Below are 62,883 nucleotides of genomic sequence, written 5' to 3'. Positions count from 1 at the left end.
TGGAGCCCGGCCGACAAATCTCCAAATTTGGGGGCAGCAAACAAGCGACCCGACCGGCCGACCCGTAACGCAGAGCCGCCGTCGACTTTGTCCGAGCAGAAGGGGATCCTCAAGGTGCGGCACGAATCGAGGACGAACAGGAGGACAAACATGAGAAACGGGCTGCTCTACCTGGATGCAGCAAGCCTATCTCTCGCCCCTGGTTTGTGTGGTCCCGCTCGCCCGACAGACTCGGCTTGGTGTGCCCTTGACAGCATACCTGCCTCGCTTCTGCTGCGCTTGTGCCACCTCGACAGTACATCGTTCGTCAACCCTCGCCTAATAAGACACCTGGTGCGCGGCAATCCCATGGTGTGTAACTTCGGCGTCGCCATCAAAGGGCCCGGTGGCAGCCTCTTGGTCACAAGAACCTGCGGGGTGTCATGGAAAAGGAATGTTCGAAGCTGAGAGCCCAAAAGTCACCCAGCAAAGCGATGGCCCAGTACAGAATGGACGGCGGCAGGCGCAGCGGCGGGTCCCCCTCCCCCTTCAAGCAATCAACTTGTTGCTGGCGTCTATGGTATTGAGGGTTCCGAGCTGGTAGTGGCTGGCTAGGCCTCAGAGCCAATTGAATCTGACTGACATGGGCTAACGTGTGTCATGCAATCTGGCGCGGGAGCCTGGCTTGCCTGGCTACGTAACCAACACAGCGCGCCCTACTCTGGCCATGGGGCTTGTACCCGCGTTTAACAGTGCTCCGCTAACCCCAAAGCGTTGAGCTAACAGGCCTGGCGCGCCTCGTATTTCATTTTCTCGCGGGCGTCCCTGACTTGCCGAAACCACAGCCGCCACTGGAAATGGCTACGCGGCAGTGCAGACGATCCCGCCCTCCATCAGGATACGGCGAAACACTTTACATTCATGGCAGGAAAAAACAAACTGCCAGCCGAAAACCAACACGCCCATGATGACCTTGTGGTGCTGAGATAACTTATTTCTCGGCCCCGTTAAACTCTTGAGGTCAAATGTCGCTCACGCAGGGGGGCAAGAGGCGTACCAGTGTCATCGCAACCTGCAACGAAGGTGGGTAGACGACTTTACCTCGAACGGATAACGAGTCACGGCGAAGGCTCTCCGTTCTCATGACCACGGGGCACTGGCCCTGCGACGTTGCCGGCACTTCGGGCGAATGCGTTGCAGTCCAGCTGCAGGACGCCAAACCTCCCACACCTCACCACTTCCAATCCTCGCCTGCCGCTGCACGACGACCTGGTCGCATGAAACCATTCGTACGCCATTATCCTGGCACGCTCCGCGTGCTGCCGCATGGGAAGCCGACCATGATTATTTTTAGACGTGCGACCCTGATCGACCCAAACGTGCTTTCGCTGGAGAAGCTCGATTTCCCCAGCTCTACTAGGCGAACGGGACCAAACCAGGCCAATATTGCCATTACTACTGCCTGAACACTGGGTCCAAACCGCATCCGCCAAGATGGAAATCTGGTCATCTTGGTGAGTATGGGTATGGGTATGAATGCGCCCCAACGGTCTTCGGGGAGCGCGACACACTCGAACAGGGTGTGCAGGACCACAGGCTCCAAGAACAATAAAACTCCAGCACTTCAGCTGGTTGGGCGAATGCATCTGATCAGCCATGTTCGTAAACGTCTTGGCTTGGTAGAAAGAAGTTGGCTTCCCTCGAAACGTCCACGGCTGAACCGAAAGACGGTTGACAGGAATGATCAATCCTATTGGATGACTCAATTGCGACTCTTGGCCAATGAGGAGGAGCAGAAGACCTAGTCGCCCGTCAACCCATGGCCAAGCGCCGGGCGAGGCAGAGCGGCAAATTTCCCTCTTCCCTCTCCGCCTTGATGCCTCCCCTCCTCATCGCCGCGACTATCTCAGTTCGTTGTCTGCTATGCTGTGGAAGGTGCTGAGAGAATACGCTCCCTCACATCTGATCAAGCCCTGGAGGCTGTCATCCCTCCTTCGGTTGACAGCAGTGTGACGAAGGATGCATGCTTGCCGTAGCAAGTGATGCGGCTGTCGTCAAATTCCCTGCACAAGTGCTGACTTGTCACGTCCGCCTTGCGGGGGGTCCAGCCACCATTGGCGTGGCTTTGTGCTCCGACGAACGGTGGTGTGGTGAGTGGTCAAGCTCGCGGCTCCTAGGTCCACTGCTCCTTCATCATCCGAAACGGGCAGTCGACTCGCAGCCGCAGGTAGGCCCCGTGGATACCCGTGCCGGAAAGGACTTGGCTGGGGCAGAACAAAACGACCTGACGGGTAGGATAAACTCGAGGGCTTTGCTGCGGGTTTACGACGCTATCGTGCAATGTATGGCTGGTCGCCTCCGGTTGATACCTACGATCAGCACGTGCAAGAAAGCCTCGGTATCGGCGGCTTTGGCGGGTCAGCCAGGGGTGCTTGGGTTACCTTGCGCTGTAGCGTGACGGCAACTTGTGGCCAAGACGTGTGCCACCGGAAGTTGGCGCGCTGGTCCCCTCCGACTGCCCTTTTGCAAGGGCTCGTTTTCGTACAGCGTCGCAGTGAGCGAACAGCTACTGCAACGGGATGGCACACTCGAGCCATAGTGGATCGGGGGTCGCGCCAGCGCCAGCGCCAGTGCAAGCTCAAACGGCGTGAGAAGGCGACAATCTGAAGCGGTCGTCACGCCCAGGGGGGTTGGCGAACAGCGCCTATTAATCGTGGGGCAACTCGGCAGGCTCGTTTGCGCTTCGTTGGCTTCTCGTCTGGTAAGATGAGGCTTGCTTGTAAGAGACGTCGCCATTTGATCGACGCGTGGCTGCGGCACGGTCTGCTCGAACGCAACCGAATTTTCAGCCAGTCTCAGTGGAGGATCCTATCTCGCGTCGTTGGTCGCCCATCGGGTCATCAGGACAAAGAAACGCCGGGCGTTCTATTGTTGGCACCCATCCATCACGCAGACCAGGGCGAGGATAACAAGGCTCGTTGGAGCAGACGAAGGCCAAGAGGCTGGCGGCCAGGCTGTCCGATCTTGCATATTGATACGTTCAAACAAGAGTTCAACAACATGGATCGTCGCATGCAAGGCCCAAGACCGGCCCGTCTATAACTGCTTTTCTTTTGGTAGAATCAGGTGTGATAGAAGTGGATCATGCGTCGGTCGAGTGAGGGGTCTACATGTGCAAAATCGTCAAAAGAGTGCCCGACGACACTGACGAGTTTCAACGAGGCAATTGCAGAGCGCGCGCCCTGTGGGAGAAGGGGGATCATCTACCGACCATGCATTTGCGGGAGGCCTGATGGGCCTACGAAAGAGCCAGCATGTCCCGTGGCCATGAGAAGATGATGGAACACAAAACATTTGGCAAGGATCGCAGGCGTTGGACGTGCTTGAGTCGGCCGTCGCAAAGACACAGTCAACGAGGTCATCCACGAGGGCGCCAAAGTGAAGGATCCAGGATGGCCATACCTTTCCTGGCTGACTGTGCTGCCAAGTTCACAAAAGACATCCTTCCATCCCCGTCACTCGACCCGGCTGGGCGCATCCAGCGACAATGAGTCCAAGCTGTGGAGTCTCTGGCAGTCGTTGTATCAGGACTGGAGGATATTCATGTCAGCATGTTGGCTGTCTCGGTTCAATCAATCACTCATGCGCTGGCCAAGCTTCGTGGTTCCTCTCCCGGTCGCGGATCACGCCACGACCCCAAACCTCGGCGACTGTCGACTCCAACAGTTGAATCCATATGTATTGTTACGACACTCGATGGGAGCCCCTGGTTGTTTGGAAGAACCTTGGATCAGGATCTGTTCTGGAGTTGAGTCCATTGACTGTACTGATTGGCTTTGGTTCTCCCTCAACCAATGATCCGCTTGCAATACCCTTAGACGCCCGTTAAGCGCCGACCGAAGCCCTGCAGAACGACGGGTTTCGTTCCACGGCATGCGTTCAACCCCTTCCTTCTCGAACGCTTCTTCTAAGCTGACTCTACCCCAGATAATCCAGACCCGAGAGCCAGATTGCGTACCATTGCATGTCCGGCGCCTACATCCCTATTAATAACTCCCGTGCCAGGGGGGGTATGGCGGGATTGAACAATATCTCGACCCGGGAGGCGGCCCTTTCCAGGCGCCGAGCTCGAACTTCTATGCAAGGCACGCAACCTCAAGGGTCCAACATGGCAACATCTTTGGTTCGTAGGGCAACCATACGGCGTGGCATGCCCGCCGACGCTAGATATACATCGTGCTGGGCGTTACGCTGAGGTTAGAAGATGCATATGGGCGTTCTCGAACACCAACCATATCGACAGCCATCCACCGTTCTACGACAAGTAGACGGATACGGCACCGTTGACGCCAACCTCGACGCGCCCTGCCTGTCTCTCACCACCACGAGGTGGCTCCGTATCGCGCCCACGAACCCCTTAATCTAGATCGGACCCTTGGTTCACGGCCGACCAACCCCTGACATCATCCTCATCTGCCGCGCGAGGCAACATGATGCCCCCCCCCCCCTTCCGGCATGTCTACCGCGGCGCGTGGAGGTCGTCATGAATGCACACGCCCTTCCACACATCACACCTCCCCCCTGGAGAAGACCCTTGATTTCTACATGCCGAGCTACCAAGGAGTGACGCCCTCCTCCCGCGGATGTGGGTGCGATCCCTGAGCCGGGCCCGCCTTGACGTGCTTTCTGTGATGTTTCTTCCCGATCTCCCGGGGCAAGGAAACGCCGGCATGGTTATTATTAGACCACGGCCATCCATATGGTTTCTATATTTGGGAATCGGGACTGCAGCTGCAGCCGCCGATAAAGCCCCATGCTTAACGAGACGTCATCTCGTGTCCTCCAATATCAACCTCCTGGCCTCTCCCCTGTGAAGTTTGTCGCTCAACCCCCCGAGCCCAGGCAGGCCATTCTGCGTCTTTTACATGTATATGTGAGGCCATTTTTTAATTTCTCATAATAGATTCGGCGATCGCGAATGGCTGATTGTATCTTGTCTGGCGATATCTTCGGATCCCCTCTCCGCCGCTACCCCTGGTCCGAGGCGGGCCTACAGCCCTGAAGAAGCCCCTCATTCTCTAGACCCCACCATTAAATTAACATGGGCGATTGGTTTAGTGGTATAACGTCTGCTTAGCATCTGGGAATCGAGAGTCCTCCGGTTGAGGGAAATCGAATATTGCCTGCTGAAGGTCCCGCGTTCGATTCGCGGATTGTCCACTGTCACGTGCAAGAAATCGTACGATTACTTTTGCCGTTTGGGTCTTGTGATGTTCAACTCGGATCCGCCACCCATTTTTAGTAGCAAGTTGACACGGGTACTGACAGATCACTAGTTGGAAGCGGCATACTTGGCGGGATAATCATGTCCTGACTTCATTGTTGACGGACCTGGCTGTCATGACCACCAGCAACCAACCGTCCCGAATACGACGAGTTTGGAATCATTGTGACCGCGTTCCCGTCCCCCGTCCCCCGTCCCCCCCAACGCCGTGATGCCGTAAAGGCTGAAAGCATCCATCGCTAGTCTTGAATTAATTGTACAGTTGTTCGTTCGCACCGCAGATGGTGTGTTTTGTCCGTGGCGGCAGGGTGACTAGCAGGCGAGATGTTCCCCTGCTTACCCAGCAACCGTTCGCCTTCTTCACTTCTTCAACCTCTTGGCGCTCTTGTCACTAACACCGCTCAAGACGCTGGCGCTCCGTTTATGGGGACCGCTGCTGCTCGGAGGCCTCGCCGCCTTGGCCGGCGAGGCTTTTTCCTCGTTCGTCTCGACCGAGGCGGCAGCAGCAGCAGCGGCCGGTTCCTCGGAGGCCGCGTCCCCATTGCGATCAGCCTTCTTGTTCGCCTTGACAGGCTCGTCGTCGTTGTCGTCGTCGTCGTCCGGCTGCTCGTCGTCCTTTGCCTTGTCGCTTTTGGCTGCCTCGGCTGCGCTCCCTTCGGCCACGTTTTCGCCCTTGGCGTCCTTGGCTTGCTGCTCCTTGTCTTCTTCCTTGTCCTTATCCTTGTCCTTGTCTTTGGGCTCCCGCTGTGCCTTTTTCGCAAGCTCAATCTTGATCTCGGCGTCAATCTTGTCTGTGACCTTGCGGGCGTCGAGCAGGCTGTTGATGGCGCCGAGCAATTGCTCAAACTGGGCCGTGACGGCGGCCGTGGGCATGACGAGGCGCTGTGGAATATCGAGCTCGTTAAGAGCGTTGGCGATGCGGATCTGCTGCTGGCCCGACTTGTTGGTGAAGAGCTTGTTGATCTTCTCGTAGCGGAACGTGGGGCCCGCCTGTAGGCGGTCGTGGTGGGAGACGCCGTAGATGAACTTTTCGGCCTCGGAGAGCTTGCGTCGTTCGTGCGGCGTCTGCGCGCCCTTCTTGCCGGCGCCTCCTCCCTTTTCGGTCGTCGGCGTCTGCGCCACGCTGCCGATCGAATCTCTGTGGCCGCCTGCCGCCGAGACGGCGATGCTCTCGCGTCTGTTGCCCGAGGCTTCGGCTGCTGCCGCTGCGCCGGCGGCGGCGGCGGCGGCACCAGCAGCAGCAGCTCCGGCGCCTGCCTGCTGCTGGCCCGGGGTGCCGGGGCTGACGCCGTCGGCGCCCATGAGAGACTTGCGCTTCTTGTTCTTGTCGACGGCCATCATATTCTGCAGCAGCGTCTGGAGCCCCGTGCTCGACTTGAAGGCGTTGATGTCCTGGTCGGTGTGCGGGTAGTCGAGGCGGTTGTAGAGCTCGCGGCGCTCCTCGTTGAAGACGGAGCTCCGGGCGAGGATGCGCTTGATCTCGACGAGCAGCGACTCCTCCTCGTTGGCCTCCTCCTTGGTGCGGCTGAGGCCGTTGACGGCAAACTCCTTGCGGACGCGCTCCTGCTGGGGGTTGAAGTTGAGCATGGTCTCGTGCAGGGCAAACTCTTCTTTCGTCATGTACTGGACGGGGGTCTGGGCGCTCATCATCTTGGCGGCGATTTCGTAGTAGCGGGCCTTGAGGGCCTCCATGGTCCTCGGCTTGGGCACGGGGATGATGGCCTTACTCTCGTCCCCGTCGGCCGAGGCCTCGCCGTTGATGGCCTCGGGCGCGTAGTCGTAGCGGTCCCAGATGACGGGCCAGCGCAGGTCGAACTCCCTGACGAGCCCCATGAGGTAGTCCGTCTCGTCCTTGGTCCAGTCGGCGCTCACGAGGTTGGTCTGGTACTGGTCCGGGCTATACTGCGGCACGTCGACGTGGACGTTGTACTTGGCGAACGCCGAGTCCTCCAGCACCTGCTCCCGCTTGTGTTCTTGCGCCTTGGGCTCGGCCGGCGCGGCGGCGTCTCCCTGTGCGTGCGGCGCGGCGGCGGGCCGGGCCGCGTCGTCGTCGCCGTCTGTTTTCCTCCGCCAGTGGCGCAGGACGAAAGCGCCGTCGTCGCCGCGCGACGAGTTCTGGAAGGCGCGCAGCTCCCACCGCGCGGCGGGTTTCCGGACGGCGATGCGTCGCTTCTTGAAGACGGAGACCTCGGGCACGATGGCGATGGGGTTGTCGCCGCCGAGGTTCTGGACTTCGCGCGCGAGGCCCTTGAGGTTCGGTCGTGATGCGGCCGTCTTGAGTTTCTTGGCTGGCCGGGGCCCGGCGTGTGCGTCGAGGTTGAGGACGTCGCGGAGGTCGCTGGACGCCATTGTGAGGAGGAGGGGAAGAGAGAGAGAGAGAGAAACGTGTCGATGATGGAGTGGGGTCGATGGTCGGATCAGGGCCTGTTTCCGCCCCAAGGTGAGCCCATCGATTGCACAGCGATGTGTTCGTTTCCGTTTCGTGCAGGTTGGGTCGATGGATTTCGATGGGAGGTGCGGACGGTAGATGGTGGATGCGGGTGGTGGATGGAATTGGTGGTGGTGGAAAGGTGATGGATGTGATGGCTCGAAAATTGAAGACGCGAAGTGACCTGGCTGGCTGCTGGCGCCTGCGTCGTCGTGAATCGAGGTACCTACCGTCCACTCTCCGCTGGGGCCGTGTACATGTATGTACCTATCCGTGCATCGTATCGTGTGCCGTCTCAAAGGACATACAGCTGCAAACAAGAGATGCCAGCTGGCCACCACGATGACCAAGAGTGGGGTAGCATGTGGCCCCACCCGCCCGCCGGCACCGGTCAAAGCTGCTGGAGTCATCGACTCGACCTCTCTCTCCACTACTGCCTCCGAGGGAAGGTACCCTACAGAAAGGTACTTGCAGCATCAAGCTTCCGGCATCTCTACCCTCAACCACGACTACGCGGCACTCTATGCCCCCCTCTCCCGGTCATAGCAGCTATCCTTAGACCTTCCGAAGACAACCTCTTGTTCTGGCGACAATACCTTCCACCCGTCTGCCGCCCCTCTCGCATGGCATCGCCAGCATGCTCACCATCGCGTTGCCCAAGGCTGGCAGACGATGCAGACTGAGGAGCACCCTCGCCTCGCCTACGACGAAAACAACCACAACGACGCCACGAACACGACCACAATGCAGGCACATCAACAACTCGGCCTGGAGAGCCGTCTCCGTTCTCGACGAGTAAGTTGTCTCCTCCGCCCCCAATCCACGCGCTGCTCGGCTGGGTCACATGCTAACGTGCGCGCCCCCTCCTCCTCCAGATGGGTGGCTCGTGAGGCCCGACCCATTAGCCTGCGGCAGCTCATGGTCTTTGGGCGCTCCCTGACCGAATCTCGACTCTTGAGCTCTGCCAACTATGTGCGGACGGAACTGCCCACTCGGTATGCGAACCCAACAGCTCTCCATCAACCGCCCTCCCGCCTCCCCCCCTTCCCCCTTCCCCCTTCCACCGCCGCCGCAGCGTCACTGACATGCCCGCCCGCGCAGCATCGCCCACCGCATCCGCGACATGCAGCAGTTGCCCTATGGCGTCGTCACGAACCCGCACATCAGCGACGTCTACGAGCTCTACCACAACGCCTTCGACACGTTCCGCAAGGTGAAGGAGGTCAAGACGCTCGAGGAGAACGACCACCTGTGCAGCATTATCGGCAAGATGCTCAAGACGCACCTGACCGTCATTCCCAAGCTGGCCATGGGCATATTAGAGAGCAACGGCCACATTGATCCCGCCGTGCTCGACCACTTCATGAACACAATCTTGCGATCGGTACGTGTGCCCTGTTCAGAGTGACACGCAGGCCGGCAGGCAGACAGGCCGGCAGACAGACAGACCACTGACCGGTACCCCCCTCCTCCTCCACAGAGAATCTCGAGACGCGTCATTGCAGAGCAGCACCTCGCGCTGACCGAGACGTTCGGCGCCGACTGGTTCTCGCCGGGCGCCAAGCTGCACGAGTCGGACTTTATCGGCGAGGTCTTCATCAAGTGCGTGGCCAGGGACGTCGTGGAACGGTGCTCGAGCGCCGTCGAGAAGCTCGCGCGCTCGACCTACGGGCCGGACGTGCGCGTGCCCGAGATCAAGGTCAACGGCCACCTCGACGCCAGCTTCCCCTTTATCCTCAGCCACATTGAGTACATCATCGGCGAGCTCCTGCGCAACGCGGTCCAGGCCGTCATCGAGCGGCAGCAGCGCCTCGCCGCCGAGGGCGGGCTCGACGCCACCGCCGCCCAGCAGCAGCAGCAGCAGCAGCCGCCGCCGCCGATCGAGGTGACCATCTGCGAGGCCCAGCAGCACGTCATGATCCGCATCTCGGACCAGGGCGGCGGCATCCCCACCAACGAGCTCCCGTACCTCTGGTCCTTCAGCAGCGGGCCCCAGAGCCGCCGCCGGCTCGAGAACCTGCGCCGCGTCCCCAAGCTCGCCGCCACCATGCAGGAGCTGCACGTCTCGGACGAGCTCGGCCGCGCCGACCTCAAGACGCCGAGCTACGAGAGCTCCCTCGCCTCCCTCACCGGCCGCCCGCCCAACCTCCGCCTCGGCATCGGCCTGCCCCTGAGCCGCGTCTACGCCGAGTACTGGGCCGGCGGCCTCGAGCTGCACAGCCTCTGGGGCTACGGCGTCGACGCCTTTTTGCAAATCTCCAAGCTCGGCAACAAGAACGAGCAGCTGACGACGAGGGCGTCCATGGACGCGATATGAGTCCTGGGGGTGTGTGCCGGGCGGAATAGAACCCATCGACGGATAGGGGGGGGGAGCAGCATTTGTTTTTGTTCGGCTTCAAACCTCGTGCCTGGCAAACATCTACAGCTGCACGGACGGGACACGGGGTTTTTGAGCAATGGAGGATCGGAACGTCAGGGAAGACGTAAGGGGCTCAGCGACTTGGGTAGCATCGGTTTTATGAATTTTAACCTACTGGGTTTTCTCATCCTCACTTTTGCAATGCACACACACACACACACTGCCTTCATTCAACATGCACATGAGACGATGGTGTGGCGTTTCTTGGTATCATGAACAGGTGAGCTATTACATCGTACGTAGCCTCAAGTACTAAAAGGCGGCCGACTAAGTTTGGCATAACAAAAAAAGGGGGGGTAGTAGCTGCAATGGGAAACAGAGAACGGACGCATGTTGAGAAAAATCGGGAAACGCCAGCCTGCCTCGCCCTCTTGCTCGCAGAGGTGCTGGAAGACCTCTTGGGTCATGGGGGGGTGAGGGGAGGGGGAAAGGAGCATGCGCAGAACTTCATACATGCAGCACACTCTCTCTCTCTCTCTCGCCATCCCCCTAAACCCTTCCCGCCCTACGGGAACAGAAAAGAACTTTCCCGACCGCCAGAGGCGCAAGCGAGCAAACAAGCAGGCAGATCCGTGAGCACGTTGGAGAAGCATCGAGCTTTTTCGGTCGTTGTCCACTCCAAACCACGAAAACGGGGACCGCCGAGCGACGAGGGAGACGTGTACGGTCCCGCGGAACCAGCCTGGACACGGGACGCTTAACGGCGGCCGTGGCTGCGGATGGCGCCGGTGCCCTGCATGGCCTCGAGCTCCGTCTCGAGCTGCTTGATCTGGGCGTGTGTCTGCTCGAGGTCCTTGTTGAGGCGGTCGCGCTCGGCGATGAGCTTCTGCTCCCACTGGCGGAAGCGCTGCTCCTCGATCTTGACCTGCTCGGTGAAGCGCTTGCGCAGCGCCTCCTCCTCCTCCTTGAACTTGGGGTTGTCGAGCTTGCGGGGGCGGGCCTCGCCGAACTTGCGCGTCTCCATCTGCTGGGCGCGGTAGGCCTCGTAGTGCAGCTCCTCGGTGGTGTGGATGAGGTCGAGCATGTGGGTGCGGATGAGGATGGAGCGCAGCTTCTTGAAGTCGCAGTGGTCCTCGTTCTCGACCTCGGCGACACCCCACGAGTACTGGCGACCCTTGACGATGCGGCCGTCGCCCGTCTTGACGTCCTTCTCGGAGCCAATGACGGCAAAGGGCATGGCGGCCATGAGGCTGCGCGCGTGCTGGGCGGCGGCCTCGTCATCCTCCTCGATCGGCGGCTGGTAGATCTTGATGTTCTGGGCCTCAATGACGGCTTGGATCTGGACAAGGGCTCTCTGTTAGCGGATGCTCACCGCTCCACGTGCGGACGGACGGAAGGAAGAAAAGAAAATGAAAATAGGCGTACCCTTTGCTTGAAACGGGCGAGGTCAGAGGGGCTGAGGGTGTCGGCCTTGGCAATGACGGGGATGAGGTTGACTCTGGAGCACAGCCTCTTCATGACCTCAATGTCGAGGGGCTTGAGGGTGTGACCGGTGGGACGGATGAAGTACAGGCAGGCGTGGACTCGGAGATCGATCTTGTCCTGACGGCGGGGCTGCTGCTCCTGCAGCATGTAGGACTCGTGCTGGTCGTCGAGGAACTCGATGATGGGCATCCACGAGTCCCTGTTGTTGACGTAGTCGCCGAAGCCGGGGGTGTCGATGACGGTCAGGCGAACTGTGCAGGTCAGCCTCTGGTCATCTCCTGTCATGGACGGAAAGGGGACGTGTCAGGCCTACCCTTGAAGAACTTCTCCTCGAGCTCGGCCTTGGTAATCTCAATCTCGACCGTCTTGTCGACCTGCTTCTGGTGTCGTCGCTTGTGGTCGGCATAGTTCTTGATGGTCGTGGAGAACAGCGTGTTGATGAAGGTGGTCTTTCCGAGGCCAGACTCGCCGGCAACCTGTTGGTATCCCGTCAGCATGGTGGTTTGATCAAGACAGACGCATCATTGCACAGAGAGGAACGGACCATGATGGTGAAGCCAGCTCCCCTCTTGGCGACAATCTTGTGACGCTGGTTAGGGAGGTTGGCAATGCCAATCGGTGAGGCGCTCTCGGCGGCGGTGGGAGGAGCCATCTTGAATGTGTGTTGATGATAATCCGTCACAGAGTCAATGGCGGTGTTCTGGAAAGGGAATCGACGCGAGCTGGAGTGAACGATGCACGCAGATGGGTCGAGGGCAAGGTCGAGGTTGGGTCAGGCTCTTTGGGGGGTGTATCGAAGGTCGAGAAGTATGGGATGACCGTTGGACGGGGATCGGGCCAAAGATGCTGAGCTGTGCTCGTGCTTTCAGAATCAGGGGGGGGGGGGAAACTGCCCGCCAAATTTCCCTGCCGGCTGCTGGGGGGGAGACAAGCGAAAAGGGAATGAGGAGTCCCCTTTTTCTTGCCCAATGAGGGAGCCGTCCCTGGATCCTGAGCAAGACGCCGCCTTTCCCTCCTGAGCGTAGCGCACCTGGTGGGTCGCAAGGAGCTCTGGAAGAATTATCCACCGGCCCCCCGCCGAAAGTTTTCTTATCGATAAGCATTTTCTCGATCGGAGGCAGGAAGGACCAAGAACCAAGAAGCCCACCAGAGAAATGCGACGACGACCACGATTCCCAGACGTCAGTGAAGCGGCGCCCAGGCAATCATGAAGACCGACTTTAAGGTGAGACCTCGCCTCTTGCCTTTGAGACTCACCGCTGACTGACCGCCCCAGTTCTCCAACTTGCTCGGTACGGTGTACTGCCAGGGCAACCTGCTCTACAGTCCCGACGGCACCCAGCTCTACTCGCCCGTCGGCAACAGAGTGACCGTCTTTGACCTGGTCAAGTACGGCCCTCGTCACTCCTGTAGCCATTGAGGAGACCATACAGCTGACATGGCATCCCTCGCAGCAACAAGTCGCACACGCTTCCCTTTGCCCACCGCAAGAACATCGCCCGTATCGGCCTCACGCCGCGGGGCAACCTCCTGCTCTCCGTCGACGAGGACGGCCACGCCATCCTGACCAATGTCCAGCGCCGAATAGCGACCTACCACTTCTCCTTCCGCGGCAAGGTCACGGCCCTCGCCTTTGCGCCCTCGGGCCGTCACTTCGCTGTCGGCCTCGGCCGCAAGATCGAGGTCTGGCACGTCCCCTCGACGCCCGACTCGAACGCCGCCGGCGAGCTCGAGTTTGCGCCCTTTGTCAAGCACCACACCCACACACAACACTTTGACGATGTCCGCCATATCGAGTGGTCCAGCGACTCGCGCTTCTTCCTGAGCGCGTCCAAGGACATGACGGCGAGGATATGGAGCCTCGACCCCGAGGACGGCTTCGTGCCCACCGTGCTCTCGGGCCACAAGCAGGCCGTCGTCGGCGCCTGGTTCTCCGAGAACCAGGAGACCATCTACACAGTCAGCAAGGACGGCGCCGTCTTTGACTGGCAGTACGTCGGCAGGCCGAGGCGGCAGGAGGATGCCGACGACGACGACGACGACGACGACGACGACGACATGGCGCTGGACGACAAGGAGGCCGACATGCGGTGGAGGATCGTCAACAGGCACTACTTCCACCAAAACGACGCCAACGTGCGGTGCGCGGCGTTCCACCCGGAATCCAACCTCCTCGTGGCCGGCTTCTCCAACGGCATCTTCGGCCTCTACGAGATGCCCGACTTCAACCAGATCCACACGCTCAACATTTCCCAAAACGAAATCGACTTTGTCACGATCAACAAGAGCGGCGAGTGGCTGGCCTTTGGCGCCTCCAAGCTCGGCCAGCTCCTCGTGTGGGAGTGGCAGTCCGAGTCGTACATCCTCAAGCAGCAGGGCCACTTTGACTCGATGAACTCGCTCGTCTACTCGCCCGACGGCCAGCGCATCGTGACCATTGCCGACGACGGCAAGATCAAGGTGTGGGACGTCGAGTCGGGCTTCTGCATCGTCACCTTCACCGAGCACACGAGCGGCGTGACGGCGTGCGAGTTTGCCAAGAAGGGCAACGTCCTCTTCACCGCCAGTCTCGACGGCTCCATCCGCGCCTGGGACCTCATCCGCTACCGCAACTTCCGCACCTTCACGGCGCCCACGAGGCTGTCCTTTTCCTGCATGGCCGTCGACCCCAGCGGCGAGGTCGTCGCCGCCGGCTCGCTCGACTCGTTCGACGTGCACATTTGGTCCGTCCAGACGGGCCAGCTGCTCGACCAGATGTCCGGCCACGAGGGCCCCGTGTCGGCCCTCGCCTTTACGCCCAACGGCGACTCGCTCATCTCCGGCAGCTGGGACCGCACGGCGCGCATCTGGTCCATCTTCAACCGCACCCAGACGAGCGAGCCGCTGCAGCTGCAGGCCGACGTGCTCGACATTGCCGTCCGCCCCGACTCGCTGCAGCTCGCCGTCTCGACGCTCGACGGCCAGCTGACCTTCTGGTCCGTCACGGACGCCGAGCAGGTCGCCGGCGTCGACGGCCGGCGCGACGTCTCGGGCGGCCGCAAGGCCACGGACCGCCGCACCGCCGCCAACGTCGCCGGCACAAAGGCCTTCAACAAGATCCGCTACAGCACCGACGGCTCGTGCGTGCTCGCCGGCGGCAACAGCAAGTACATCTGCCTCTACTCGGTGCACACCATGGTGCTCCTCAAAAAGTTCACCGTCAGCGTCAACCTCTCCCTGTCCGGCACGCAGGAGTTCCTCAACAGCAGGCTCCTCACCGAGGGCGGGCCCGAGGGCGAGCTCGACGACCAGGGCGAGGCCTCGGACCGCGACGACCGCCGCGACAAGGCCCTGCCCGGCGCCCGCCGCGGCGGCGACCCGTCCGCGCGCCGTCGCGCCCCCGAGGTCCGCGTCACCGGCGTCGCCTTCTCGCCCGCCGGCAACGCCTTCTGCGCCGCCTCGACCGAGGGCCTCCTCGTCTACAGCCTCGACGACGTCCTGGCCTTTGACCCCTTTGACCTGGCCATGGAGATCACGCCCGCGTCGACCCTCGCCGTCCTCGACGACAGGGACTACCTCAAGGCGCTCGTCATGGCCTTCCGTCTCAACGAGGCGAACCTCATCAAGCGCGTCTTCCTCGGCGTGCCGCACGCCGACATTCCCCTCGTTGTCGGCGGCCTGCCGATCGTGTACGTCCCGCGCCTCGTGCGTTTCGTGGCCGCGCAGACGGAAGAGACGCCGCACATGGAGTTTTGCCTGCTGTGGATCAAGGCCCTCGTCGACAAGCACGGCGCGTGGCTGACGCAGAACCGCGCCAAGGTCGACGTCGAGCTGCGGGTCGTCTCCCGAGCCGTCTCGCGCATGCGTGATGAGATTCGCAGGCTGGCCGACGACAACGTCTACATGGTGGACTATCTGCTGGGGCAGGCCAAGGGACCCGTGGGCGAGGGACAGCTGGCATTGGAGGCGGCACCGGAAAAGAGCAAGGTCATCACGGCAGCAGTGGCGGCGGAAGGCTCAGACGATGGATCGGATGAGGACGGTTGGATTGGGCTAGACTAAGACGGCAACTAATATACCCCGTGTACAATTTCCCATGGTGAATCTCACGACCGGTTGGGGACATCCTGTATGTTGTTAGCCTTGCTTGTAGTAGAGCATGAATTTGTTTGAGACGTACCTCCCAGCTTTCGTCAAAGCCGGCGGCGCGCACCCATCGACCGCCTTCCTCTTCTCCGCCCTCTGTGCCATCCAGCAGCGTATAGTGCATTTTGAGCCAAACATCATCACTCTTTACCTTCTTCCAGGGCCGATCGGCATACGGCTCACACAGCTCCCGACACACCGCGAGGGAGCGAGCGACCTTGACGGTGTGGCCGTCATCGTCGATGGCGTGGAAGCGCGGCAGCAGGTCTTCAGGTCGTGCCATGAGTGCCTTTCCACGGTCGAGATCCTTGGGTCTGTATGCCGCGATAGCATCAAAGCGGATCTCGGGAGTGCCCCTGGCGGCATTCTGCACGAGGTCGAGGCGGATCTTGTACTCGAGGATGCGCACTTTGTCCTCGACTGAGACCCAGTCGGTCTTGTTCAACGCGACAAAGAAGGGGGCCGCGTTCGTGTGGTGGCTGTAGAACGTTAGTTCGCCCTCCTCTTTTGGATGTGCGCGGCCATCGAGTCGCTACTCACATGAGGAAGAAGTCCCATTTCGCATCCTTGCCCTTCCTCAGCGCCGCGCCAGCGGCAACCCAAAACGCAGTCTCGAACATTTCAGCCGTCCTCTCATCAAGCTCGTCGGTCTTGATCTTGACCCGCTTCGCAATCGCCTTCATCTCTTCCGGTGCTCTGATGAGCACGCCATCATAGACCTTGTTGTCGTCCCCAGGCCGCGCGGCGTTCCGCAACTTTTCATTCTTCGCAATGGCTTCATGCAGTTCTTGGATCGAGGGCATGTCGCCAGCCGCGCCCTCTTCCGTCTCCTTGAGGAAGGGGCCAAGCTGATTTTTGTGCACAGCAGCCTGGGCAAGCCCCTCAGCAACAATGGCGGGCTGCTCCCACTCAATGCCGTACATGAGCTGGATGAGGGGGTGGAGGAACCCAGCGAAGAGCCGCTGCAAGAGATCTTCTGCGCGCTCATCCTTTGCAAAGATGAATTCCTTCAGGACGGGACCGATGCCGCGGGATTCGAGCTCACGCTGGAAGAAGAGCAGAAAGTCTGGATAGTAGGCCTCTTTCCCGAGGAGGCGCGGGGCCGTCTCAGACCAAGACGTTGCGAGGGCATCAGCAAGGGCGGGGTGTATCGGCTGGGCGGCACGCTGGTACGACGTGTTGGTCTCATGGGCCCTGTTGAGTGAGTCGGGGGATGCGCCCGTGCCGTAGAGGGCGAGGAGATGGTGCACAATCTGGCCGTGTTTAGTCGGAGTGGTTTAATAGTAGGAGTGAAGACTCTCACATGATTGTGATACCCTGACTGATTGAAGAAGACGTGGTGGTTCTGGGATTTTCAGTGGACGCACAGGGCGAACCGAGGCGGTGCCGACATACCTCGAGATCTGACTGAAGCAGCTCTGTCGTTCTGGCCGCCGTAGGCTCAGGCTGATCAAATGTGAGGAGGCCCGTGTTGGTCTTGGAGACGTGAATCTTGTAAGCTGTCGCCATGGTTGCAGCTGCTGTCGAGGTAGACAGTCGGTGGTATCGCGGGACAGGTAGGGGGATTGATTTCAATGATGGTCGGGAAAGGGTGATCACTTTAGCTGCTGCTGTCGAGGCAAGTAATCTCATCCTTCTGTAATAATAACCCGCGCATCGGAGTCGTGGGAAAAGCGGCCAGACGGTCGGTTTATATACGTCAATCGAGCGTAATGCAGTTGGCTCGCCTTCGCCGTCTCACTCGCCTGAGCCATGGTCAGTCCTAGGTACCTAAGACTCACACACCCGCGAAGATGACGATGCCGTCAGACGGAGGAAGGACACGATGCAAGAAGATGGGGAGATTACCAATCGATCACTTTTCGCTCTGGTCGAGATGCACCTGGTCGAGCACCTAGTCGACGATGTCTATTCGGAATGCTGTCATTGGGCAGGCGCTCTGGGGTTGCGACGGGTAGGGAAGGCGCGACCCCAGTCGTATCCCCGGGGCGCCTTCCTGTCCGTAGTTGTGACATCATCCCGATTCAGACTCGCGCGTTTCTGGCATACGCCCTTCACTACCTTAGGTACCTAGGTAGCTAGGTACCTACCCTCACTAGCCAGTCGCTCTCGACAGGCCACTTGCCGAACGAGACACATGGGGCGTGACGGCTGCGCGTATCCGTCGTCGCTTGCTAATCAGAGACACAAGAGAGGTCTCGATGTCCGATGGCCGCTCATAATTCCGCTTCGGTCGCCGGCCGATGATGCCCTGAGTATCCCACCGTCGGCTGCCGAAGCACTGTCTCCGCTGCGGGGCCGACCGCCGGGTGTCTAGTGGAGGGTCTCACCTTCCATCAGTTGCAACACCACCAAGACAAGATTGCCACGAATCACAAGGATGACAGGAACGTCGGACGTTTCAAGGTGGTTACTCTGTTTCTTCTTCAAGTTGTTCGTCGTGGATATCATATCTACTCCCCCGCACACCATGCGTTTCCCGCTTCGTATGCAACAAGTTTACTCGTCATCCTCGTCATCATCGTCCTCAAACTCGACATCGCTCATGGCCTCCATCTCCTGCGCCTGCGCAAAGTACTTGAGCGCCTCGGGCCACAGGTCGACGGCGATGGCCTGCGCGAGGTCGTCGCCGCCGGGGAAGATCTCGAGGTCGTCGTCCTCGTCGTCCTCGTCGTCCTCCATCTCCTCGTCGCCGTCGACCTTCTCGCCGTTGAGGCGCATCTGGATCTCGCGCGTCTCCTTCTCGAAAGCCGCCTTGCTTTCGGCCTCGGTGATCCTGCGGCCGACGTAGCCGAGCCAGGCAAAGAAGGACACGCCGCCCATGCCCGTCTCCTCCATCTTGGCGCGCAGGGCCTTGGCCTCGGCCGAGTCGCCCTTGCCGCCCTTCCACGCCGTCGCGTCGCTGTCCCAGACCTTCTTGACGAGGTCGAGCAGGCCGCCGGTGAGGTCCTTGCCGGCCTTCCAGCGGAGCGTCACGGGCTCGCTGATGAGGCCGGTGAACTCATCCGAGTGGCGGTACCAGAACTTCTTCTCGACGACCTTGTCCTCGAAGAAGTCGTTGTCGCCAAACTCGAGCTTGATCGACACGCTGCGCGGGTCGCCCTGCGCGCCGTTCTCAATGTCGAAGCGCGACACGGACACGTTCTTGAGCGCCGCCAGCAGCAGTGCCGAGTCCTGGGGCTGGATGTACTCGTCAATGTCGGGGGGCGCCTGCTCGAGAACGAGGGGCCAGAAGTTGGGAATCTTGGAGATGATGGCCTGGCGCTTCTCGTAGAGGGGGCGCGTCAGCTCGTACTGCTTGCGGACTGTTGCGCGCTTCTGTTAGCTTGGTGCTCTTGGTTCCTCAACCACGGTTGCCTGTCCTGGTGGACCGCACGTACTGATCTCGGTCTCGACATCCTCAAACTCGCGCTCAATAGCAGCGAGCTGCTCGTAGCTGATAGGCGACTCCTCAGCCATTTTGTAGGACAATGGTATTAATGTACGTGTGTGTGTGTGTGTGTGTAGACCTTTCTCGTGTTACTCGGGATAGAACAAGTCCGAGGGTGTAGTAAGGTGTAAGGACGTGAAAGAATCCAAAAACAAAAAAAGTTGGTATGCAGGAGGGGAAGGAACAGTCAGGAAATGCGGTGAGATGTGATGAGCTCTAATACCCCTCCATCAACCTTCCGCCCCAACACACTTAAATACCCTTTCCCCCTTCCAGCTCTCGCAGGCCTTGAGGGCTCCCCGCCAAAAAGCTACGTTGCCAGGGGCAGCTAGCCCAGCTAGCTGGGCAGCAAGCGGGCTCAGCCTGATGAGAGCGATTGAGAGACTGCGTGACAACACAGAGAAGGGCAAGGAAGGGGAAAAAAAAATCTTCATGTTCCCCTCCAACCGTTGCCCCTCTAGGACCCTCCACCAAGTGTCATTGGCTCCCCAAGCTGATGTCATTGGTTGGACCCTGATCCCTCCCCCTCCCCCCTCTCTAAAGGTGAAGATCCGCGCGGCGAGGCGTGCCCTTTCTGACCAGTACCCCGATTCGGGGTTTGTTTTTTCTTCTTCTTTTTTCTTCTCTACCGGGTAACGTCCCTGGGGAGGCGAGGTGGAAGCGCCCTAGCCCGACTGTACGCCCCATCCGCTGGCGCCTTCTGCCTTTTTGGAAGGGTCCCATGTGGGGCCGACCCTGGACCTCGTCCACCGAGACAACGGGCTGCTGGCTTGACACGTGCAGCTGTTCGCCACTGACCTTACCCTGCTGTTACTCAACCGAACCTCACTAGCTCAGGCGTCTTCAGGAGCTCCGAGCTCCAGCTCTATCGTGAAATTTCGATCGTCTTCATCTCCCAGCTATCAAGTCATGCTATCGTGCCGAATGACGCAAGGCACCTAGAAAGGCAACGCAAGGTCACTCACTGATCATGGTCATCATGTCCCTCGCATGCACTGGAGTAAAATTTGGAAACACAAAATAAAAATAAAAACGCGTATTGACCACCGGTGGTACCAGCCATGGCTGTACGTAGGTACATCCTGCATGCTCGCGCATCATCGCCATATTCTTCTTTCCCAGCAAACTCCAAAACATGCTTTGATGAAAAGTAAACCCACCACCCCCTCCTCAATCCGTTCTTTTGGCTTGATCTCTCACGCAGCGCTGCGGCGTGATCCGTCGAACCGCTGAGATGCATTCCAGTCGATCATCAAGACTTCAAGACATGGCCAACTATCATCAATCAGTTCCTTCGTACCCGGTCCAATCACTCCAGCCTCAACAACGCGACGCGTCTTGCTGCCTCTGCTGAAGCCACATAAAGCCTTCCCTTGCTTCCACCGTAACCGCCTCACCAGTGAATCTGCGTCACTCTCGACCGCATGTCAGGCGCCCCTGGCACGATGCCCCGCGTGCCCACCTGCAGTCGAGCGAATCGAGCCCGCAGGTCAAAGTCGACGGCCCTCACCATGACGCGCTTGTCCTCAGGCACCGGACCTGGCGTCGCCCTGCTGAGACCGGGGCTGCTGTTATGCCTGTGGTTTTGGGGCGTGTCCCATCGCGCGTTGCCACCGGGGCCTAGCGGCACGTCGGCCCCAAATTCGAGCGATCCGTGCCGGGTGGGCACGCTTGGCTGTGGCATGCCCCAACCGTTCGCTGAAGCCAACACGTCCGGCTCTTCCTCAATCGCCGTGACCCAGTGCCCGATCCGTGCCGTCAGCTCGCTGTCCCACATGCCCTCTCGCCGCGCGCTGCTGCGCAACAATTGGATGGCCTGGCGTCGTATCACAGCGTTCCTGCACTTGGTCGCCACCACAAATAGAGGTGGCACAATACCCAGGTCGGCGCTAAAGCTCGGTTTGATGTGGTGCGTGGTGTACTCGCGTCCTCCGAAAATGTCCGGCCTGTACGCTTGCCGATGCTGGCATAGCTCCGGGTTGGGGCATCGCTTAGCTGCCGCTCGCCGTTCCTCATCACCTACCACCTCCAACGCGAGGTCGACTATCGTCTTGAACTGCGCCTGAAACATGTCGAATTGCGACTCATTGTCGCTGAACGTCATGAGGTACAGAATCTGGCTCATAATGTGGAACATTTTGAGCACCGCAATGCCGGCCTTTTCCTGATGTGTGACGCTCGGCGCCGTGCGAGACTGCAGGATGGGATCAAACGCCACGGCCCAAGCGTCCAGCTGACCCTTGAAGCTCAGGCCATACTGCTGGAGAGATTTCGGAAGGATACCCATTGGATTGTTGGCTCCGCTGGCTTGCGAGTAGCTGAACAGCGTCTCTGTGAACCGCAACATCTTCTCGAGAAGCTTGTCGTATGTCAGCCGTGCTTCCATCAGGGTAAAAAAGCGATCAGGGATATCCGAAGGGTTCAGGGACGATGGCGAGCTTCCCGCATCAGACGGCGGCGACGATGACGAGTCCGATGACTGCGGGGTCAGGCGAATGACGTACGGCTGCGGGAAGTGGAATGCCATGTCGTAAGACTTGGCTTGAATCGCGAGTCGCGTAAACATGGTGATGAGCTCTTGTTCCACAGGTTCTTCGGATCCAACGTAAAAGGACTGGCGTCGCTCTGCCCGGAGCTTCTCCAGCAAGCCCAGACCGTTCTGGATTTGCACGATGGCTTGCTTGTGGTCACCAACAAAGGAATCAAAACAAGCGAGGAGAACGCTGGCCATGAGACGTCCTCGGTTCGACCTCTGATCCTGGTTGTCCATGTGAACGAGCGCATTGATAGCTTCCGAGTACTGCCGTATGGCAACCTCCCAGTGTCGCATGGCACTATCAAAGGCACTGAGGTTGTCGTTATTCGAGGGTGAACCTGGTGGCGATTCGGATGTCTGCTCCAGAGTCTTGTAGAGAGCGCCGAGGGCTACGACAGCGTGGCGGATGGCATTGTCGGAATGACACTCTTGCAAGACCGTTCGCGTCCAAAAGACGGAATCAAAGTACCCCGATAACTCATTGGCGGTGTGTGTTCGGAAGAGCTGGAAGTACAGTCCCTCGTGCGTGGCCAGGGGGAGATTGGCCGATGGACGATAGATGGAGATGGGGGCGATGGCATTGATAGATGGCAATGGCGTCTGTGGTGGTGTCAGGTGCTGCCGCTCGCGTTCCCGGATCTTCTGCCTTCTTCGTGGGGCAATATCGGTGCCATGTTGCGCCGAGGCTATCGGCGTGGGCGCGGCAGCGAGGGGTTTTGGTGCAATCGCGAGGACTTCATGAGACCTGGCGCTTCTTGGAGGAGCCGGATAGCCGGCGCATTCTTTGCGAGAACGAACGCATTGAGTACAGGCAGGGCGCTTCTCGTCGCACTTGATTCTGCGATGTCTGAGCGCGACTGGTTAGCACGGCGGCGGCGGCGGCGGCGGCATGGGGTAGAGAGCGACGACAGAGATACGTACTTGCAATTGTGGCATCCGGTTTTGACCTTGGGCTTGCTTGTCCTCGCTCTCTTTGGCTTTTGTGGACCGTCAGATTCAGGGCTGAGGGATGGCCCGGCGGCGGGGGCAGTCTGCTGCGGGAGGTTGGAGACGGGAAGCATTGTCACGGTGTCGAGTCAGGTCGGGAACGTTGGGAATCCTTGGGCGAGGGCATTGCCTGTGGGTGTATGGCTGAGGGGTGTCGTTGCCAAGAGAAATTTCATACGGATTCACACGTGGATGGAGAATCGCTTGACGATGAATGTCGATTCGATCAAGGTCCCGAGCGAGGTCCAAGGAACTTTGGTGTTTCTGGCGCAGGCCCGAATCCACAGTTGGAGATCCCCAGCAAGCACAGAGCCGATAGGGCCAGCTAGTCAGTGGCAATGATCGCACCGTGTTCGAGGATGTCGCTTGAGAGATGAGCAGGGAAGGGCCGAGGTAGCGGTATAGCAGTGACAAGACGTATGTTGGACTATCCAGATCGAAGCAGTGATATCGTGGTGTTCTTCTCTCTTCTCCTAGTATTGCTCAGCCCACGCGAGGCTATGGTCAAACTCAGAGGCTGATGTAGCCAGTCGATAAGACACAGACCGTGGTGTGAGATTTCGGAGGGGAAACGCGGACAGCAGTGGTGGGAGAGATGGACGTTGGGGGCGGCGACGGGAGAAAGTGGACAGGCACTGAACCAAATAAGGCCTGGAAGGCGCCAGTGAAAGTGACGGGTCTGTGGGTGACGGGTGGTGCAGGGGTCCCAGGGTTGCACAAGCATTGGTGGGCAAGAAGAGTAGGTACCTAGGTACGGAAGGTACAGCAAGTACCTAGGCAAGGGCAGTACTCGCGGTACCTACCGACCTTGCTATTTAGTGAGAAGGTGAGGAAGGGGGGGGTAGATCCGCGAAGCCAAGTAGCGCCAATGTGGAGAAACAGAGACCGGGGGCAGGGGCCGGGCCAGAGGGCTAGAGGGCCAGCCAGAAGCTGGGATGAGGGGTGGCTTGGAAGCTTCAAAGGGGACTAAGCTATGGTAGAGACGTGTTCGTGAACGCCAACTGACAAGCTAATAGGAGTAGGGGGCGTCTCTTCCACGAGCTGGATCTAAGAAGCAAAGGTAGGAAGGTATGCGCATGGGCTGATAAGGGAATGAACGTGCCGTGCGGGGGTCTCACTTGATCATATGAAGCGAGCCGGACTAAGGGGGGTGGTTGTGGTCCTGCGATACCGACCTTACCTGCCAAAGGTAGGGTACCATCAACAGTACCTGAATTCGGATAAGAATACCTGATCTTCTCCGCCCAAGGAAAGATTAGGTCAAGCGGATGAAGAGGGGAGAGGAGACGGCCAAATGCGACAGAAGAGATGGAGAGGGGAAGAGAGGGGGGGGGGGCAGCAAACAAATGGGCCACAGTTGGGTCTCACGAGCCGTGGTACCTCAATGGGATGTGGTACGCGGTGCGACTTGTAGCTCTGGCTCGCATATTTGTCTTTTCCAGATGCTGACGATAAATGTCTCTGTCATTCGGAGGGTTTTGCTCATTATTGCGTGTGTAACGGACGGGTGGCCTGGCGGAAAGCCTCATTGCGCGAGCTTTCTCGTCTTTGGGTGTAATGCTGATTCAATAGTAGACGTGTCGTGTCGCCGATAATACTGTCTGCCCTTCGCTCCGCCGTGGCCAGGTCGGGCCATGGGGGTGGGGGTGGAGGTCAGAGGCAACTGTTGGCGAGATGGAGGTCCCCGGCGTCGAGACGATGCCACGAGATGAGTATGGGCCAGAAGGGTCCTCGGAGAAGGGTCCTCGGCAATTTTTTTTTTCCTACCTTCGGTCCACGATGACCAGAATTTGTTCCTCGGCAGGTCTAGTGTACTTGTCACTCACTCGCGCTTCCAAGCCACAAGCTCGCTACGTAGGTAGCTAGGTACGGAGCGTAATGAGCATTGACCGCGGAAACACATGGTCAATGCCGCGGGGCCCTTGGACCTGGCGTTCGAGGCGGAAAGCAGCGTTGTCCGTGGTCCATACTCAGTCCATATGCTGAGGTCCGTAAATGGGAAGCCCTCGTCTGCGTCTAGGTTTCAGTCGAGTCAAAAGAGGCTGAGAGGTGTGGGTGATCAGTCATCGCCTCCGTTGTCAGCGGACGTGTCAAGCTCGCTTCCCCGACTGATGAGGAAATGCCGTTGTTTGCGTCCATTTTTGATGCCAGCGTCGCACTAACGTCATGGGGTTAAGATGTGGTGCTAGCGCCCGGCGTCGAGGGCGGATGAGGTTACTCTGTCGGGCCATGATGGACGGCTGCGCAGCGCTAACATCGGTCGCTGCTAGGCCCGAGCTACAGCGCTTGAGGGGAGGGGACAGCAGATGTACGAATGCCACGAACAGAGGGGGCATGAGGTCACCGGGGGGCCATGGCACTTTGTGTTGTCGATGCGATGATGTGTCAGTCGAGATTATAGGCGCATATGTCTTTCTCTGTATGCAGTCATGATGCTGCGTCGCGCAGTTGCCGCCTCTCGTGGCAGAGCAAGCAGACCTTGCAAGGTCTGGCAAGGGCAAGCAGGGTCAGCCAAGAACGCGCCCCTCCCCTCCACCCCTGACGAGCAACCACGAAGGAGGCGGGTGCGTGACATGGAAGGTGAGGTGCAGACCAACGGCGGGAAGGATGGAAGGAAGGAATTCGAGCACCGCGCTCGGTCCAGTGCACGGCACGCCTCGCAACGAGTCACCACCAAGCCGCCAACTCAGCCACTGTGGCCTCCCGCCCTCTCAGAAGCTCTGAGGGCGATTGGTCCAGTACGATTTTGATCCAACAGCGACGACGCCCGGGCCGATCCGGATTGCTGTCGAGGGTCTTCTTGCCTGGTTTGCCCAAGACGGATGTTCCTGCCCTTGCTGTTTCTTGTCGCGTCGTGCCATCCCTACGGGGTTGCTCCTTGCTCCGATCTCATCTGCAACAGCAATTCATGTGTCGTGTTCCCCTGCCCTCGTCCACTCACCCACTCTCTCCTCCACCCAACTCTCCGCCTCCCCTTCCAATCCCCTCCCCTCCCACCTCTCTCGTCCTGCATCGTAGGGCTGGCGGCCGCGAAAGGCCTAGCTCGCTAGGTCGGCACAGTAGGTCGGCATACAGATGGACAACTTCGACATGCCGGCGGCCTCCGTGACGATGCGCCTCAAGACAGTCAGTGACCTCAGCTGACCCAAGAGACCTCCAGCCGAGGCGCCAAACGTCGACATGTCGCCAGCAACACCACGTCACAAGCATCGTCATTCGTGCGCACCATGAATGTTGCCCGCACCGCTTCATTCGCACGAAAGGCCCACCCCACCGTCAACCCCAGGAGACTGCTCCCACTTGTCGGATCCTTCGTCATGAACAAACCTTGAATCCAGCGGCTTACGGCGCCTCTTCCCAACTCGCTACTCATCGGTCCGTCCTCCGTCAACGTCTGCGGGGTTTCCAGTTCTTTGGACGCGACTCGGGCTACGCCGAAGACAACCCTGGTCCCTGACCCCCGGCTCACCCCCCTTTTCAGCCCGTTTCAGCCCTATACCGAGCATCATCACCACCCTTAAACGCCATCTTCATATCCCACTCTCCTCTGCCACCAATCGACCACCACCACCTCCCATGCAGTCGTTTCTTGAGCGCCTGCTCGACCATCCCTCGCACACCGCTACTCCGAACTCGTCGCGACCTGCCCACGCATTGAGCCACCCCCAACCACCCGAGAAGCCATCATCGATGGACACCGCCCCGCCCAGTCGACGTGGGATGATCGATCACGGGCTTTGACTGGCTGCTGGCAAGTGGCCTCGGTGTCTTCAACTACAGGAGTAAAGGCAATCACTGGTCCCCTCTCGTGCAGGAAAGTATGTCTTCTGGAACACTTCCAGCTTCTGCGCCTCGACGCCTCGAGCATGATGCGTTCCGGCCAATTATGATGTGACACTGCCACCAGCGCTATCACATCGTATGCCCGGCAAGGTGTGCCAGTAAGTTTTTTCAAGTAGGTTCTCATCCTCAGGATCATGAATCTTCCAAGACGGCGAGACAAAGTCGAGTCTTTGCCACGAACGTCTTCTCGGTGCTGGACAGTCCTGTCCTCCGCATCCACCGGGGGTTGTCAGCACTACTCGAACTCTGCAGCTCGATCCTATGCAAGACGAAACAGCGCCCACAGGCTTTGCATACCAAGCGCGCTGGCCCATGTCATATGGCTTGCCTATGCACTGCAACGTTAGGGGGGGGGGGCTATGATCTTACTGAGACAAAACTGCCGAGCGGGTTCCATCCCCGGCTGGCTGTGCCGACAGTGTTAGTCAACTCGCAAGTATGGCTTCCTCGTGACAACCGGCCTGGCGGGCCTTTGAAGGGATGCATATCGACTCTGACGTGCACCTCAGAAGCCGCGCCTCTGCATATCCCCTTGCCTGCACAATGCTGAGTGGCCGCCACGGACACGCCGCTTCCAAAGTAGCACAGGGTCTCCCCGACCTTACTTGAAAGGGGCTTGCGGGCGTCGCTCAACGCATCTCAAATCTGTAGGTAAGAGGTTCCTTATGAGCCCAGCTCAAATACTAGCCAACCAAAATTTACCCCCTCCATTTGAATCATTGGCATCGGACCGCGTTATACTCTCATGCCATCATCAACGTCATGTAATTGAGGGCGGCTGTGGCTGTCAAGTTGGTCTAGCGAATGTCCGGTGGCGACAATCGAGGTGATCAAATGCAGAACGCCGTGATCCCATTTCACTTTTTAAAGAGACATTCAATGGCAAGCTGCCTCCTGGCTGGATGTTTGCTCTCGCCTGTTCAGATCGGAGTCTTCGGTAACTCGTGATTGATACCTTGCTCGAGGAAAGCAACCAGCGTCAAATGTTAGGGACATGTGGGAGAACCAGTGTTGGTTAATCAATTGTGTCTAGCTGGTCGTTTTAAGTGATATAATCCAAGTAGGAGGAGCTTGTACCCAATTGATGCATTCTCAACTGTTAGAGACTTTGGTCCAAAACCACCATACAACAATCGAGGCTCACGTGCTATCGCCAAGCTCTCGCTCTCTTTTTCTCTCTCTCGACTGTGAACGCTGGAACCCCAACGAGTGCCGTGCAATGGCGCAGGATCAAGTCCGCAGATTCTAATCGGATACTATTGGTTCGTTGGTCGTGGGAGGCAGCCCGTCGAAGCATTGTGGTGCGCCTCATTTTCTTCTCTTCGAGCGCGGGGTCGTGGTCTTGCTCGCAGCCTTACGGCATCCCGTCTGTTTGCATTCCAACCCCCTTCAGGGTAAATCATCATCACGTTGTGCCTCGCGTCACGATGTCTTTGGAAAAACTCAAACAGAAATTTACGCTCAAAGTTCGGCGGCCAGCTCCGGCTGAGGCCCGAGGTCCCCGAGCCGATGTCTCCCCCCCCCCGAGCCGGTGCCCGGTGACTCCTCCACTTGCATGTCGCTGTCAGCAACCTCTGAAGAAGGCGCAGCGCTTCGACTATGGAACTCGGCATATCAAGAGATAAGGCAGGATAACGAGCAGCTCACTGAGGCGTACGAGAGAATCCTCACACTGAACATTAATGGTTGGTGCTCCACTTAATTGCCACATGAACTCTGGAGAAAGACGGAGGGCCTGAGTCTGTGTACAGATGGCGTTGGTGCCCTAACAGCAGCCGCGGCGAACATCTTTGCCAATGGCGCCGCAGAAGCACGCATTCAGAGGATGGCTATATCGGTCCAAAAGTCTCTCGAGAAGATCCATGAGCGCCGCAGCATCAGAGGAGGTGTCATGCAGGCCTCTGCTCTTCTGGCCAAGCTTGAGAAAGTGGGAAAACTCGCATTGACGCCGGCGCCTCCTCCGGCAACAATGGCCTGGTCTGGCATCTGTGCAGCGGTTCAGGTGAGTGTATTCAGTGTCGTTGCGCCGATCTCTGGAAGGGCCGCCCTGAATGGCTGCTGACGTGCGACTTAAAAAGATCCTATCTGGTCCTTTCGAAGCCGAGCAGTCGATGGTCGATGGTCTGGAACATGTCATCGCTAGGATGGACTGGTATGTTGGTCTGTCGAGAATCATCTTCGAAGACGTCGGGCAAGGGCGCCAAAGGCTTGCGCAACTCAATAGTTCGCTCGAAAGCCAGGTCAGGACGATATATCGTGCGATTCTCACGTACGAGATGACAGCTGTACTGTACTGCTACAAGGACCATCGGGTATTTGCGTATGCGAAGGTCGTATGGGGTTCCTACGACTGGACCACCCAGCGCAGCAAGCTAGCCAAGCTAGAAGAACGGCTGGATGGCGACATGGCGCACTATTCCAGTCGCGAATCCGTCGCAGCCCTTCGAAGCCTTCTTCACGAGGCATCTGAATCGTCTGGGCTTCTGCAAGAGATAGCCAGCGGAGTTCAGCAGTTGTCGAGCATCCAGCAAGCCCGGCAAGACCAACAAACCCAGCGTGACGCTGAAGAGCGGACAAGGAGACGCGATCTCTTGATTGGAAGGTTCAAGACGATTCCATACGAAGAACGCATGCGGATCAATCCCCTTCGCGTCGCCAATACCTGCGAGTGGTTCTGTAATCATCCCCAGTTCTTGGCCTGGCTGGAAAACTCGGGGGGACTGCTTGTTGTTTCCGCAGACCCCGGTTGCGGCAAGTCGGTACTCTCAAGATACCTGATTGAAGAGTACCTCCCAGCATCCGACCGGACGGCCCAAGCACGCATATGCTATTTCTTCTTCAAGGATACACCCGAGCAGCGCAGCGCAGCTAGCGCAATCTGCTCTCTGCTGCACTGCCTTTTCGTCCGAGAACCGCTGCTAGCGGATCATTGCGAGTCCTTGATCAACCAGGCAGGGAGTAATCTCACGTCACATTTGGCATCGTTATGGGACGTTCTGGAAAAGGCTCTCAGTCATTCATCCTGTCCTCCGGTAGTCTGTATCTTGGATGCCCTCGACGAGTGTGATTCTGCCGAAACTCATCAGCTTATCAGTCTTGTAACGAGCTATTCTCTTCGAACGGCTGGGGAACTTGGACAGGGGACTGTCAAGTTCTTAGTTACGACTCGGGGCCTCCCGCCTATTCTCAACCATCTTGATGTTTCCGGGCAGGGACACATTCACCTCGATGGTGACGGGAAAACAGAAAAGGATTTGATCCAAAAGGAGATCCAACTGGTTGTGGAGCATCGCTTGTCTCAACTTGCCGAGAAGAAGCGACTAGATGACGCGAAGAGGAAAATCCTCAAAGATGGCTTCGCGCTCAAGGGTGGGGAGGACCGAACGTATCTCTGGGCCAGTTTGGTGTTTGAGAGTCTCGAGAAGAATAACGACAACACCCAGAAAGGTTGGAGGGACCTTGTTAGCAATCTCCCCAAAACCGTATACGGCGCATATGAAAGGTTACACCGGCAGGTCAGCCACGATGACGCCGAGAAAGTGGGCAGGCTATTCCATCTTATCATTGCAGCACAAAGACCCCTCACGCTCGAGGAGATGGACATTGCGCTTTGTGCCTGGGAAAACGTCCAAGGTGAGCTGGGCGCTCTTTCAGAAAAGGATCTGGACCTTAACCGCTGCTTTCCCGCCTGGATCAGGCAAGCTTGCGGTCTGTTCGTGACCATTTACGACAATCAACTCTTTTTCATTCATCAGACTGCGAAGGAGTTCCTCTTGGCCGAAGGGGAGGAGGAGCCAGATGTGATTCGGGAATCAGATTGCCCGACTTCGTCATGGCATCGCTGCATTACAACGACTGCAGCTCACCGTGTTATGGCCGAAAGTTGCATTGCCTACTTGTCTATGGATGATTTCCGGAGCGTCCAGTTTCGCAATGAACTGATCGCGCTAGCATTCATGGAGAATGAAGGTTTCGAAGACTTCTATAGGTGGCACGAAGTACAGTCTGTACCAATCAAGTTCTGTGACTATGCTGTCTCTTTCTGGACTCATCACTTCGATCATGCGCAGATCGTTTTACACGATGGTATCAAGGATATTTCCGATGTCTTTCGAAGTTCTTATCTCTCTCTTTTTGGTCAGGACAACCCTTTGTCCTCACCTTGGAGTATTTTTGCTGCTTGGGACTGTGTAAACAAGTCTTGGTCACTGGCACAGGATTGCCAAATGGTTCAGCTTGTCAACTGGGATGAACATCGATGTATCGAGGGCTTGACGCCGACAGGTTTACGAGCCGCTTTGGGTCACTTCGGCGCCGCACACGATATCTTGGAAGCGACATGTACCTCAACATCAATGCTGCCATATGAGGGTTCAGATGACCTGGCTCTGCGAAGAGAAAACGGAAAGCAGGCCTCACACAGGCCTCGGTCAGTGCAATACCAACCCCACCCGACGCGGCTTCCATGTTTGGCTCATCGGCCCATTTTCTTCGCGGTAGCTTGTGAGCGCTACAAATGCTTGGAATACATACTCGCGACTTGGCGGCAGTCGCAACTTGGCGCACTTGCCCCAGACGGAACACCCTTGTTGTTGTTCGCCGCGGAACACGGTCGTTATTGGGCAGTCACTCTATTGCTACAGCATGGCTTTGACTATACCATTCAGGACCAGCATGGCAAAATCGTATTGGATGCGTTGGTGCCATTAGATTTCCGGGATGAACAAGATGTGGAAGAGTACGAAGAGGCTGTTCGCTTGTTGTTGACCGTATCGCAAGCGTCCCAATGGAAGCCCGATTGGTCGAGCCTTCTACGTCTCATAGCCAGGGCGCTGAAGCCCGATCTGCCAAAGCTTGACGAGCGGGTAGTCCAACTGGCACTGGCAATAGAACGTGGCTCTCCAGAAGGGCTCGAAACACTCCGCGAATCACAGGCGTTCACGACAGCTTATAAAGAAAGTCTGGTCAAGGCCCTTGTCGACCGAGGGGCATCTGTCCCGGCAGTCGACGAGGAAGGTCGTTCGACGCTGCACTTGGCCTGTCGTTTCGGTTCTTTCTGGACCTTTATGTTTCTTCTCGAAAACAAGCCCATCGCCAGCAATATAGACCGATTCGGACAGTCAGCACTTCATCATGTCTGCCAAAGTTTATATGGCTATAACGAAGATAAATTGTCTGTGATGACGACCGTGTTGTTACAATTCGGAGTTGACATTAACCTGGTGGATGTGAACGGTATGACTGCCCTCCACTTTCTGCTGAGCAGCGCACCACAAGCGAGGAAAGTGGAGCTTTTACTCAAGAATGGCGCCTCTGTCGAAGTCAAAGCACACGATGGCCGAAGCGCTTTTCACTTCCTTCGCCAATATGCTCCTGCGACGTCCGAGGTCGTAGATTTGCTCCTCAAATATGGTGCCGATATAGAAGCATTGGATGACCAGGACAACACTCCACTCATGAGCGTATTGTCTGGAGATCGTTCAGACGTATTGTTTGGAGATTGTTCATATCCGAATTTATATGCCGGGCAAGCATTGCTGTCTGGGGGCGCAAATTTGCATGCAAGGAATAAGGCTGGAGAGACCCCTTTAGGGCGGTTACGATACCTGAGGTCGGCGCTTGACGTGGGTGGCGAGCTCTCAGGACAGTGGGACGCTAAAGGACATCTCGCCTGGGTGGTTAAGATGCTTGCCTGGGCAGATTCGGGAAAACACGATGAATGAGCAAGGGACCAGGACACTTCGCTCGACTCAAGGCTGGTCGGCGGTTTTTGATTCCCGGCGTAAAATTAATTTCTGGCTCAGATAAAACACAAACACGACCTTGTTCAATTCACTATTACTTTCTGGAACAGCGGGATGGATCTTTTCATGTGTTTTATATTTGCCTAATGCCCCGGATGCCCCTAAATTGGTCACTTGGCTCTTCTCAACGCTTTGATAGGAAATCATCGCGCCGCGTCAGAGCGGTTCACTGCGACCTTGGTATTGGACGCCTGTACACACGCTGGCGATTTCACACCGAGGACACGACACAGCCATCAATTCTAGAGACATGATTGAATCGTCACGATCACGATGTTTGAAGGATTACAGAGCTTCTCCTGCGACCACCTACGCCTCCCCATCAAGTGGCTCCTCGGCCTCCTCATCCGCTGTCTCGACAAAAGTCATAGTGACACCCTCTCCAGGAACATTCAAGTTGACAGAATCAAAGGCGCCATCCCGCGCTGCGACCTCCCGCTTGACCGTCGCACCGCCAACGACATTCCCCGCAATGTCAGCAGCAATGCTGCGCGCCACGACCTCCGGCGAAGAAGACGAGAGACCTTTAGACCACAATAATCAGATATTTGAATTCAATTCTGCGCTCCTGCCCACCCCTCCATAACGCCACCCAGGGAGAGAACCGCACATCACTTACCAGCCGGGATCCCAGACCGAACATACATGGTCGTAACCTTGGCCCTCCGCCTCGGCTGCTGCTGCTGCCGCGCCTCAACACCCCTCTTCTCCTTCAGCGAAGCCGGCGCGACAACGACCCCCTCAGCCGCGCCGCCGCCGCCAGTAGCAGCGCCCTCCTCGGTGCCGCGACCGGGCCGCGCGGCGGCCTGCTGGTTGTTGTCGACAATGATGCCGACGCCGGAGCCCTCGGCGCCGGTACCGAGCTGGACCTTGGGGCCCTTGACGAGGGCGGCCTCGGCGTAGCGCAGGGCGCGGTCGAAGCCCGAGAGGTCGCGCTTCGCCGTCGTGCCGTCTATCTTACCCGTGGCGGCGGGCCCGGCGCGGGGTCGATCTGCTTGCCGTCGATGCCGAGGAAGGACGCAATCTGCTGGGCCTGACTTGGTTAGCGTTCCTCTTCCCGTTGGCGTTTTTGCATGACGAGAGCGGTGAACCCTGTGGGGGAACGTACCTCCTGCTGGTCCGAGGTCAGGGGCTGGCCCTTGGCCGCGGGCGCCGGGTTGATGATGACGGGCTGGGGCTTGTCGCTCGCCTGCTGGACGGCCGCGGCTTGGGCGGGCGGGGGTTGCTGTCCGTTGGCCACACCTGCGGCGGCGTTGACGGCGGCGCCCTCGAGGACGTTCATCAGGCTGTTGACGTCGCTCTTACCGCCAAAGGAGATCTCGCCGTCACCGACCACCAGGGCGGGGGAGTAGGCGCCGAGGTTGATGTTCAGGGGCAGGGCGTTGATGTTGCCGACGAGGCCGGCGGCGGCCAGGATGTAGTAGTGGTAGCTGTGCAGCATGGCGGCGGTGCTTGTATTCTTCACGAAGTACAGCGTATTTCGGACTCAAATGTGTGATGGGATGGCAAAGAATGACGGGGGAAGAAACGTATTAGGGGTAGCTGGAAAAGACGTCCGGCGTTGTGATAGAGAAAGGAAGTGTCCGCTCGCCAGGAGTCGAGATGTCAAACTTTGAGGGAAGCGACGGTGCGAGAGATTAAAAGATGAGGATGCGATGATGAAAGCCAACAAAAAAAGGGAGGAAAGGGGAGATCTCCACGGCTTCTTATGGGTTCTCTCGTGACGGATCAAGCGCGCAGGACGACGCGAGGGTGATCAACACTACAACTCGACAGGGCACAGAGATGAGGCCGAGTCGAGACATTGCCAAGAAAAGATCTTTCGTCTGTTCTTTTCCTGGCAGCATGAGGCCAGTCGTTGCGACGATGATGAGCACCGGGCAGCTTCTCAACCCCGTTCAAGCATTCGACCCTGACATGGCTCCTGCCTGGACTGTTCAGCTAAGAATTAAGCTTGAAACTGAAATGACACCCGAACATGACCGATAGGGACACAATTTCACCATTCACAGCACTGTAGAGGCTCTCGGGACCGGCCTAGGCGGGCCATCAATAAGCTTGATGGGACCCTCCACCGTCGCCCCCCCCCAAGCTGAGGCCCCCGTGAGTAAAAATAGCAGAGGCATTCATGCCGATGACGAAGAAACAAACGTCCCTTTCCCCCGATCTTAATGCCAGGGCATATTACTGCTTCTGGGGGCGGGGGCCACGTGATGGACGCCTCGCGACACAGAGGGCGGTCTGCGCTTCTTGAAAACTCGCCGTCACGTCGCTGCCAGGTTGGTGGGTCTGAGGCTATTCGAGACGTTGCTCAGACTGTTGCCATACAAGCAGGCTGCAGAATGACCATGTCAGTTTGTAATCTGTATATGTGGTTGCGACGGACATGTTGCGCCGCAACAGCCCCAGTGTCGCAGTGAACGTGAAGGAAAAGAGACGGAGCCTTAGACTGTGTGTCGTGGTTAATGCCAAGGCCGCCAAGACTTGCTAATCGGGCAGCCAAGAGCTGTCACTGTCGCTCGTCCTCTTGCTCTCGAATTTCCCCGCGGGGTACTGCTCCGCCACCTCCGTACTCACTCCATCTTCAGCCCGATAACACCAGCTCAATCTCTTGCTTACCTTTCCCAGCCATCGGGATCAGACTGTTGAGTGCTGGTAAGGCTGGGTCTGGGAGAGAAGAGGACTCGAAAAGAAGCCATTCGCAGCATTGGTGGATGCACCACGGTTGAAGAGGACGGAGCACTCAATCGCGCATCTTCCACCCTCTCTCTACCATCCTTTCCCCCTTACACCCGTCTCTCCCTAACCTCGCAAGGAGCCTCCACGATCCAGATGCCCCTTCTAGGCCATGGATCGGGCAGGACACGGCACACAGAGCCGAGTCGACCTCTAGGAGTCCGACGAGAGGTGTGCACCAACGCCTCCAAGGGCCTCTCACGAGTCGCGGGCTTGGCACCTGAAACACTCACACCAGCAAACCCTCGATCCGTCTGATAGCCTCCAAACCCACAGACTCCCTCTGGACGTTTCAGACTTGGCGACAAGGCTGCAACGCCTGAGGTCCGACCTCTGCCCCATCTTGTGCCGCCTTGCCGGTCACCTGTTCGCCCTGTATCTGGAGCATCCGAGCAATACCCTTACCCGGCTGTCTGGGGAAGCCAAGCAGACCAAGCTCCTGTCATCGACTTGGGGCGGCCGCCTTGGATCGAGCCAAGCCGGCAGACCCAGCTGTTTGGGAAGCTCATCAGACCCTCTACATCCTGATGAGGAAGAATCGTTCAATACGATCGAGCACTGAAGCCTTTGTGCGGAGTCTGTTGATACTCTTGTCGGCACTTCGACATGATTCAGCGGAGGGTAGCAGACTCAACATGCCGATTCCCGCCCTGGGAAGGCAGGGTTTGAGCAGCCTCGTCACAGAGTTCCCCTCTCAGGAGCATCGCGAGTCTGGCAGGGGCGTACTTAGGCCTGCGCAGCTTGCCGTTCTTCCGACGGATGCGACTTGGCCGAGAGCCTGACGACTGACCGATCCAAGCGTCTTCAGCGGCCAGGCAGACCTTGGAAAGACATGTTGGCAAGCAGCCCAGAAACGGCTTCTGCAGAAAGCTTCGGGCGTCTATAGTTCTTCACTTTGCCCGACTTGGGTGGGAGAGCAGCATTGAAGAAGGCAAGGTGTACAAGTACAGGAAGTCATCGTCCGGGTGGTTCGATCTCAACAGCAGATGGTCTTGAGATTGGTTCGAACATGAAAGCCGCCATACTGACCTAGTAAGACCACTTCTCTCGTCGTGATGCGAAGGAAAGCATACGCGGCCTGTCAAGGCGCCATGAGGCATACGAAACACTGTTTTCAGAGGCCAAAGCGATTGACCAGTCGGCGAGACACGTTCCACCACAGTACGTACCAAAGACCATAGGCGAGGCACCTACAAGCAAGTCTTTTCGGGGCGTCCCGAAAGCACGAGGGAGGTAAGCAGTTGGGTGGAGAGAAGACCATTCATTTTCCCCAATGTCGCGCTGGCAGGCCGTCCAAGGCTTGGACGGCTGGAGGCTGGGGGAAAAGGGTCGTCTCTGGCAGAGGGCGAGACTCACCACCCCACAAGAAGGTCTCGATGGTCTCGGCGGCTACTTGAGTTTCGCCCCCGCGGCCCGGCCCCGAGTGCCTCACTCGATCCACGGCTTGGTGCTCGATCCTGTGTGTAACCACGTGCACCATGCAGTCTTGCCCTTTGGGACTGAGCGCATGAGCGACGAAGCGTCCCGATAGGTGACTGCGGCAGTAAGTATGTCCCCCCTTTACTTGTTGGGGCTGTAGGCTGGCTTCGTAGCTCTGGGTAACAGCGGCATGAGAGGAAATGTGGCTTTCGGCTCGCCGAGGTTCAACGCCAGCAACACCTGGCCTCATCCTCACGCCACACGTCCCAAGAGCGTGCCGCGACGAGACAGAGCACACCTAGGCTCCATCCAACGTGGGAACATGTTCGAGACCGACGAAGGGCAGTAGGCATGACGTAAAGGCACGCGGGATGTTGGAGGGGTCCGACAAGACATGTCCGTGTGCCGTGGGGTAACCAGAGGGAAGAAGCACCAAGATCTATCTGGGCCGTGACGGGATGGGCGAAGCAGCCCGATGATGGGCAAAGTCCGCCCGGTTCTGGCCGGTTTGCCGTGATAGGACACATTTCTCAGTGGTCAACGGACCTCGGGGGGCGATGGACAAGGGAGAAGTACGTGATCGGTGCATCGAAGAAAAGGCCATTGTCCATCTAGCAAGGTTGTTCGTGGGAGTGGGATGGAGGCGAGGATCCGGAGCAAAAGCCCCGCGAGAGACGGTGCCCCCCCCTCCCCCCGGCCAGTAGGCGTGATCGATCCACAGGGCCAAAGAGGGGCGATGTGTGATGTGATGGGTGATGTGATGGATGGACGATGGGCGATGGGATAAGATTTTGCGATCTCGATGACAGGTGCAGAATATGTGGCAAGGGGGAAATGGGGCATGGTCGCGATTCTTGGGATCAGCTGCCGGCCCCTCATTCGTGGGTCGACCCAGAGTGCAGGCGGCGCCCGAGGGGGGTTTCTGGCAAGTGCCCTCCTGCTTGCCTGTTTGGCTGGCTGGGGGGGGGGCTGCTGCCTACCTGAATGGGGGGAAAGTGCACCTTGAGCTTGCCCATTCCGTATGCTGTGGGAAGCAGGACCGTGTGTCTACGGGGCCGCCAGGTCCAGAACATGCAGTGGAAGATGGTGACGTCATACGCCTTCGAGCTTGTTGTTTGGACGCTGCACAAACTGCCAATGAGCTACAACGCTTCTTGTTTTGGTTCTGTGTTTGGGGGGAGAGGGGGGGGGGGGGGGGGGTTTCCGATGTGTGGAGACTCCGCGAGAGAACGGGAGGGAGGAGGCAGAAAAGAGCTACAACAGGCTTCGACTGAGCCTCTGACGGTAGTGGGCATGAGGCTCCGAGGTATCGCACAGCCACGTACTGGACATGGGAGATTTTCTGACGCCCCCCAGTTCCTCCTTTACTCTGCTGTCCTTCGTGCCTGGCATTGAGTTGTGGGGCGCTGCGCTGATCATGCTAGGGGGGGAAGACATGGACTTTGTGCTGAAATTCCATGCCGTATTCCCCATCAACAATCACGCACTGTTGCGGATGGTTTGTACCGGTGGGCGATCAAGGTAAGGTAGCAGCATCATGCATCATATTGACCTACGTAACGTGGCGCGACGAAAACGATATCGGTATGGCCTTACGGGCGTAGATCACACATGGCTGACGTTTGCCATGTACATTCCGTGGCCTTCTTGACATGTGCAATCCGGAACAGAGTCCACACCTCAGCTGCGCGTTGGAGAGACACGTCTCGAGACCAGTGGCATGGCATGGCATGGGATGACCCCGCTATCCGGGTGGTGAGGGGTACGCGGTTCGTGGAAATGACGTGGGCACGGCGCTTTGCCTGATGTGTGCGCAGCGCGTTGTGTGGTATGTGTTCGACGAGCAGCATCAGCATCAGCACCGGGTGAGAAGAGCAAGTGCACAAGCACGAGCAGCTCCAGTGTTCAGCGTCTGCACCACCGCGTGCCCCACCACGGGCTATGAATGACGTCAGGTTTGGCGAAGACTGCCTCCCTGCAACGTTTGGCCCCGCCACAGGCAGAGCTACCCCGGCCCTAAGGCGATAATGGTGCCGAAGGGGAAACGACAAGGTCCCAGCAAGTCCATGCTGTTAGGACCATGATGCTGCTTCAGCCTAGCATACGCACCCTGACCATCGCAAAAGTGACTTCCCCCCTGAACCGCAAACGTGCTCTATCATGACGTAGCTTCCCAGGCCCCAATGGGACCACATGATGGTCTTCCGACGACGGCCAGCCAACGAGACAGCGCGAAGCATCGGATCGTGGCTGTTGCTGGGGCGTACCCCTCCAAACCTCTTGCCTTTTTGCTTGCCTCGATGGGACAAGCGGCCCAGCACAGGAAGCGGCCCCAGGAGGCCAGTCGGGCAAACGGCCAGGAAGGCAGACGAGCGGGCCACCTCCCCCCCCCCACCTGTGATTCAGCCACAGCAAACGTGAAGGTACGAAGAGTGATGGGCCTGGTCGTGCTAGGCAAGAGCTCGATCTCACCAGATCGGGCGCCTGCCTCTGGCGGGTTCGCCAGAGGTCCCTAACCCCCCTCCCTATCTTCTATATAAACCCATCACCTCTGCCACCCATCAATGACATCTTTCCTTTCTCCATCAACAACTACTACTCTACAACCAAGCAACACTCAACCCAACCAACCCCAAACAACCAACCCAACCTTCACAATGGAGACTGTCAAGAACGCCGCCAACTACGTCGCTGAGACCGTTCAGGGCGCCGGTGCCACCGCTTCCAAGGAGGCCAACAAGGAGGTCGCCAAGGACAACAACGCCAGCCTCGGCACTCGGTACGCCTCTCTTCTTCACTGATTCTCAACGTCTCCAGTTTACTAACGAGTCTCCCAGTCTCTCCGCCGGCAAGGACGCCGTCGGTGACAAGTTCGACGAGACCAAGCACAACACCCAGGCTGATGTCCACAAGGAGTCTGCCAAGCACTAAGCAACTCCTCTTCACGATGATGATACCCCTACCCTCCATCAGGGCGGCAATGGTCACGAAGGCGTAATGGAACTTTTGGAATGAGGGAGCGATTGAGCACGAGCACACAGTCTGAGGACAAGATCCTAGATAGTTTACCCGCAATTCATACACTTCCCACAATTGTTTTTGCAGTGACTTGTATTTGCAGTGAATGCAAGAACTCGTTCTGCGTCATGAGCCTCAAAATCCCCATGTTCTACAACACCGCAACATGTGGATCGACTTATTCGGGGAATTGTTGTGCACGGACTCCCGGAGGTAACATCGCCAAACTGCCAGCTCCTGCACTGAGCCATCGGCCAAGGTTCCAACCATACTCAACAACAGCGGCAAAACCATCGCCTGCAACCGCCCAACATGTCGACGTACGCCAGCTCTCTCCCACCGGACCTCTTCGACCAGACGACTCTCATTTCCCTGGCAGCAACCGTTGTGCTCCTAGCCGTCGCCATCGCCGTCTCGCGACGCGTCCTCCACCCCGCCACGTCGACGACGTACCGCGTCCTCTTCATCTGGCACGCCTTCGATGCTCTGATCCACTTCTTCCTCGAGGGGAGCTTCCTCTACCACTGCTTCTTCTCCTACATCTCTGTGGCCGACGTGGCCGACATTGGAGCCCTCCACCCGACGCCCTACAACTACCTCGGCCACACCGACCGCGTCTACGGCGCCCAGGCCGGCGGCGACAACCCCTTTGCCCAGCTATGGATGGTCTACGCCAACGCCGACAAGCGCTGGGCAGGTGCCGATCTGGTGGGACTTTTCTTTGCGCGCGGGCACTTTGTCGGTGCAATGCTAACGGCGACTTCCCAAACAGGGCGTCATCAGCCTCGAGCTGCTCACCGTCTTCGGCGCCGGCCCGCTGGCCGTCTACATCTGCTACCTGATTGCGCGGCGCGAACCCAAGGTCAATTTCTGGATTGTGGTGATTGCCACGGCGGAGATTTACGGTGGTGAGTGTGACCCAAGACCCCTTGTCGTCAGGTCGCGGCTGACAGGGCGCGTGTTTCTGCAGGCTTCATGACGTTCTGCCCCGAGTGGCTGACCGGCAACATCAACCTCGACACGAGCAACTGGATGTACCTGTGGCTGTACCTCGTCTTCTTCAACATGCTGTGGGTCTTTATTCCGGCGTGGGCGCTGTGGGTGGCATTCAAGGAGATTACGAGGGCTTTCGACGCGAACAAGGTCCTGGCGAAGAAGAACCTGTAGCGTGCGTGGTCCGCTTTGTTAGGGTGCTGGCCACGGTTCATGGTAGCCGAAGAGACAAGGGAAGAGGGCCTAGACAGGTAAACCAATGGAGCACATGTGTCTAGAGTCGCTACGACAGCGTAACTCTCAGAGTGTTCAGGCAAGGATATAGGTACTGCTGATCGGGCAGGCCATATTCATTGAAGGGGGGAAAGCAGGGGTTATCGTCCCTGGTCCCTGGTGCCGTGTGTTCCGATCCCCCCCCCGCGCCCCAACGCAATCGAGACGTCTTTCGGCGCCCTCCGCAAAAAGGTGAAGTGCAATCACATGTATCACGCTCGGAGTACGCCTGAATGGCACCATCCGGACAACGTTTAGAGTCAATTTTTCTTTTCCCGCTATCATCAAGTCGAACATCAACAAATTATGTACACGAAAGCAGCGCTGCAGCAGCACAAATATTAGACTTAGTTGCCAGCGTTGGGCCCGCCGAGCCAGGCCTTCATGGGCCAGGGGTCGAGGACGACCTCGCGGTCCTTGAAGTTGCAGTCGGCGAGCTTGTTGAACCACGTGGCGATGCGAAGCACGGCCTTGGCGATCTGCAGCTCGGCAATGGGCCAGGCGCCCTCGGCGTAGCCGCTCGTGCGCAGGTCCGAGGCGTTGGTGTTCTGGCTGAAGGCGTAGTCGCAGTTCCACTGGTTGGCGTCGCGCGCCCACTCGAGCGGGCAGGCGAGCGGCGTCGAGGGGTCGGTGCAGCTGAGCCAGTCGCGCGTCGGCACAAAGTACGTGTCGGCGCGGATGCGGTCGACCATGTCGCTGAAAAAGGGCTGGATCGTCGTGTTGGGGAAGCCCGTGACGTTGCCGGCGAGCGAGTAGACGATGCGGCCGTCCCAGATCTGGCGGGTGTCAGTACACAAATTCTCTTCTCAACGGTCCACGACGGGAAGACGGCTCACGGCGTGCAGGTTGGTGGTGACGCCGCCAAAGACGACGGGAATGTCGTTGCCGCCGCGCGCGATGCCCGTGACGTGCATGGGCTGCGCAATGTCCATGATGAAGTGGGTGATGAACTTGGCGGCGTTGGCGCACGTGGCGTTGGCGCCGCCGACAAGCTTGCCGTCCTTGACGGAGCGGATGCACGACTTGAGAATCTGCGTCTCGTTGGCGAGCGCGCTGACGATGCAGCCGCCCGACGTGCAGTCGCGGTTGTAGTGCACGTTGCAGAAGCTCGGCGGCTGGTCGGCTGGGTTGATCCAGTGCCATGTCGTTGTGTGCCGGCCCTCGGGCGTGCCGCGGTGCGCGTCGGCCCATGCGCCGATGCGGCCGAGGCTGGCGCCCGACTCGGGCTCGAGGATCTCGCTGAGGATGGCCTTGGCTGCCGGCGAGAGGAACTTTTCGGCCGCGAAGCCAATCTGCTGGTGGACTGGGGGCCTCGAGGTCAGTACGCTGTGCAATTGACGAAGAGGAGACGGGGGGGACCGCAACCGCAGCCGCAACCGCAGCCGCAACCGCAGCCGCAACCGCAGCCGCAGCCGCAGCCGAGAGAGCGTCGCGACTCACTATCAGTGTTCCATGCCAGGCCAGGCGCAGCGAAGGCGCCAACGAGGGCGGCAGCAAAGTGAGAGGCACGCATCGTGACGAGGTCGGGTCTGATTGCTGCTACACGGAGGGGGGGGGGAAGACGAGCGTGGACTAGAGAGAAGGAGAAAAGACCGACCAAGTTCACCTCGGAAGCGACTCCTTCATCTTTATCAACACTTTTTTTCCCCCCTCTGCGCGAAGCCTGTGAGCTGCATGCTATCTCGTGCCGATCCCGCCGTTCCCCACACCAAGACCACATGGGCAAGGCTCCGAATTCGACGGGCCAGTCCCGCCCTGGCCAGATTGTCATCCAAGAGCCTGGGTTGAAGGGGGGCTGGCCTGGCATTTGCGAATGCAGCGGGGAGGATACTGGGGAGAGGGGGAACGGATGACGCCGGGGATTCGCTCGATTCCGGCGTCATTGCCGAAATTGTGGCGCCCCGGCTTGCCGACCTGACTATTTCGGTTAGGACCACTTTCCGGGGTTGGCCCACCCGTGATAACGGAAGATGAGGCGGTGGCTCTTGTCGGCCTTCTCCGGATCACGTGGGATATAGTCACGTGAATATCGTTCAGCTGAGCAGACGGATGAATAGGATGTGGCTCGGGAGCTGAAGCCCTCACCGCTGTATGTATATCAGGCCCTTCGCCTTAGTCAGATGCCGTTGTTCCGACGGTTGAGAGGATGCGAGGCTCAGGACGTGGCGCCCTCACTGCCTCGCCAGGATGCTGCATCGTCAGCGCCAGCACACAGCCTGCCGTCATCACGATGTGAGGCCGCCAGTCTCCCGAATAGTAGAAAACGTGTCTGGATGACCAACTGTGCATTGCTCGTCACAATTTCCGTACCCTTGGAACTTCGGCGGACACTCGCCAACTTTCAACTTTCATGCATACACGCCAAAGCCCGCGTCAGCAAAGTGTACCATCGCCTTCAATTCGAGCCGGGCAGCAGGACAATGGAGGACGCCACCACTTCTCCCGATCCGCTGGGACTTGTCTCGTCGCTCTACGGCCCCGGCACGACCGGCGCCTGGATGCTGTCGGGCCTGGCGCTGCTGCTCTCTTGGTCACTTGAGCGCAAGACAAGCGACGACTGGGTGCTGAGTGCTGACCTCGCTGCATTCCTGCTCATCCCCGCCGTGGCCGCTACCGATATCTTCTATCAGCTGTCTGGAACGTCTGAAGCCTTCCGCGGCGATCCGACCGACACGAAATACTCGGCGCGTCAGATGGCCCTGCAGGCGCCCTTCGTGCTGTGTCATGACTTTGTCGGTGCCGTCAGCCTGCCGTGCGCCTTTATGATTGTCGCCAACCTGCGCGTAGGCGGCCCGCTGCTCAAGGCCCGTCTCGCATGGCTGATCCCCGTTCACGTGTACTGCACGCTTGCAGTCATGGTGGCCTACTCGGCGAACTCGGCGCGAGCTAACTACCAAGTTGTGCCCCTCGGCGGGTGGTCGTTCCACGTCGGCGACGGCCAGCATCTCGTCATCACGATCAGGGCTGCCGAGTTCTTGTTCCATCCGGTGGCATTGTTTGCAGATGGCAAGCTGGTCCGACGATTTGCCGTCTTCAGCTGGGTGAAGAACGGGTTGCCCCACTTGCTTGGCACACTGATCTACTATGTCTTCTGTTGTTGCGACAGCGTATCTGTCATGATCCACTTCGCCATGTATACGGGGCTGATGCCGCAGTCGGCAACGAAACTGGGCGAGCTGGACCAGACGATTGCGCTTGTGGGCGGGTTTCTTGTGCTGGGATCTTCAGTAGGTAGCATCGTGAGGAGCTGGCATCGGCTTCTAGACGATGGGGAGACCATCTGGTCAGTCCTCAGTCGAAGATTGGGTCTGCTGTCTGCCCCGAGCCTGGGCCAGCAAAGCTGGCCTGCTCCACAGAGATAGGCTGTCTGACACGAGAACATCGACGAACTCTGCTCCCGGGCCTCAAGGATTGACCGTGATCGGCGGCTCCATTGCACACGGGACTTTCATATAGAGTAGGCCGTCAGATCATCAAGGATCGACCAGCGGAGCATGAATGCTGGTGAATACCAGTCGTTCTATGCGAAGATGTGTGATGGGCAAGAGGTTTCTCGCCGCGGCATACAAAATAGCAACGACTCACCTGGGAAATGACGACTAGCGCATCACAGGCTATCAAACCGACATGCTTGCTGGAGACAGACCGGGCGTAGGTGAAAGGTTGGAGATCCCAGACACCAGAAAGCTGCTTCGTCCAGCCCCTGACACCCTCCTTGTCCACGAAGGCGGAGCCTCTGGAGCCATCGTCATTCCGCAGCGCAAGCTTCTCTGTGTAAGAGACACCACGTCCTGCCGATAGATAGCCTTGATAGAGGCCACTCACGAATCAGAGGATGGAGAAACACGATGACAAGAGTCAGTCGCCGGCCGGCTCAGCTTGCCTCAGGTAATGGTGCGGTGCTAGCCCGCGCCGAAGCTCATGCCGACTAGAACAACTTCGTTTCAACAGCACAAAGAAGCATCCACTGCGACTGGTCTGTGAGGCGAGACGAGATGATGACAGCTGACGGGGAGGCAGGCCGTAGCCTGTCAGGGCGCGCGGGCTTGCTATCTGGCGGGTGGGATGCCAGTGTGGGGAAAGCCGAGGGGGCTTGTCCGCGCCTCAGTGTGGTTGCAGTGAGCAAGGGAGGACGGCGGGCTAGGTATGGTAGACCGTTCATCCTCACCTGAGGTGACTGACCCCTGGCCAAGGTTTTCTCCTTCTGACACGGGGATTGCTTCACATGGCTGCAAATCGAGGGGAACAGACGAACCGACCTTGGGAAAAGAGCCTCGCTAAGCGCTGCTCCTGAGCGTCCGCTGGCGGGGTCGCGAGGGAGCCTGAATGCAAAATGAAGTAGGTATATTGGGGTCGACTCGACGATTGGACCAGAGGGCAAACATGTGACCGATGTCGAGTTGACATGTCTTGTTTGCGTCGAAATGCCATTCTGAAGATGCTAACTGGATGCTCGCTATCATAAATCAGCTAGCCACGCTGCATCTGGGATGAGTTGCAGAGCTGGCGAGCCAAAGGTTGTAGCCAGATGAAGAGACCAACCAGCAGCATCAGTTGATTCGTGAAGACAAATCCTGAGGCAGGCGACGCCGCCGCCATGGGTGGATGTGGCAGAGCTCTGAAGCAGTGATAGGCTGGCCCCGTCATGTATCGTCCGGAGCGACTTCCTCTGCCCTTTCTCTCTTGAGTAAGGTACCGTACCTTATCAGGTAAGTTGAAGGTAAGTGAGCGAGTGAAAGCCACACGTCAGGTAAGAGCAACGGACCACTACGTAAGGTAGGGTACGGGAGAAGGCGGAGTGGGGGGAAGGGGCAAGGGGCAAGGGGCACGAGGTAGGTTTGATCCACGCCTCGGCAGTCACGACCCTAGGCTCATTCAGGCTTAGCGCTTTGCTTTGTCCCAACCTCACCTCGTCCAGTTCGACTGGGTACAACCAGAACAACAGGGGCCATCGACACGACGAAACTTCAACGTGTTCCATCACTGCGTCAGAGCCTCTCGCCACGTCAATGCCTCTTCCCGGCTCTTTGTCTGCTGCTCAGCTCTCTCCCTCGCTTGCTCGCTCGCACGCCCACTTGGTCGCTCGACAAACCTTTGGTGTAGAGGGGCTCGAACAGAAACCCGGCTTCATCGAGAGGTGGTGCCCTGCAACATCCCACTCGCCCTCCCTGTCGTGCCCAGTCGGTCTTGTGGGCTGGCTGTCAGGAAGCCCTGTCAGCGTACCATGGCGTCTTTGTCGGTTGCCGTCAACGAAATGACGCCCTCGAACAAGGACTCGGCCCCCGGCTCGTGAACCAAGCATCTGCACGTCAGAAGGCCAGACTCCCGCACTAGAGCCTGCTGTGCCTGTCAGCCTACACGCCGCCCACACACCACGTACAGCTCCGTGGTCCAATCGCAGTGCTGCCGTGGCCCCGGGCTTCACCTCGACAGCCTCTCATGCCCGGATCGTGTGGCGGTTTGGCTAACGAGCCGGCTCGCCTCTCGTCCGCGTGGGGCCCAATCCAGATCGCGGGGCCTGTGCCTGGGTCTCTGTGTGCCTCTGTACCCGTTCTCCCCGCGCCTCAGCATCAGCCCGCCACACACAACCGTGAGGTACTTGGTATCGCCGCCTGTACGTTGACCTTGTAGACACGGCTCGGTACCCCGTCCCCAGAGCAGCGTCTGCCGCTCTCGCTATTCATAGGCCCCAAGCCAGGCCTAGCGGCGGTTCAGGGTCTGTTTCGTCCCATCCATGGTCCCGTCCTCCAGGTCCGCCGTTTTCTCAGTGTTCCCTCGCTCTTGACTATGGCCTGGCCCTCGCTCGTCACAGCTTGATTCTTCTCCTCTCTCATCCCATCCTCCATCCACTCGTTCAATTTCCTTCCCGTCATCTCCCTTTATTTTCTCTCCGCCACGCCAATCTACCAGACACAGGCGTTCCCACACGACAACGCAACGTTCATGGCTTGGATGGTTTCCGCTACCAACTGATATTTGGCTTCGTCGCGGCTGGTCGCCTACGCTCTTTTAATATCGACAGCCTGCCGTCTTCGCCAATATGGACTCCTGGGGCTGGATGAATCCCCATAACGACCTCTGGGCGCGGGACGACGGCAGTGCTAATGGCATCGGCAACACGAATGGCGGCTCGTCCAACTCCTTCGCCGGCCAGAACAACGACACCTCCCAGGCCGCCCTCATCAACGAGTTTCGATTCGCCGCCGCCAAGTCTATCCGCACGTCTGTCATCATCCTCGCCGCCTTCAATGTCGTCGCCGCCTTCGCCACCGCCGTCGGCATCATCTGGCACAGCTACGCCACGAAGAAGCGGAAGGATCCGAGATTCAAGTTCTTGTGCGTGGGCATCCATGGCAGAGCCATGGGAGGTCTTGTCAAGCTAACGTTCGCCAGGGCCTGCGGGTTCACCTTCGTCGCGCCAGCAGAGACGTTTCCCCTCGTCTTGTCCGTCGGCATTATCGTCCAGGGCATTACATTCGCCGTCGCACAGTCGACAGGTCTCAAGTCCATGTTGATCCTGGGCTGTACCACTACTTCTCAGATGATGTTGCCTGGTCCGTCGATACACTCACCGTCGTCATGCAATCTGTTTGCTAATACTCTCTTCAGCGGTTTTCATCGTCCCTTATATTCAATTTGTCTTTGGCCTCGAGGTCACCTCACGGGCATTACGACAGCAGCCGTTCGCAGGTCGGGGCAAATGGACTGTCGCTGGTTGCCTTGCCATTGTTGGCACCCTACTGCTTATGACCTTTGTCGTCACGCTTTTCATTCGTCCTCCCAACTTTTGCTTTGGCTCCTTGTTCTGGTTTGTCCAGCGCTGGAAGGCTGGCGTCTTCATCCTCCTCATCATCATTGCCGCGACGCTCCTCGTCTGCACTGTCATCATTGCCTGGCGGCTGCACAACAACTGCCAGATCGAGGAGTCTGAGCGTGTGGCGGCCTCAAGGATGGTCTACTACTTGACCATGGCCATCATCTCTACCGTATGTTTGTTGTTCCGTTTGCCACCTGGATAACACGCGATTCTTACAAGCGCACAGGTCTTCATGATTCCCTTCTTCTATACCATCGTATTCAACGATCTTCGGACTGCCGGCTCGCAGCCCCTGAATCTTTCCATGATCGCCTCCGTCGTCGCCAACCTGTCCGGTCTTCTCACAGGTGGCTTGCATCTGTTCCTCCGCGCCAATTGCCTCGCCACGATCGGTGCCCGTGAGCAGTGCGAAAAAGACCGCAGGAAGCTCAAGGAAGGCATCCGAGTTTGGCCAGGTGATTACGATTACAATTCGAACGCCGGCTCGCCATCTCGATCACGGGCGCCTGAGCGCCTGGACAGCAGCGTGGCGTATGGTAAGACGGAGGAAGAGCGCATCGAGAGTCCGACCGGCACACCAACCTATGACAGCCGCAACGCCCCTCGCCTGCCTGCTCTGCGGACCCCGACCATCCCGTCTGGCCCGACGATCGTCGAGCCGACACCGCCCGCATCCACACTCCAGGTCATCAAGGACCAGATCCGCAAGTCTACCTACTCGCTTTTCCCTCGCGACAGCAGCGGCGCACGGTCCTTCACCCTTCTTCCCGCGACAACATACTCGCCCAACGCAACGACGCCCCGTGGTGAGAAGTTCATTGACAACGACGATGACATGCAGTCGCTCGTGCCCCCACCACTAGTTCACGCTGGCGGTGTCCGCCACCGCCGCGATTCCTCCATGCACTCCCATGCCACGGTGCAGATCGGCTTACGTTTCTCCAACGCCGAGGACGCACCAGCTCTCGACTCTCGCTACTTCCGGGATAGCGAAGAGATTCACGTGCTCGGCTGCCCGCTGGAGCGAGAGAAGGACGCATCCAAGCGGCCGAGCCCGCTGAACGCGGCTGCCACCGACAACTATGACGGCAAGTCGACACTCATCGGCTCGTCGGCGGCGCGCGACTCGGGCCCGACACTCAATTCGGCCGTGTACACGCCGTACAGCCCCAAATCGCGCATCACGAGCCCGAAGGGTGTGGGCTTTGACACACCGAAGCGCATGGCCAGCCCACAACGGGCCGGCAAGGAGAGGTGCTACAAGCCCAACTGCAACTGCGACCTGCTGCACAAGCCCGACTGGATCTAGTGGGCAAGCGTGCGGGCTAGTATGAGGGCGTAAGAGACAGAGATGGTGTGCTGTGTTGATTACATTGGCAAGGAGTTTGTGGGAGAGGAGAGAACATTTCATGACACATATATGGCCCTTTTTTTTCGTAGACGGCGTGGGCCGTCTTGTTTTTACACTCTCCTTCTGTGACGGCAGAAATCTGATACCTATATGACTGGGACGGTCGACGCTGGGTTTGGTGAAGTTGGTATTTCAGGCGTGTGTGTGTGAGTGTGTTTGTGACCGAGCGAGTAAGAGACGGACACGAAAAGTCGGCAAGAGAGGGGTTGGGGATTTTCCACTGAGGATGGGCTAGAGCATGGCCTCTGCATATTTCTAGGTACCTTTCTTGAATGCAAGACGGGCTCAGCATGAACATGTGCAGTCGGTGATGATTATGGCGGCACGGTGGATTGCAACTCCATACGTTGCTCGGTCGTGCATGTTTTCTATTCTTTGGGGGGGGTTCTTTCTCCAGTTTCGACTCGATCGCCCTCACCTCTTCTTGGCCTTCTCCTGGCGGACCAGCGCGTCGTCCTCACGCAGGCGCTTCTCCTCCCAGCGCTCCCAGCCGGCCTGGCAAAAGTCCTCCTCGAGCAGCAGGTCGCGGACGCGGAACCAGCGCACAACGGGCCACCGCAGGACCCAGGCGAGGAGGCCGACGTCGCGGGCGTGGGTTGTGGCGGCGAACCAGGCGACGGCGCAGGCGGCGCCGGCGGCGAGGCCGATGAGGACCTGCTTCGTCGTGTGGTAGCCGAGGTAGACCCTGCTCCAGGCGACGGCGGCGGCGGTGGCGACGGCGACGAGGGCGGCGACGGCGCGTTCGACGCGGGACAGGGCGCGCGAGCGGTAGGGCGGGCTGCTGCTGTTGCGGCTGTTGTTGTTGCTGTCGTCTGTCGCGGTCTGTCGAGCGGGCGGCCCGCGGTGGCGGACAAAGAGGAAGAGGACGAGGTAGAGGGCCCAGAAGGCGACGAACTGGGCGTGGGACGAGGGCATGCCGTAGCCCTTGCCGTGGATGCGGCGGGGGCGGTCCTCCTTGATGAGGCGCTTCAGGGCAAAGTTGACGGCTTCGCAGGCGAGCTGGCCGGCGAACATGAGGGCGACCTCGGCCTCGCGCGAGGCAAAGGCCAGGGTCGCGTAGACGATGCAGAGGGCCTGCGGCAGGAGGGCGAGCCAGGCGCAGACGAGGGAGAGGGGGTCGGAGGGGTCCTACGGTGCGGCGCGTCAGCTTCACGCGGTTCGTACAGAGCTGCAGGAAAAAGGTCTGCAGAGGGGGCAGAGGGGCCTGCACGAAGCGGAGAGGGCACGGCATACATAGTAGACGTGGGTCAGGGACAGCGAGGCGAGGGGTCGCGTGTCATCCATGGTCGTGGCGGCGGCGGCGGCAGCAGCGGCAGCCCTGTGGGTAGAGAGGGAGCGACGGGGTGTGTCGGCGGTCGGAGGCCTATGATCAGAGGCCTAACGATCAACCCCTCTCCGAATGGAGGACGGTAGCTTAGGCAGAGGAGAGTTGGACGGTCAATGGGAGGCAGGCGTGGCGGTGGTGGTCGAGGGTCGAGGCCACGATGTCGAGTCTTGGGCGTCTTTGGCGTCTTTGGCCTCGAGACGAGACATGTGACGCCAGTGGCACCTTCCCAGGGTCTGGGTCTGGTTCTGGGTGTGGGGAGGTCAGGAACGACTGGAGATGCTGACATAATCGCACACCATTCGTGGCTTCCAGGCGTCAGCACCTCCCTCGCTGTGCTACCGGGCAGGTGCTCCCTCGTGGGGCTACTGGCAGGTGCTGCCCGGTAGGTAAGACGTCAGGTACGGTGGCAGGTACTGAGGCAGGTGCTGAGGCCCTGCTCAGGCCTCATCGTGCTCTCGGCGAGGCGGCGAAAGAGTCATCCCACGACCTCTTGTCCGCCACCACTTTCTGGAGCACGCCGTCTGGAAGCAAAGGGCGGCGCAGAGAAGGGAGCGAAAGGTATAGAACAGGATGACACGATCGACCGCCATCTCGCCGCTCCGAGATTCTCGATTCCATCTCAGGGCAGCCAGAACGAGCCATTGGGCGCCTTTTCGAACCCTGGCTGCGTGAGTGTGGGTTGTCGACCCGACCGACGAATCTCGCCTCAACGCCACTACTTGGTACATGACTACTCAGTGCATCACTGCTGGTACATGACTGCTCAGTGCCTCACTGCTGGTACATGACTACTCAGTACATCCACCTCAACTCATCATCACCTCAGCACAGACAACACAACGCTTCGCTCATGATTTGACTACCACTGCCTTCACGCGCAAACAACTCATTCGCATCTGCATCTGCATCTGCATCTGCATTACAGTACATCTCTTCATCTATGCATATCCAGACGACAGCCTCGTTATGATCTCGCCGCCCCAGACGCCACATCAACACCAACACCACCACCACCATGGACGATGACCATGGCGCCGACGAGCGCTACATCGAGCTCGAAACCCTCGAGGCCATCTTCCCCGAGATTCAGAAACACATGCCCGCCCCCGCCACGCCGACGAGCCTCGAGTTCTCTCTCGAGCTCCCCGTCCATCCCGCCAACCCCGTCACCGTGCTCTTCCCCGCCGCCTCGGACCCGGCCAACCCTCTCACCACCCAGGATGCCACCACCTCCGCCGCCACTGCTGCGACCGCCCAGACCGGCGACGGCCCCGTCGACTCGCACGAGCTCGTCCATCTGCCCGCCGTCCTCCTGCGCATCGCCCTGCCGCCGGGCTACCCCGCCGAGCAGCCCCCCGCCGTCGCCATCACCACGACGCCGCCCTGGCTGACCCCGGAGACGGTCGAGAAGCTCGAGCGCGACGGGCCCCGTATGTGGGCCGATGCCGGCCGCAACCTGGTCGCCTTTGACTACATCGACCACGTCCAGCAGGCCGCTGACGCTGTCTTCCAGATGATTGACGCCGCCGGCACGCTCCGCATCGACCCCTCGCACAAGCTCGCCATTCTCGACTACGACATTCAGGCCCGCCGCGCTGCCTTCGCGCGCGAGACGTTCGACTGCGGCATCTGTCTCGGTGAGGATGCCCCCTCTCCCCTCCCATGCGCGAATTTTTATAATTCAGATGTCACTGCACTTGGTGTACATGCCCGTCTTCCTGCTGCCGACCTGATCTCGCCAGCGTGTGACAGTGCTCTGGACGGGGTAGTGAATCACGACTGCTAACATTGCGCAGAGCCCAAAAAAGGCGCCGTCTGCCACCAGATGCTCGACTGTCGTCACGTCTTCTGCGCCGCCTGCCTCCTGGACTTTTACGCCACCGCCATCACCGAGGGCGACCTCGCCACCGTGCGATGCCTCGCCCCCAGCTGTGCCAAAGACCGCGCTGCTGCCGCTGATCGTCCTGCTGGCGGTCCTGCTGGCGGTCCTGCTGCCGCACGCACCGCCGCCGCCAAGAAGAAGAAAAGGGTGAAGACCTTCATCAGCCCGAGCGAGCTCCTCCAGATGGGCCTCTCCCAGGAGCTCGTCACCCGCTACGTTACCCTCATGTACAAGACGGAGCTCGAGTCGGACAAGAACACCATCTATTGCCCTCGCTCCTGGTGCGAAGGCGCCGCCCGCTCCAAGAAGCACAAGAAGCCTTCCGGTCTCGAGCTGGGTGAGGCGTCTGACGACTCGGACGACGCCGACGCCGACGCGGAAGCCGACGGCGGCGCCACCACGAAGCAGAAGAAAAAGAAGAAGAAGAAGAAGAAAGCCGCATATGACCCCGCCGATCTGCTGTCTATCTGCGAGGAGTGCGGCTTCGCTTTTTGCAGCCGGTGCTGCCAGTCCTGGCACGGCGAGTTCGTCTCGTGCATGCCTCCACGCGACACGGGCGAGCTCTCCGCCGAGGAGCAGGCCTCAATAGACTACCTCAAGCTGCACTCTACGCCCTGTCCCACCTGCGCTGCCCCAGCGCAGAAAACCCATGGCTGCAACCACATGATCTGCTTCCGGTGCAACTCGCACTTTTGCTACCTGTGCTCGGCCTGGCTCGACCCCGCCAACCCGTACCAGCACTTCAATGAGCAGCCGGGCGGGAAGCGCACCTCGTGCTACATGCGCCTGTGGGAACTCGAGGAGGGTGACGGAGACGACGTCGGCTACGGTTTTGCAGGCGGCGCCGGTGGTGACCAGGCTGCCGTGCAACCGCCTGCTGCTGTTCTACCAGACGACGTTGACGTACCGCCAGTCCTTGACGACGACCCAGACGGCCATGACGAAAGCGACAGCGACAGTGACGATGGGCGGGAGGCCAATGACCAGGCCCCACGAGACAACGTCCCGGGCGCTGTGGCGCGCGAAGGCCCTCTCGTCCTGCGCATCGGCGGAGACCCCCAACCGCGCGTCGCCGTCCCTCCTCCTGCACCTCAGGCGCCGCCGCCGCCGCCAGGCCGCGGTCGAGGCGGCCATCACGGCGCGAACCAAGCTCGCGGGGGGCGTGGAAATGGGCATGGACCTGGACGTGGCAACAACAGAGGCGCCGGTGTGCGCGCTGGTCCTCGACCGAACGGGGCCCAAGAACGCGCGGGAGGAAACATGCCTCGCCGCATCCCCGTCAGACACGGAGATGGGGCCGACGAGATGAATCCGCAGGACGCAGCCTGGGTCAGGAACTTTGTCCAGATGGCCCTGGCCGACGTCGAGGACGACAGTGACGGGGAAGCTGACGACCTTGTGCTGTTCGCCATGGCTCAATGACCTTGGCCACCGAGATATGCGCACCACCACTGACTGACCGACCCTTTACGCAAACCGGAATACGGGGAATGGAACACGCTGCCGTCAGGTCGCAGGTGAACCGAGGGCGGCACTCAAAAGAAAACAGGCTCAATCCCCGCTCTCCACCCCTTCCACGTCTCCCCCTCGCCCCTCCCCCTGAATGCGTTGTTCTGTGGTGTGTCCTCGTACGATTCTGTGATCCGGGAACGCTCCGTTCTGCGCAGGACCGGTGTGATTCCCAAGTCTGTCCTGTCTCGAGCACATGCACACTCCCTACGTACCTGATGGGTAGCAGCCGTGGCTCTCGCACCCCGCCTGCGCAGGGGCGCAAGCAATGACTGTCTGCCGGTGGGCCTCCCGAATGGCACAACCCTGAGCGGCCTGTGGAGGGGGAGGAGGGGGCAAGGGCAGGCTTGATTCGATGGTGGTGGAGGCTCGCCGCCCGTTCGATGACACCCTCCTTCATCCTACGAATCAGCGTGGCAGCTGCCGCAGGTCTCGACCAGCCGCCCCAATCGATTCTTGGACGCAACAGGACCAGGAGGATCTTGACGGCAACCGCAATAGGCGTAGCTGGGCCCTTCTCTCCCGATAGCTTCAGGCCAGGTGTCCGTACTCGAAAGAGAGATAATGGTCAGAACGAGCTGCTTGCAGAAAGCGGATGCAGGCTGTACCGTACCGAACCTTCCCTTGGGTCAACAGAACCACGGACGTGCGTTCCTCTGGCTCGGCTCCGTACTCCGGGCAATCAGCCATCCAGGGTCGCGAACGAGACGGTAATCAAATATGTTGGGCCGTGTGTTGTGCCGTGTGTTGAGTCAGGGATGAGTCCTTGCGTATGGGGGCGGTCCTGGAGCTCGCAACCCGTTTCCGTTCCCCGGTGACAAGTACCGGAAGATTAGAGTCCACGACCGTCCACATATTCTGCAGAGTCGAGGTAGAAACATTGGCGAGGTATCGATGACCATAAAACGAGCTTCAGAAATATAGGAAGGGGTATCCCTGCTTGAATCATCGTGATGCGCACCAGGTCTTTCACGACCTTCCTCTTGAAGATACTCGCGCCTTGGAAGCGTCCAGAGGAGCCAGGAGGACCCCGATCAAAACCTCGTAGGAGACTCGCCACCTCCCAGGAACAGCGCTGCACCACACTGTGCAGTACAGTAGCATGGCGATTCGCGAACGACACTGATGAAGGGTGGCCAACCCCAAAACGTCCCTCCCGTATGTTGGCGACGAACCCAGGACAGGCTTGGACACTCCACTTACAGAGGCATGGTGCCGGTCGGAGAAAACCCCCAGATTCGATGCAACTCTGCCCTTCCCCCTCTCGGTAGCCATCCGCCGCCTCCTTACCATACAAGAGATGAGAGAGATGGCCTCACGTAGGGCCAGGAAGAGGGAGCCGCCGTCGTCTGGGATCAGGGCATAGACTCGCGGGCCTGACCCTGTCTTCGCCGGCCGCGGAAGTTGTCGCCGTCTGACCAAGATCGCCTCGAACCTGAGCCCTGGTGTACATACAGTACTGTAGACGCATGCAGCGTCCTTTCTTCTTGGGGGGGCAGGTCCCTCTCGTATGCGGCAGTTGGGCCACTGCTTGGTGATATGATATGGCATGCAGGAGATGACAACTGGGTGCTGAGCCGCCAGTCGCATCTCTGCAAAGTGTGATCGCCCCCCCCCCCCCCGGGCCCGCTTGCATTCAGGGCAAAATACCAGGGAGAGTGCGGCCGCTATGGCTCTGGATGTGCAAACGCTGCTGTTTCCCTCCCATCGTCGCTTATCGATGGTAATTTTCCGATGCTGTTGAGAGGAGCTGAAGCGTTGAGCCGAAGAGCGGTGTCGTTCGTTGGGCTCTCCAGCCGGACATTCGTCACGCAGCGACTCGGGTCTTGAAGCGATCCCCAAGACTGTCTGGTCTTCTGCCCAAACCGAGACACGATACGGCTCAACTACCGAGCGCAGGTCCGCTGAGCCATGTGTCAGTGAGACAAAAGGCCACGAGGCGTGCTTGGGAGAACCATAACCAGGAAGGCAGCAGGGCCCTGTAAAGCCCCCAGCAGAAACCCTCTCCTATACCGACACCATCTAATGCCCACATGTGAAGACACACCAGCCCAGCATCTGCGCCATCATAACAACGAGGTCGCCAGCAGAGGGGGGTCCGGCCTGTCTGCCCGACAATTAAGCGTAGCATTCCAAAAGCTTCGCCTTCGGACCGGATACACCGCCGTCGACCTGAGGCTATGGATCTTCGTGAGCAACGGAGAGCGACCTGAGACTGAAGATCCTCCTTTCTGCCAAGGCTGATCGATGATGCAAGGGCAGTCTACGCTCTGTGCACCGAGTCGCCTCTGCCGCGCGCAGCTCTCGATCAGGTTGCATGCACAACTGGTGTATACACTAGCATGCATCGAGGTTGCGAGCTACCGCGATGACGAGCCAGCCACCAGACTTCCTGTCCTTGTGCAGTGACTTGCGTTCATGGGCTTACAGGCACATCACCGTATAACCCACTAGCCTGGGAGATGAAGGGAACGGTAGAATGAGAGAGCAGAGGGCGGACGGGAAAGGTTGGATGCGCCCTTGTGCGGCGGACTTCAGCCTTAGGAGAAGAGAAGTACCTTCACGAGGTAGGGCAAGATGTCATGAACCCCGTCTTGCTGTCGCTCTCCTGATGTGGTCCTCAGAATGCCACGGGGCTCGCCCGGGCTGGTTCTGGGCCGTTATATGATGCAACTCGGTCACTCGAGTTGTTTCATTCTGCATAATTCATCGGACGCCTAGCTCCATCACCATGGGAAATGGGAGACGTCACCGGTCTTGATTCTTCACCGAGGGAGGACGTTTGGGTACGGTCCGCCTGCCAACCAGCCTCAGAGTATTTGCCGTGGACTTAACACAGCACCTATAGCCTTGAAACAACCAGGTCCACAACAGCATTTCATTGAGCCAACCAGGGGTATCGAGACCTTGGAATTAGGCGCGTTGGAGGAATCAAAAGCCCACCGGGCCTGAACTCTGAAAGGGGTGAGCTAGTTGCTAGTGTACCAAAGTTTGGCAGCCAAACAATGCATCCTGTGTGTGTGGCTGGTCGACAGGTCGAACGAATCAAGGTGTGCAGCCATTACGGAGGCCATCCCATTTTGGTGGGCTGCCACACACAGACAGCAGCGCAGAGAATCAACCAAGGAGTGAAGGCCTGGAACATTAGCAGCTTGGGGAACGGCTCTCCCTGTAACGGCTCGGCCGAGCAGCAGCCGCGCTTGGGGCTTGATGTCTGCAGGTAGAAACCCAAAGTCTGGCAGGTTTCGCTGAGTCCTGGCGAATCTGGATGGGCGAGATCTCATATAATTAATATCTTCAGGCTAAACTGTCGACAGCGGCACATTTAGTTATGTGAATATGCTTGGCCGCCGCCTCTGCGAAAGTGACTGGGATAGCCGAACAGCCCACCCCCGGTCACACGCAAATCTAGAAGAGTCTTTGCGCCGCATCAGAAAGGAAGGCGTTTGGTTGATGATCCCCAAATGGGGAGGACCGAACAAGATTGGCATTGGGTCAGTCATGGCCAATATCGATGCGTGAATTTTGACAGCAGCAGTCGAGGCCACTTGCAACATGTGCTATCGCATGCGCCAAAGCAATGCCAGCCATACCTTCATCTCGCAGTTGAAGCCCTATCAGAAACCTCCGAAGTAGATCGTCATGCAGGCCCCGGGCGACCGCCTGACTATTGCAGCTTCGGCAACGGACAATTACCTGGTATGGAAATGACTCGGGTCCTGCTTCTGAACTCGGACAGCATTGCGCATTGTAAGGCGATTCTGACGACGTGATCTCCGGTTCCCGAGATATTTAGGCAATCGCAACCTTGTGTCTTGTGATGGTTCGGCCGAGTCTAGCATTTGGCAGGAAAACTGGGCTACAGGGATCATGACGATCTGTCCTACCATCGCGATGGTCAAGACAAACAGCACGTGTTGGTAGGTAGCAGCGTGGGATGACGAGGTAGTCTGCCAGGCATGGAAACCACGATCTCATCAGACCAGCCTCTTAAAGGCCAGTGATGCTTGTCCCCTTGGTCCGCAATACAGTCCATGGGGTGTGCTGACCCACACCCGCTTGCCGATCTCGCTGAAAGAGTCAGATTAGCAATGGCATATTGTTTTTCTACTTACCATCACGTCTCTCAATTGTTTTTTCACGACATATGCAAACTGCCAGCAGCTTGCGCCCGCCCTGAGCGCGACAGCGTCCATGAACCAAGCTCGCAGCCGCTTGGACCTCTGGGTCCGCTCACGTCGTTGATCAGCGTCATGTCCTCCGACGCCATGGCTGAGTCAACTCTGACAAGTCGCCCATCAGTCCATTCGCGTGCAAGGAAAACAAGCTAAGATCACCACCCGTAATCCCAGCACGAACCTGGAGGTGGGGCCCATTCAAGGGGGGCTGCCAGGAGCCTGGTGTTCAATCCCCAGAGGACGTGATGCATTGACGACAAGCCCTGTACTCATGATTGCCCTTCTTGACATGAGGTGGACAAGACGTGGTTTTTAGGGAAGGAGCAACAGGGTTCAAACTCTCAATAAGGCGCTTGTCATCGATAGAAGCGGAGATCGACGTCCAAAAGGAGTCTGCCGTGCCGGAGCAGGTACCTAGATGAAAGCTGGGCGGTCAACGAATACAGAATGCTGTTCAGGACCCGGAGAAATGCTCTTCAATATGCCAGGGGGCGGGCATCCTCGGCAACAGCGGTTCGCAGCCGAGGAAACATTGAGGCGCTGTGGTACATTTTGTTTCGGGTTACATCCTCTTGCTGCGAAGACTGGGGTTCGAAAGAGGAGGTTTGTTTTGAATCGCATGCTTGACAACAGAAACAGCGCTGCTGCGAGGAATAAATGTCAAAGGGAAGGTCAGTGATACAGCGGTTCTCAACATATTCCTCCTTGGAATCCACCGACACTCCACCCGTAGTCTCATTCTTGATTTTGTTCGCCTTTGTTCGAGAGACGAAGAAAGTTACTCAAGCTGGCCGCACGACCTCGCCTGCATAAATTTTGAACAGGTTTATGTGAAAGAGATCAGAGATACATGGGCGTTAGTCGCTGCAGGGCGATCCACAGAACGATGATGGTATTGGGGGGGGCCCACTTCGCCAGGGGGTGGCTCTCCTGGCTGCTAGGCTATAACGACCTGCAGATATAGCCCACTAGAGCATTTACTGTGGTCATGGATGCTTAAGGGATAATTTCGGCCTCGAATCCACAAATGATGCATGGCGGCGACCAAGGTCTTGTCGAGTGCGCCTGATGTTGGCATCGCGGACTGGGCAGCTTAAGTAGGAAGGATGGTCCTGGTGTCAGCGGACACGGATCGGCTGACATTAGAATAAGCGTTGATACTAGTGCATCCGAAATTGGGATGTTTCGATCGTCGTCTGTCGTGATTGAAACAGGATTTGCCGTTCCCCACAGGTGATGTTTGCTCATTAGGATGGATGATTTGAGAGAGAGGCGCAACAGGTACATATGTACATGTACAGCAGAGGACTCGGCTAGGCTGTGTGTAGGGCGAAGGCGGCTCGAGCTGGGGCGCGAACGGGACATCGACCGGGAGCTAGCCATGATGAGCCGGCCGCCTGCGCGACTCGAATAGTTGAATGCCAAGTGCGGATGAAGGGGAGATATGCGGGTGTGCATCCAGTACAGAGGTGCAAGATTGTGCAAGAAGACTTCGCGGAACCGGCAGCCCCCTGGAAGTAGGTATGGAAAGAACAGGAACCGCCTCTCCGTACGAATACTTGGTACTTGCAGTGCGGCAGCGATGTGGGCGCGAAGAGAGGGTCTGAGAGTTTGACAGGAGGCGATGGATGGCTGGGGCTGCTGGGGAACCGGCCTGGTCTGCCTAGGGGGCAGGGCAAGGTGGCCAGAGCCAGGGAGGTCGAGCGGGCGTTGGAGGGATTCTGCTGGATCGGGATTTGTGCCTGGAAAGCTCTGATCGCCTGGCACACCCGCAAGACCCGTAACGTTCGAGGGACCGGCACATGTACCCATCAGACGGGCGGTCTTTGGAGCCTGTGCGCACTGGCGTGTTTGCGGGGCCACTGCCAATTGGGCGGATACCTTGCAGTTCTGCGGCCGTTATCCGTCCAAGCCGAGTGATTTCGTCCAGTGGAACTATCGTGCTTTCGCTCTCTGGTTGCAGACTTGGGGGGAGGGAGGGGGAATGCGGCAGGGACGAGACGTCAAGGCCAAACGGCGGATATGTCTGCCAGCGGGCATGGCCATGGCCGCACTCTGGTCGCCGTGGAGAGATATCCATGTCGGATTCGGACGCCAGTGGAGACCAAATATTCGAAGCATTGTCGTCGTGGATGACGAAGAGGGGGTGGACCACCCCCCACCCCGCCTGTCTTAGAGCTCCGTCGTTGGCCAGTCAGTATCCCTCGCACAAACTCACTGGGCTATCAGGCCAGGCTGCGAGGGCAGACCGGGGAAGGTGATGGATGGCGGGCAAGTTTGCATATGCAGGCATCGTGGAGGCGCGGGGCCCTACGCAGGTAACTCCCAGTTGAGCTGGCCTGTGAAGAATGCATGCGCTGCAAGGTGCTGGGATCAGCCAGGGGCGGGGGGCGGGGGGCGCGCTCCAACGAGTTCTGGTCACGATGCTGGGCCTTGAGCAGGTTGGAGGTCTGGATCGGCGAGGTGTTGCTGGGTGTGCCGTGTGCAGTGTGCCGTGTGCTGTTGCAGCTTGCGGTGAACAAAAGGCAAGTGACGGGACAGGGCTGCCAATATCAAAGGGCTGGACTCGGCTGAATTCATTGTGATGTGAAGAGATGCGGTAAACATGCAGGCGGGAGATGCAAAGGCCGGCGCAGACGCAATGCAGACAAGGTGTCTGTCTGCTGAAGACAGCAAGAGCAACGGAAACCCACACTGTTCAACCTCTTTCTTGTCTGCTGTAAACATGGCAGGCGCATGGCGCGCACGAGTCACCTACTTTCTCTTCCTTCCGAAATGTCGCGCGCTCCATTCCGAGCTATCGATCGCCTTGCCGACGGACGCCGGGTTGTTCTTTCCCCTTCAGACATGCTTCGTCTACACCTGAAATAGACGTTCCTGCTATAATCTTCTATAACCTGCTATAACCTCTACCTGCCTCACCTTACAGGTGCCTACCTAAACTTACTTACCTTCCGATATACCTGCTGCCACATACATATACATGTACATGCCCAACAGGGCTCCGAACGGGGGCCTCTGGACCCATCGATTCACTAGCAGGTTCCACCTGACACTGTTCCTGACGGGGTTGTCCCCGTTGCACCTTCTCTTCCCTGGTCTTCCCCTCGACCACTGGCTGTAAGTCAGCTGACTCGCCGTCAAACAACGCTCATCTCCCAGAGAGTTGTGATCCAGGAGCAAGGAGACGGAACGCACGAGCACACAACAGAAAGGCCCTCCTTCACGACACCAGCAACCCCACTCGCTTCTTCCTTTGCATTTCCTGGGCCTGGTCCCTTATCCTCGAGCATGACCTCCATACCCGAGCATGACCACACCAAAAGTGATCATCACTGTATATGTACCAACTAGAAGAGAGAGTCTTGTTGCCTCTCTCGACTATGAGCCTGCGGTTGATACCCATGCAGCACCCAATGACAACTCTCTGCTCGTCGTCTGAGCCGCTCCAGCTCGGCACCCATCAGCAACCAAGGCCCTTCAAAGCTTGTGCACAGTCTGCCATTTGTGCCATACGGACAGCTTCCATCAATAGGTGGCGGCCCACCTCGCCCACCCTATTGCGTCTCATCCATGTCGGTACATGGCCGCACGACGCCGCACCAGGTCTGGTACACAGAGAGAGGACGCATCATGTACCCTACTCGCTCCGAACCTTACCTTCGTCCCGACGAACACCTACGGAATGGAACGCAACAACCTGGTGGAGTGTCAGGCAACGCGAGAGCTTGCTTGTGGTTACAACTATCCTCCCTCGCTCGGCAGTCTCCGTGCCGTTTTTCTTTACTTCGTTTGTCATTATGCGCCGCCTCGTAGAGAACCGGCCACAGTCGGACTGGTCGGGGCGATTGACACGGGCTCTTTGTCCTTGGCCTCCGCTGGTTTGGTCTGTGATTTAACCCCCCCCCCCCTCCTCTCCCCATTCCTGCACGACGTGACAGGACCCCTGGTTACTAAAGGCACAGACTACGTACAGCCCGCGCCATTTGGGCACTTCTCTCCACGAGCCTTCCCTGTCCCCTCCTCCTTTGTGTAATGCAAGTACCTTGTCTCCAACTCTCATAGCTAGCTTTGTCGACTGTCTCGAGATCGCCGCCCCCCCCTCCCTTCTGATGCCTTCTTTCTGGCCTTCGATTATGACGACTCGAAGCTTCGGCATTTAGAATTGGAACCCAAATCAATCAATCAGCTGCCACGCTGGCCCGAGATCGGCATCAGTCTCAACTGTCTACTCCAACCAGCCCAGAAAACAGAAGATAGATTCGTCCAATGCAGTCTCGCGGCCCGCTTCCCGCCCCTGGACCTGACCATTGGCGCGCACAAGGGCGACTTCAACGCGTGAACAAGGCCAGACTGCTTTCGCGGTACTGACCTTTTTCTTCTCGGCGGCTCCTCGCAGTCTGGCTGTTTTGCCGCATGGCGTGTGTAAATGACTTATATCACCTGTTTTAATGCCGCCCAAACCCCCGCGGGTTGACCGAATTTCTACAGGGGGGGTAGGGAAGTGGTTCTGCTCCAAGTCGCTTCGGCAGACCCCTGGTCTCTGGCAATCTCATGAACCGCTTTCTCCCCCCCTCCTCGTCTTCCCCTCCCCGTTTTCCAAGACGCCCCCTTGGTCGCGACACCTGGTGCGCCCACCTCAACACATCCGCCTAACGGCTTTCTAGAAATTGCGGGCCGCTTCACTATCAGCGGCCTCGGAGGATTCTCTCTAATCAGAGCTCTCTTTTGCCTGCTCCCAGCCTAACATTGGCTATGGGCATGAGAGGGGCGATTTAGGGGCTTGCCGGCTTGCGGCTTGTCTCTTTGCAATGCCTCCACCCCCCCTCCTTTCCCTCATGCCTCCGTACAATCCTTGCTAGGCCGTCGTCTCCGTCCCTCCATGTTGCCGGAGGTAGACTACACATGCACCTCACCCTGGCCCCCAGTACCTTGCGGATACTTGTGAGCTTGGAGCCATCCTTCCCGTCAAGTCTTTTGCGCCTGGGCTTGTGCAAGGGCATTCCGGCAGAAAGGGGGGGGGGAGGGGGCGAAAGCAGCGTCGTCCAACCGCGCCCTCA

The 62,883-nt window shown here is 58.6% G+C and overlaps 16 protein-coding genes and 1 non-coding gene across 17 annotated transcripts; 9 read left to right on the top strand and 8 right to left on the bottom strand.

Annotated features, from left to right (window-relative positions):
* The first annotated feature begins 5,082 nt into the window (after positions 1-5,082).
* D7B24_002291 lies at positions 5,083-5,199 on the top strand. The gene has a single exon. It is a non-coding gene; the product is annotated as a tRNA-Ala (tRNA).
* A 424-nt stretch (positions 5,200-5,623) lies between these two features.
* SWC4 (swr complex subunit) lies at positions 5,624-7,612 on the bottom strand (the record flags this gene model as incomplete). The annotated part of the gene is made up of 1 exon (XM_028636502.1): positions 5,624-7,612. One exon carries the CDS (start codon positions 7,610-7,612, stop codon positions 5,624-5,626), a length of 1,989 nt encoding a protein of 662 aa, XP_028491336.1.
* Positions 7,613-8,328: 716 nt separating this feature from the next.
* Positions 8,329-10,008, top strand: D7B24_002289 (uncharacterized protein; the record flags this gene model as incomplete). Its single annotated transcript, XM_028636501.1, has 3 exons — positions 8,329-8,486; positions 8,793-9,075; positions 9,172-10,008. The coding sequence occupies 3 exons, from the start codon at positions 8,329-8,331 to the stop codon at positions 10,006-10,008; spliced, it is 1,278 nt and encodes a 425-aa protein (XP_028491335.1).
* Positions 10,009-10,807: 799 nt separating this feature from the next.
* On the bottom strand, positions 10,808-12,187 carry D7B24_002288 (uncharacterized protein; the record flags this gene model as incomplete). The annotated part of the gene is made up of 4 exons (XM_028636500.1): positions 10,808-11,389; positions 11,476-11,786; positions 11,849-12,011; positions 12,080-12,187. The coding sequence occupies 4 exons, from the start codon at positions 12,185-12,187 to the stop codon at positions 10,808-10,810; spliced, it is 1,164 nt and encodes a 387-aa protein (XP_028491334.1).
* Positions 12,188-12,742: 555 nt separating this feature from the next.
* D7B24_002287 (uncharacterized protein) lies at positions 12,743-15,576 on the top strand (the record flags this gene model as incomplete). Its single annotated transcript, XM_028636499.1, has 3 exons — positions 12,743-12,760; positions 12,812-12,924; positions 12,990-15,576. 3 exons carry the CDS (start codon positions 12,743-12,745, stop codon positions 15,574-15,576), a joined length of 2,718 nt encoding a protein of 905 aa, XP_028491333.1.
* Positions 15,577-15,620: 44 nt separating this feature from the next.
* On the bottom strand, positions 15,621-17,169 carry D7B24_002286 (uncharacterized protein; the record flags this gene model as incomplete). The annotated part of the gene is made up of 5 exons (XM_028636498.1): positions 15,621-15,641; positions 15,695-16,139; positions 16,201-16,913; positions 16,964-17,005; positions 17,056-17,169. The coding sequence occupies 5 exons, from the start codon at positions 17,167-17,169 to the stop codon at positions 15,621-15,623; spliced, it is 1,335 nt and encodes a 444-aa protein (XP_028491332.1).
* Positions 17,170-18,159: 990 nt separating this feature from the next.
* On the bottom strand, positions 18,160-19,119 carry D7B24_002285 (uncharacterized protein; the record flags this gene model as incomplete). Its single annotated transcript, XM_028636497.1, has 2 exons — positions 18,160-18,965; positions 19,041-19,119. 2 exons carry the CDS (start codon positions 19,117-19,119, stop codon positions 18,160-18,162), a joined length of 885 nt encoding a protein of 294 aa, XP_028491331.1.
* Positions 19,120-20,483: 1,364 nt separating this feature from the next.
* D7B24_002284 (uncharacterized protein) lies at positions 20,484-22,687 on the bottom strand (the record flags this gene model as incomplete). The annotated part of the gene is made up of 2 exons (XM_028636496.1): positions 20,484-22,473; positions 22,548-22,687. 2 exons carry the CDS (start codon positions 22,685-22,687, stop codon positions 20,484-20,486), a joined length of 2,130 nt encoding a protein of 709 aa, XP_028491330.1.
* A 5,324-nt stretch (positions 22,688-28,011) lies between these two features.
* D7B24_002283 (uncharacterized protein) lies at positions 28,012-30,176 on the top strand (the record flags this gene model as incomplete). The annotated part of the gene is made up of 6 exons (XM_028636495.1): positions 28,012-28,141; positions 28,208-28,458; positions 28,535-28,608; positions 28,681-29,107; positions 29,597-30,089; positions 30,154-30,176. The coding sequence occupies 6 exons, from the start codon at positions 28,012-28,014 to the stop codon at positions 30,174-30,176; spliced, it is 1,398 nt and encodes a 465-aa protein (XP_028491329.1).
* A 2,393-nt stretch (positions 30,177-32,569) lies between these two features.
* Positions 32,570-33,701, bottom strand: D7B24_002282 (uncharacterized protein; the record flags this gene model as incomplete). Its single annotated transcript, XM_028636494.1, has 4 exons — positions 32,570-32,784; positions 32,880-33,195; positions 33,222-33,293; positions 33,369-33,701. 4 exons carry the CDS (start codon positions 33,699-33,701, stop codon positions 32,570-32,572), a joined length of 936 nt encoding a protein of 311 aa, XP_028491328.1.
* Positions 33,702-39,072: 5,371 nt separating this feature from the next.
* GRG-1 (Glucose-repressible protein) lies at positions 39,073-39,346 on the top strand (the record flags this gene model as incomplete). The annotated part of the gene is made up of 2 exons (XM_028636493.1): positions 39,073-39,194; positions 39,253-39,346. The coding sequence occupies 2 exons, from the start codon at positions 39,073-39,075 to the stop codon at positions 39,344-39,346; spliced, it is 216 nt and encodes a 71-aa protein (XP_028491327.1).
* Positions 39,347-39,745: 399 nt separating this feature from the next.
* Positions 39,746-40,600, top strand: D7B24_002280 (uncharacterized protein; the record flags this gene model as incomplete). The annotated part of the gene is made up of 3 exons (XM_028636492.1): positions 39,746-40,141; positions 40,206-40,341; positions 40,404-40,600. 3 exons carry the CDS (start codon positions 39,746-39,748, stop codon positions 40,598-40,600), a joined length of 729 nt encoding a protein of 242 aa, XP_028491326.1.
* A 446-nt stretch (positions 40,601-41,046) lies between these two features.
* Positions 41,047-42,212, bottom strand: D7B24_002279 (uncharacterized protein; the record flags this gene model as incomplete). The annotated part of the gene is made up of 3 exons (XM_028636491.1): positions 41,047-41,475; positions 41,536-42,002; positions 42,140-42,212. The coding sequence occupies 3 exons, from the start codon at positions 42,210-42,212 to the stop codon at positions 41,047-41,049; spliced, it is 969 nt and encodes a 322-aa protein (XP_028491325.1).
* A 907-nt stretch (positions 42,213-43,119) lies between these two features.
* On the top strand, positions 43,120-44,061 carry D7B24_002278 (uncharacterized protein; the record flags this gene model as incomplete). The annotated part of the gene is made up of 1 exon (XM_028636490.1): positions 43,120-44,061. One exon carries the CDS (start codon positions 43,120-43,122, stop codon positions 44,059-44,061), a length of 942 nt encoding a protein of 313 aa, XP_028491324.1.
* Positions 44,062-46,739: 2,678 nt separating this feature from the next.
* On the top strand, positions 46,740-48,825 carry D7B24_002277 (uncharacterized protein; the record flags this gene model as incomplete). Its single annotated transcript, XM_028636489.1, has 3 exons — positions 46,740-47,253; positions 47,309-47,685; positions 47,743-48,825. 3 exons carry the CDS (start codon positions 46,740-46,742, stop codon positions 48,823-48,825), a joined length of 1,974 nt encoding a protein of 657 aa, XP_028491323.1.
* A 516-nt stretch (positions 48,826-49,341) lies between these two features.
* On the bottom strand, positions 49,342-50,553 carry D7B24_002276 (uncharacterized protein; the record flags this gene model as incomplete). Its single annotated transcript, XM_028636488.1, has 4 exons — positions 49,342-50,055; positions 50,161-50,245; positions 50,317-50,487; positions 50,549-50,553. The coding sequence occupies 4 exons, from the start codon at positions 50,551-50,553 to the stop codon at positions 49,342-49,344; spliced, it is 975 nt and encodes a 324-aa protein (XP_028491322.1).
* A 716-nt stretch (positions 50,554-51,269) lies between these two features.
* ITT1 (translation termination inhibitor protein itt1) lies at positions 51,270-53,558 on the top strand (the record flags this gene model as incomplete). The annotated part of the gene is made up of 3 exons (XM_028636487.1): positions 51,270-51,891; positions 51,940-52,005; positions 52,051-53,558. The coding sequence occupies 3 exons, from the start codon at positions 51,270-51,272 to the stop codon at positions 53,556-53,558; spliced, it is 2,196 nt and encodes a 731-aa protein (XP_028491321.1).
* Positions 53,559-62,883: the final 9,325 nt, after the last annotated feature.

Source organism: Verticillium nonalfalfae (genome assembly GCF_003724135.2).
Source record: "Verticillium nonalfalfae strain VnAa140/NRRL 66861 chromosome Unknown scaffold_153, whole genome shotgun sequence".
Taxonomy (NCBI): Eukaryota; Fungi; Ascomycota; class Sordariomycetes; order Glomerellales; family Plectosphaerellaceae; genus Verticillium; species Verticillium nonalfalfae.
Note: the sequence above shows the minus strand (reverse complement) of the source record. Positions and strands in the feature narration are given on the sequence as shown.